At 44.1% G+C, this 72,089-nt stretch overlaps 1 protein-coding gene across 1 annotated transcript; it reads left to right on the forward strand.

The window, feature by feature from the left end:
* The first annotated feature begins 3,784 nt into the window (after positions 1–3,784).
* On the forward strand, positions 3,785–56,188 carry PAPSS1 (3'-phosphoadenosine 5'-phosphosulfate synthase 1). Its single transcript, XM_081208123.1, has 12 exons — positions 3,785–4,204; positions 13,484–13,598; positions 16,070–16,305; positions 18,599–18,737; positions 19,594–19,712; positions 33,027–33,140; positions 33,798–33,909; positions 36,859–37,064; positions 38,941–39,076; positions 41,849–42,117; positions 47,822–48,051; positions 55,467–56,188. Exons 1-12 carry the CDS (start codon positions 4,145–4,147, stop codon positions 55,603–55,605), a joined length of 1,875 nt encoding a protein of 624 aa, XP_081064249.1. The 5' UTR covers positions 3,785–4,144; the 3' UTR covers positions 55,606–56,188.
* The last annotated feature ends 15,901 nt before the right edge of the window (positions 56,189–72,089 follow it).

Here is a 72,089-nt window from a genome sequence, read left to right on the forward strand (position 1 = left end):
TACTCAGACTAGACCCACTAAAATTAATGTACATAATTCACCTAAACTTAACTGTTAATTTTGAGGGACGCGGGTGGTGCTGTGGGTTAAACCACAGAGCCTAGGACTTGCCGATCAGAAGGACAGCGGTTCGAATCTCTGCAACGGGGTAAGCTCCCGGTGTTTGGTCCCTGTTCCTGCCAACCTAGCAGTTTGAAAGCACGTCAAAGTGCAAGTAGATAAATAGGTACCGCTCCAGCAGGAAGGTAAACAGTGTTTCCGTGTGCTGCTCTGGTTCGCCAGAAGCAGCTTAGTCATGCTGGCCACATGACCCGGAAGCTGTACGCCGGCTCCCTCGGCCAATAAAGCGAAATGAGCACCACAACACCAGAGTCGGCCACGACTGGACCTAATGGTCAGGGGTCCCTTTACCTTTAACTGTTAATTTTAGAGGATCTATTCTGAGTACAAATTAGTTGAATACCACCCTGGTTTAGCAGGTCAGTGTGTGAAGAATTCTGACTGTAAGCAAACCACAAATGTCAAATCTTATTTAATTTAGATTAATTACATGTAATTATTTAATCATATTGAATTTAGATTAATGCCCTTTAATACATTTTAATTACACTTCTCACAATCGGCATGGTAAAAGGGCAAAGAATGAGCGAAGTTTATCTAGCGTAAGCAATATGTGTGTTGAAAGGATTCTCAAATAATCAGTAATTTTTGAAAGCTTGTTTTCCACTGCTACTGAGCTATTTAATGACTGCTGCAAGGGGTGAAAACTTCAGGAAAGCAGGCTTAGGTGTTAAGAAAGAACTTCCTGTTAAAAAGGAAGTGGAAGCCAATGGAAGTGGTTGTGCAGTTAAATATTGATAGCTTTTCTTTGTGGAGACTTTGAGCAAGGCGGTAGATCAGCCTACACTGGTTCAGAAGCAAATTTTCCTTTAAAATTCTGCCGTGCTTGCAAGAGGCTGGTGAACCCCTGAAAAATCTTCCCATTCTTCATTTGCAGGGGGTTGGACTAGCTGACACCTGGGATCCTTTCCAAATCTACAATTATATGATTCTATGGAAACAGGCAAATCTTTCCGATTTCCCTGGAACAAGTACATATCTCTGAAACTGCTTTAACAATGGGACGTGCTGATGCATTTGCACCACACCATGCTCATCCCACTCAACCTCCCCGGGAGCAGCTGTGGTACAACTGACCAGAGATGCGGGGAGTGGTGTGCAGGGCCGGATTTAGGTTTGATGAGGCCCTAAGCTACTGAAGATAATGGGGCCCTTTATATGTCCAGCTGTCCTTTGTCAACAACGAATTGTCACTGTTTTTTGTGTTGAATAATAATAATAATAATAATTTATTATTTATACCCCGCCCATCTGGCTGGGCCTCCCCAGCCACTCTGGGCGGCTTCCATAAAAACCTAAAATACAGTAAAATATCACATGTTAAAAACTTCCCTGAACAGGGCTGCCTTCAGATGTCTTCTGAATGTCAGGTAGTTGTTTATCGCTTTGACATCTGCTGGAAGGGCGTTCCACAGGGCGGGCGCCACTACCGAGAAGGCCCTCTGCCTGGTTCCCTGTAGCTTTGCTTCTCGCAATGAGGGAACCGCCAGAAGGCCCTCGGCGCTGGACCTCAGCGTCCGGGCAGAACGATGGGGGTGGAGACGCTCCTTCAGGTATACTGGACCGAGGCCGTTTAGGGCTTTAAAGGTCAGCACCAACACTTTGAATTGTGCTCGGAAACGTACTGGGAGCCAATGTAGGTCTTTCAAGACCGGTGTTATATGGTCTCGGCGGCCGCCCCCAGTCACCAGTCTAGCTGCCGCATTCTGGATTAGTTGTAGTTTCCGAGTCACCTTCAAAGGTAGCCCCACGTAGAGTGCATTGCAGTAGTCCAACACTATATGGTAATTTATGGACCTAATAGGTATCTAAAGCCATTTGTCACTGTTACTATTTTATTGTTTTTTATCTTGTATTTTGGAAATGTACATCGTTTTGTTTTTAAATTTTTTGGGGCCTCCAAGAGAGTGGGGCCCTAAGCCATAGCTTGTTTAGTTTATACTCCTCAGAGTACTGTAAAAGAATGATGTCAATCAACGTTTGATGATCTCCTTCTACCGGTCCACAATAGAAAGTGTCCTTTCATACTGCATCATGGTGTGGTACGCTAGTTTGACATCAACTGATAGGAAGTGCCTACAGAGGGTGGTGAATACAGCACAATATATTATGGGCTGCCCCGTGAATCCGCTGGATGACATCGCAGAAGAACGTTGCCTCAGGAGAGTGAGGAAAATTCTCAGGGATGATTCACACCCTGGCCGGCACTTTCTTGATCTCCTGCCCTCGGGCAGAAGATATAGAAGCATGATTAGTCGCACCAACAGGGTAAAGAACAGCTTCTATCCGTGGGCTGTTAGGCTGTTGAATGAAAAGATAACAACAGGGCAACTTTCGGGTTTGGTGGGTGTGCGTCAGAAAATGAGGGGAATTAAGACTAAGAAAGCTGGGGGGGGGCGGTGCTCGTGTAATCTCACTGTATACAAGTTGTACAAGTGACAATAAAGTATTTCAGTAAATCCGGCACTGCGTGAGCCCGCTCAACCTCCCAGGGAGCAGCTGTGCTCCAACCGACCCCAACTCCCTGCATTGCATGGTCCGCTACTGTCTAGCGGTGTGTGGGGCGTGGGTGTGTGTGGGGCAATGCAAATTATATTTTGAAGGCTATTAAGAACTGTTGTCTTTGTCCATGGAGTTTTCTTGGCAGGGATACTGGAGTGGCTTGCCGGTTCCTGCTCCAGGTAAATCACGTTTGGTCAAAACTCTCCACTATGACCTGCACGGCATAGCTCATAGCTTCTCTGAAGCAATGACAAACCTAGACAGCATCTTAAAAAGCAGAGACATCACCTTGCCAACAAGGTCCGTATAGTTAAAGCCATGGTTTTCCCAGTAGTGATGTATGGAAGTGAGAGCTGGACCATCAAGAAGGCTGATCACCGAAGAATTGATGCTTTTGAATTATGGTGCTGGAGGAGACTCTTGAGAGTCCCATGGACTGCAAGAAGATCAAACGTATCCATTCTTAAGGAAATTAGCCCTGAGTGCTCACTGAAAGGACAGATCCTGAAGCTGAGGCTCCAATACTTTGGCCACCTCATGAGAAGAGAAGACTCCCTGGAAAAGACCCTGATGTTGGGAAAGATGGAGGGCACAAGGAGAAGGGGACGACAGAGGACGAGATGGTGGGACAGTGTTCTCGAAGCTACCAGCATGAGTTTGACCAAACTGCGGGAGGCAGTGAAGACAGGAGTGCCTGGCGTGCTCTGGTCCAAGGGGTCACGAAGAGTCGGACACGACTAAACAACAACAAATTAAGAACTGTAAGGGTGGAATTTGGCACTCCTGTCTTCCACTGCCTTCCGCAGTTTGGTGGGATATATAAATGCAACCGAGGATGCTCAGCTGCCTTCCTCCCACCTCCGCCTCTCCTTCCTCCTCCACCACCAACAGCAGCAGGCAAGAGAGAGCAGCGCCGGCCAGGCTAGAGGGGCAAACCCGGAAGCACTGGGCCCCATCCGCTGCTCCGCCTCCTCCTTCCCTTTCATAGGCCGGAGCCGTCGTAGACGCCGCCCTCCCTCGCCTCGCGCATTTCCCGCCCCCGTCTGGCAAGGCGCGCGCGCGCGGAGAGGCAAGCGCTGTGCGGCGGGGCAGTCAAGAGTTGCGCGCCCGTCCTGGAAGGAAACCGTGAGCGCGCCGCCGTGCGCGTGGCCACAGCTCTCTCTCTCACTCCGCCCGGCCGCCTGATTCTCGCTCCTCCCCTTTCGGTCCCTTCTCCTCTTTGGCTCGCGTCCCACCTACTCCACCCGTCTCCGTTTCACTAGGCAGGCGCAGGCGCGCGCGCAAGAGCCTCCCAGCGCCAAGCCGGCATCTCCGAGCAAGCAGCAGCAGCAGCATCCTCCCCTCCCCTCACGCCTCGCCTCCTCTCTCGCTCCCTCTCCTGCCCCCTCGCCTTCAGGCCCCGCGCCGAATCCTAGCTCTCAGCGCGCGCGCCTTGCCTCTTGCGCTCGCCCTTCCTTTTTCTGTCCCCGCATCTCCTCCTCCTCTTCTGCCAACATCCCCGGCGTCCTGGGCTCTCTTGCAAATGGATTTGCCCGCGAGCCACTGCAAAAAAGTCAAGCTGAGCAACAAAGTGCAGAGTTGGGTAAGTCTGGTTTTTTTCTTTTCTTTTTGAAGCTAGCTGCAGTTTGGCAAAATAGCACACCTGGTGAGAGGAAGGTGGCCCCTTCCCAAGGAAGAAAACAGTCCAAAGAGAAAAGAGGAAGGGGGGAGAGGGATGCCTCCCTGCCGGGATGCGGCTTTGCTTGAGCAACCTTTTGGCGTGTGGTTTTTGCTGCTGGCTGCCGGAGGCTCGAGTGAAGCGAGCGCAGCGGCTTGCAGCGCCTCTCTCTTTGCGTTTGCACAAGATGGGGCAGGCTTGGGAAGTGGGTGGAGGGAATAACGCAGGCTGCTTGGGATACGAAGCCTTCCTCGCTCGGCGGGAGGATCGCATTTCAATAGATTCCACTGACGTGTCTGCATTTTTTTTTTTTTTTTGCTTTGAGGGAGGGAAAAAGAGAGGAAGGCAATTCATCTCTTTGCTCTCCTTGCTGCAAATGTCTCTGGTATAGCCTGTCTTTATGAATGAAGTTAAATATGCCAGTTCTCTGTTGCTAAGAGTGGCCTTATAGTGCCGTGTTTGCTTTAAAAGTTGTGGGTGGCAAGCATAACTGTGATGCAGAGGAGCATGTAACCTCATTCAGCATCACCCCCCCCCCTTTTCCTCCTTTTTCCTTCATGTCTATTGGAGGAGGAAAGGAGTGGGATCTCAAGAGTACAATGTGAGCATTCATAAATCTTGGGCAGCCCCAACACTGAAGTTCTTTGTGGGTTGCCTGTTGAATGAGAGCACTGTGGAAGGAGGCATGAGCAAACTTGGGTTTTAATTGCAAAGGTGCCAACAGGTCAATTTACAGTGCTGGCCAAAGGCTAGGAAAATACTGGGGGCAGTGGTGGAAAGAGGCCTTTGCTAGAAAAGAGGTGGTGGGTTTTGATGGCATAATTAATAGCTGTAATTATTGGGGGGGAGAGCTATGTTGCTTTCTTAATGCATGATTCTAAAAGCTTTATCATGATACTTTTCAAATGGAAGAAGAAATTTAAAAGGCGTCCTTTACCTACTTCATCTCAAAGATTATGCTTTAGAAAAAAGACTAGTCTTGTGATGTGTGATGAACATTCATTGTGAGACCCAGAATCTGGCCATGTGAACATAGGAACTGCCCGATACCACCAAGCCAGTGGTCCATCTGCCTCAGTATTGTCTACACTGACTGGGAACAACTCTCCAGGGTTTCAGATGGGGAAGTTTTCCCCATCCCTTTCTGGAGATGCTGAGGATTGAACCTGCGACCTCCTTCTTGCAAAATAGATGCTCTTCTACTCTGCTATATCCCTTTCTAAAGGGCTATCAAGGAAGGTGGGGTTGGGCAGTTAAGGTGATACAGAGAGCATGTTATTGGTGGTTAGAATTCCTTGATGGTCTGCCTTCAGTTGGTTAGAGTGTGGCGCTGGTAAGGCCAAGTTTGCAGGTTCCATCCCTGTTTGGGACATCTGCATATTCCTGCATTCCAACTCTGATTCCAAGGCCAGAAAGAAGTCTGAAATGAGCGTTGAATCACACTAACCTCAGATCCCCGCTTGAGTTCCATAGCTTCTTCTGGTATGCCTCCTGTAGTGGCACTTTAGCTAAAAGGAAAAGTGTTCCTGATGAAAATGTGTAGCCCAGAAGAACAGCTGGAGTGCTCTTAGTTTACATAACCCTTAGCCAAATCATGGCTTAGCACAGGGGTTGCCAACCTTTTCAGGCCTGTGTGCTGCCAGTGCCACTGGCAGAGGAAGAGGAGTGCGGGGGGAGTGCACTGCCCCTGGCAGGGTGCCATCGCGGCTGCCCCTCACCCCAGGACACGTGCCAGCCCTGCCCCCTTCTCCCCCCCCCCGGTGTCAAAGCATGAAGCTCCGCCACTGGTCAGTTCCACTCCTTCTGGTCACTTTTCTCCCCATCCCCTGACCAGATCAGTTTCCATCCCTCCAAAAGGCAGAAACAGAGACTGTGCATGTGCTTCACTTTTTCAAGGAATCTGGGTAAAACGCGAACCCAGCGGAATTGACCTGAGCCTTGAAAAGCCCAAAATAATTCACAGAGGAAGTGGGAAAGAATGCCACTCTTGCAACTTTCCCTTCAGCTCCATGTACTTTTTGAGGGAGAAAATGTTAACTACTTCCATCGCCTCATGACCAAGGGGGCATTTGGACGGAGGCTTTGTGGGGGCTAGGAAGAGACTCTAAGGGTGCTGTGTTGGGGAACGGACTTAGTATAAGCATGTGGGTTCCTAGAGAGAAGTTCATGACCACTTCTTGCCTCCCCTGGTCCTGCTACTGTCTTGCAATCTGTGGCAGAGACATGGTTTGACTTACCGTACCTTTGAAACCAGACTCGTCATTTGTCTCCTACAGACAAACCATGAGCTCTAAATGAAGATCAAGCCACAGTTACATCTCATAGTTTGTCATGTGACAAACCATGAAATCAGAGGCTCTACGCTCAGGGTGGGGTGCCAGATCTTTATTTCACCCCCCGCCATGCCAACGTTGACCAGAGGGCAGCAGCACCCTTAGTTGACATCAGGAGACTGATAGTTGGGTAGCTCTGCCCACCTATCAAAGTGGACCCATGGGGGAGGGTTCTACTTCATCTGCAGGAAGCATGTTGGCAGAACAGCAACCAGCTAATGAGCGGAGGGTTTGGTCTTGCTTTCTGCAGGGGTCTGCTTCACCCTTCAGTTCCCCACCCCTACTCTAAGTCACATCTTGGTTCTGCCCCTGTGCCTGTAATTTTTTTAAAAAAGTAAATTTTCTTAGCTCAAGTGAAACAAATTATTCCACTCAGCGTTCAAAACTCACCCGGCACCAGTCGCATTGCACGACAGGCAACTGGCCTTTTGCAAGCAAGGGGAGAGATGTCTGCTTCCAGATTTGGTGGCTAACATTTCCATCTGGCTGTCTGGTGATGCTGCACTAGTTAGCTGGTTAGTGGTGCACCAAAAGACATGTCTCTTTTGATGCTGCCCTGCCCTGTGAATCAGCTGATCTTTGGGGCAGTGCAGCACCAGAAGATGCACCAACAGGAGGCTGGACCTTTGATCTGATCCAAGAGGACTGGTTTTATGTTTTTATGGTAATGGATTGCCCTTTATTCAAAGTTTCAGATAATCAAAGTGTGGCTATCATAACAGCTTGTTATGATTTCTCATCCTTCTTGTAAAGTAATAATTCCACCTCTCAATGTCTTTCTGCACTAGGGGTGTATGCATACATGTGTGAGTTCATAAGCTTATTTATTTACTTTGACCACTTCATGTACCTGGTAATATGGCTTCCTTGAGCCAGAGGCCACAATAAATTTGTTAGTCTTCAAGGTTGCATAAGTCTCTTTTTTAAATGTTACTTATGGAAGACACCTGACCCAACACTCTTCTCTGGCTGTGCCCTGTAGGACCAGATCAGTAATAGAAGCCATACTCTTATTGACAGTCTCACTGCTACTTAACAATGTTGTCACTGAGGACTCCCTGGTAAGCTTTGAAAATGAAATTAGCAGGGTTCCTAGGAACACGGTTGGTTGTGCACACTTTTGTGTAACTTTATCATGCTACTCAGTAACTTTGTAGAACATCAATATAAATAGCACCGCTCCTTTTTAGTAATGCATGGCTGCTATAGGTAAGACCTATAGATAATTAGCTGCCAAGCACTCTGGTACTCAGTGGTAGAGCACCCTGTTGCTGAGTAAACCCAGCACAATCATGGACAGCAGATAAGTTACCTTGAGAAAAGCCAACAAAGCTGGATTTCAGCCCAGAAACCTAGTAAGTCAGCATTCTATCCCTTCAGACATCGGACATCGTGAAAGTTCAGGGTGCTAATTCTGAAAAGGACGTTACTGACATTCCGAGGCACAACTTTCAAAGCAGCTCAGTAAAAATTTGCATAAATGCTTCCTAAATCAGGACATGATTATTCTTCCCTCTCTTAAAATTTTTTTTTTTTAGTTTGGATTAATTTCTTTTTTGGTATTTATAGGGCTGGGAGGTGGGGATATTCCAACTGTTTCCCTTCTGTTTTCTAAGACGCAGAACTACCTGTTAAAGGCAGATGCATATACCCAGCCTTAAAGGCTGCTGTATGTAGGGATTCCTCTCAAAAATTTTAAGTGTGGGACAGTTTGCAGCAGAGAAGCCATTTCCCTCTCTTCCCCCAGCATAGGATTGCAGGCATGTGTTTTTTGGGTAAAAGTGGAGTTTTGCATATTTCTTCATTACACACAACCTTGCCTAACCTTGTATCATGCTTCTCTTGATAAATGTGTGGTTCTGGTTTGTTTAAATGCTCTGAACCTGGGCAGGTGACCTTAGCGGGGATAATTTCTGTTCAGTTTAGCTTCAGTAAAACAAGGAAGGGGGTGTTTAATTGGCCTTGACGTTGGATTGGTACAAAAGCTGCCAGTAGCAAGGTTCCAAATAGAACATAACAATTGCTTAGAGATTTTTATATCTTCTGCAAGTATCTGCATTGCCTGTTCCAAATTTTTACTGGAGTTCTGTCCAGATTACAGCGAATAGATTAGGTGGGTGGTGTTGCAGAGGTGGATTTTTTCCCCAGCCTTCCTCACCCACTTCTCTCAAAATGTTAGTGTCATACTTTCACGTCTGGTCTGTGGTATACTAACAAAATATGAACCCTATTAGGGAAGAACTGTAGCTCAGTAACAGAACATCTGACTCTCATGCAGAGGGTTCCTGGTATCTCCTGGGAATAGCAGTTGCCTGAAACCCTGGAAAGCTTCAGCCAATCAGCATAGACAACACTGAGCTAAATGGGCCAATAGTCTGACTGGATATAACAGTGCATAAACAATAATAGAACCTAAAATATGCAAACATACTATATTGTTCTCAAATAATATATATGCAATCGATATAGCAGAAGACTAATTTCAAGTCCTTTTTGACTAATTAGATTTTTTCAGTCATGACCAAATTTCTTCAAATACATACATCACTGAGAGAAGATCATTTCTTGTTCTCCACAAGGATGCAAATAGGATATTTCACTCAAATTACATTCTCCGGTTCTTCCCAGGACCAAAACACAAGGCTTTCCAATGTGGAAAATCTACCTCTCCTTGTGGTATTGGAATTTCTTGCCCTTTCTGGGAAGCTTATGACCATTTCTCGGTGTGTTTCAATATGGACTGTTTCTGTCAATTCTTACCAAACTTGAAAAACCTCCAAAACAAAGCTGAGCAAGAAGGGGCTTTTTTTAAAAAAAAAAGAGAGAAAAGCAATGGGTATTTATGACCAGAGAACTGTTTTTTCTTGCTGCTTGGCAAGCCAGGTAAGTATTCTCTGAAGTTGGCAAGCAGGCGTAGCCGACTGAGTTTCTGGACCTTCTCCAGTTTTTGTTTAAGCAAACTATTATATCCCCTGTATTTTAACACTTCAGTTTGCTATCATGATGGTTCCTATGTCCAGGAAAGCAAAACTTGAAGATTATCTGCTTGCTTTTCTTGTTGCTGTGGAGATAATCTCATACTTTTGCTTCTCAAAGGAAGTTCCTATATCAGCAGTTAGTGCAAGATTTTAGTTAAATGTTTTTGACCACAATGCCTAATTTGTTAAACTGTTGTTGCTGTTTGGAGGTAAGATTACCTTTGTAGGTTCACAGTGCCTGTATGTTAAGAAGTCAGCAGCCAGCAGGAAACTTAGAAATTGTAGGCCTATTGTATATTTGGTACGTGTTGTATATGTGACAGTTATTTCCCCACTTTTTAGGGCAGTGTCAGCAGAGTTTCTTGTGTCATGATTGTCAACTGTTCTTTGTTGATTCAGGTGCCATGGAAAGTTGGGATGCTTAGGGTTAAGTTATTTTAAAAATGCCTAAAATGTTTTAGGGTTGACCTTTTGTTACAGCCCAAGGCCCAAGTATTATTTCCTCTTCCTTGAATGGGCAATCCAGGTTGACCTTTGCTTCTCTGCTGCCACCATCCTGATGCAGTTCAGGCTACTTGTGTCAATTTCACAGGCAAGATCTAGAAATGCTTAGCTAAGTTCTGTGCTAGTGGACTTCAGCTGGAGTTAGCTGGTGATGAGGCCCCATGAAGTCTACATTGTTTATCTGCCAGGAGAATAGAGAGAGAGACTTCTGGTTCCAGGCTCAGCTGTTGCTGCAGCAGATAATCGAATCGTAGAATTGGAAGGGATCATGAGGGTCATCTAGTCCAACCCCCTTTTTGCCCCACATGGGTCTTGAACCCGCAACCCTAAGTCGTGCTTACCGACTGAGCTAAGCTGATAGTTCAGAAGTTAGAAGAAGCTTTAATTCTATCTTTATCATGCTCTGTATATTCTGCTTGGTTATAGTGCAACTGGTATAGTTTGATCCAAGGGGATTCTGAATTCACATTCTTATCTCCAGCCTTTTAGCCAGGCTACCGTAGAGTCATATTTCTCTGTATTCCGAACTAGCAGCCTCATATCCAGTGTTGCGCAGGAGTTTTAAGAAACAAAAGGAAAAAAGTGCAGTTATTTGAAGTCAGTTGCTAAAATCAGTGCAATTTTGAAAGGTTCATTCTGCCATCTTGAGTTAAAATGGCATCCATTTTTGTATTCAAAAATAGACATAAATATATAGCAAATATGGTGGGAGCTAACAGCTGTTCTACTAATGGTTATACTTAGATGCCCAAGTGTAGTGGTTGGGAGTTACTCGTGCGTAATCCTGCCCCGTTTGAGCATTGGATTGCCTGGTTAAACCCTCCGGACTGCACAGCCCATCTCAGCGTGGCTGCCCTTAGTCACTCGTAGAATCTGTCTGTGAGTGTTTCTTAAAGCGCTGCCAACATAAGAGCTGTTTGACGCCCAATCGTCTCCGCCTCTCACTGCGCGGGAGTCTCCTGCGCAGGGTGGGCGTGGGCAGCAGGGTGCTTGGGCTCAACTCACTAACTTCCAATGAAGAGTCCTGGAACCCCAGCACCTCCCTGTCCCGTTGCTCTCCTGGATCCCTGGTGTTACACTCATTCTCTTCCCCTTCTTCCCAGCTGAGTCTCCCCCTAGCGCTGGGACCTTCTCCTGCAGAATCAGAGACCCTCTCCTTCTCCCGTGCCTCTGATGTCAGTTCCCTGACACCAAGTAAGGTGGTATTCTTTGTGACCCCCTGGGGATGCCAGGGTGCAGAGAAGGGAAATAACTATTTTAAGGACCTCACTCTAAGTTACAGCAGGCTAAACCCGAGTAGCCAATTTGGTGCATTCCAGATGTGAACTGCAGCCCACATGATTCCTGAGTTATTGCCATTCTGGCTAGGGTTGATGGGAGTTGGGAGTCCAAGCCATCTGGAAAATACCATGTTGGCTATCCATGGAAACTTGTTTAGATAACGCATTTTTGTCCTGTGAAACAGCTTTCAAATCTTGCTCCGTTGAAAACAGGCAGGGCTTTACAAGCCATCTTTATCGGTCATTGTTTTTGTAGTGATTCAGCCTCCAAGTAACGGCTGGAGAGATTCAGCTAAGAATCTGTTGGGTGACTGGACCGCTGCTACCTCTTAGCATAGCCTACCTTGCAGGGTGCTTGCAAAGATAAAATTGGCCTCCTAAGCGGATTTAGCTTGGAAGTGGAGGTGGTGTAATAACTTACATAACACATTGTTAGTCAATGAAGGTCTAGGACATGGCTGGTGTAGAGGAGGGAAAAACCGTTGCGGCTGTGTAAATGGATGTGCACAATGGTAAGTAGTGGAACTGTGTTAGGTAATAACGTATTTAATTGTGATGACCTCCAGATCCTTCTGCTTTTTCTAGTTAGGCATAGACTAGAGGAGAAATGTCATTTAAGTAACTTGAGGTTTGTATATGTATCTTTTGAAAGACTAGTATAATTCCATTGTCAGAAGAATCCCAAGTGGGGTAAAGTAGATCGTAGGCAAATTAAATGTAGTAGAGACCAGAGTGGCTTTAAAAAGAAACTAAATTTTTGCCTGTAGCTTCTTATTTTTGTCTTGTGGTTAGTGCATAAGGCTGCACTCTATTTTTGAGAAGTTAAATTGTTTAAATGCTGGCATTGCAAAATCATGAGATTCAGAGCTGCCCGATCCAAGTGCACATAATTTTAATTTGGGAGTTAACGTATGGATTTTTGACTGCAGCACGGGGCAATACCCCCAAGACAAATATTGCAGAAGCCATGGGGAGCCCAAGAAGGAAGTTGGTGTGTGTAGTGGGGAACAACTATGAATCAGGAGTTCCCCAGTTTAAATCTAATCTCTGCCATGCTTTTGCTAGGTAATCTTTGTAGCTTGCCTATCTCTAACCTCAGCCCTATGTCTGCTATATGGAAATAACACTTACCTACTATACCAGGTTGCTGGCAAGAATTATAGTGAGATAATACATATGAATCTCTTTGACCTAGGGCTATACAGACACTGTTTAGATGCTGGATAGTTAATTTTGCCAACTAAAGGGGGTCATGGTAGTATCTTCGTAGCCAGAAGAGTTGAAGTGTGTCATCCTTGGACCAGTAGCTACCAGATTCTTGAGTGATGTGAGAGCATCCTGCTGAATTTTGAACTGCCTGCTTACTCCTCTCCTTTCTTAGAACACTTATCAGCAGGAAGTTGTGCAATTTAGGTCTCGCCCAGTCCTGGGATGCTACGAAACAGGTGTGCTTTTCAATACCCTGTCTTATGAGGAAGGCAGAACTGCCTGTGTCCCCTTCTTAGTCTTAACCAGCCTTCGCCAGGTGGATGCCCACCAGATGTTTTGGACTACAACTCCCATCAGGCCCTGCCAGCTGCAGTCCCAACAACATCAAGTGGCAAACACTAGTCTTAACAAATTTTGCTACAAGGAGCTGTGGAAGGCAGCCACCCCAACATGGCTACACGGTTAGTTGTCCCTTCCTTGCATCGAAATGGATCTTGTGCCTTTTTAGTGGCCCTGTTAGAAATCATGAAGAAGCTTTCAAATCTCTGTGCAATTTATGCCTGTTCAATTGAGCCTAGAGTTCAGTGTCGGCGGTTCTAAAATGTGATGGTGAAGTGCCCTGAAACGATGGACAATATCAACAAGTGTATGGATAATAGCATAAAAGCATTTTGAAACTCCAGTAGCCCAAAGAGGATTATCTTCTAGTTTTGACATACTGCTGCATTATTTTACATCCTTGAGGAAAATGTCACAGAACTCCACATTTATTTATTTTTTGATCTCACGGCATTCTGTTAATAGTTCTCGTTTGTGCCAGTTCGCTTTAATATGTTACCTGGATTGTCGAAAATTGATTATTTAAGGAACTGAAGAACTTTACCTGTTTATTTCTTTCAGGGAATGCAGAGAGCTACCAATGTCACCTACCAAGCCCACCATGTCAGCCGCAATAAGAGGGGTCAGGTAGTAGGGACCAGAAGTGGCTTTCGGGGCTGCACAGTCTGGCTAACAGGTACAGTATTGCTGCCCATATGTTTGCTCTGTTTTAGTGTGTTGTTTGCTCTCTTGCCATTATAAAGTGATGGCAGCGGCAGGAGGTACCAGCTAAATATTTTCGCAGTAGCTCTTGCAGGAGCCAGAATTGCAAATTGACTACACTGGTACCTTGGGTTGCAAACACTTCGGGTTACAGACTCCGCTAACCCAGAAATAGTACCTCGGGTTAAGAACTTTACCTCAGGATGAGAACAGAAATTGCGCAGCGGGAGGCCCCATTAGCTAAAGTGGTACCTCAGGTTAAGAACAGTTTCAGGTTAAGAACGGACCTCCGGAATGAATTAAGTTCTAAACCCGAGGTACCACTGTACCTTTACACAGATTCCCTTTCACTGTCTTCATTGAACATTTGTTTGTATGATCCCAACGTATCTTCACAGAAGGCTGGGGTTAGTGTTGGCTCCCTCATTTTTTAGGGAAGCAATATGACCTATATATATGCTTGGGAACATTTTAAACATTACAGATTGGATTGAAGATTCATTCACTTGGAGAGGCAGAAATTCCACCATCTTCCCCCTCCACCTGTAGCCCTTGCACCATATCCAGTCCGGAAGAGCCAGTGTGGCGTAGTGGTTCTAGTCCCCACTCAGCCATGAAGCTCACTCAGTGATCTTGGGCCAGTCACTTGTCTCTCAGCCTAATCTATCTCACAGGGTGGTTGTGAGGATAAAATGAGGAGGAGGAGAACCATTAACACCCCCTTGAGCCTCATGGAGGAAAGGTTGTTAGCAATTTCACTCCTCCGATGCTGCAGATGGGATTGTTGTAAATTACATGCCTATCTGGGACGACTCTGGGAAAGGAAGACAGTCTTATCTCTTCCGCTGCTAGTACTATTACACTGTACTTTTCCTTTTATTTCTTTCAGTTTGTTCTCTCGGAGCTGGAGAGAACGGACACCATTATGCTTTTGTCTGTACATAGTGTGTAAATAAATACAGTGGTGCCTCGCAAGACGAAAAGAATCCGTTCTGTGATTCTCTTCGTCTAGCGGTTTTTTCGTCTTGCGAAGCAAGCCCATTGAAGGATTAGCGGATTAGCGCTATTAGCGGCTTTTAGTGGCTTATCTGCTGATCGGATCAGCTGATAAGCGGCTTAGCGGCTTAGAAAAAGGGGGGGGGGGAGGAAAAAAACCCAGCAGGAACTCGCAAGACATTGTCGTCTTGCGAAGCAAGCCCATAGGAAATTCGTTTTGCGAAGCACCTCCAAAACGGAAAACTCTTTCGTCTAGCAAGTTTTCCGTCTTGCGAGGCATTCGTCTTGCGGGGCACCACTGTAGTAGATTAGCTCTACGGTGTCTCACTCTTCTTGCTGTGTTATGCCAGAAGATTAGTGTGCATTTATCATTATGATGTATGTCGTTAGAAGCGCACTGGAAGAGAAGGGAGATGCCTTTTCCAGAGCTGCGCGTACCGGAGGACGCTCAGAGTTTCGGGGGCTTGCAGGGCACCCCAGGGTGTTTCCCAACAAATAAAATAAAAAAAGAAATCCCCAAGGGAGGTGGGCTCCCTCTCAAACCATAGCAACAGATTCTAGAGTTGGGGAACACAGAGAAGACTTACTGTACTTTTCTGTGTATAAAACACCCCCATGTATAAGATGCCTCCTATTTTGGGGGACTCCAGATTAAGAAAACACCCCTCAGCGTTACCCGTGTATAAGACAAGCCCCAATTTTAAACCTAATTTTTTGATAAAAAACACCCCTAGTCTTATACATGGAAAAATACGGTAATTACATTAAGAGAATGAAAAGTTAGAAAGAAGATTATGAATTTCCCATGTGGCCAACCGTTTGACACAGGGAAAAATGAAATTAGCACATAGGCATGCATTTTTTGCAGTTTTGCTCACTGGCATACTGGCACGTGCCTATGCAGTGAAATGGATGCAAGTACTTCTGCCATGTGGTGATACATGCAGTTTGTTCACATTTTCCTGCACAGCGTGCTTTTTTCCTGTGTAGGAGATACGCAGCTTTTCAAGGCAGCTGATTTCTTGATGTTATCTTAAAGAGCGAACATTTTGCTGATGAACTCTGAAAAAGCAGGGAGTGTCAAGATGAGTACCCATTTGTCTAGATGGAAAGAGGGAGGGTAAAATTTTAGGGGGACTTGTGCGACATTTTAAGAATGTTATGTGAATGTTAAGCATTCACATAACACAGTCCCCCCCCCCCCAATTTCAGGCATATACTTAAAAGCTGCAGGAGTTGTGTGGCCATAGGCGGAGTCCTAAGCATGCTAAACTTGGAAGTGTATCCCATTCATGTAGTTTATTTTGGAGTGAACATGATTAATATTGCATTTCCACTCTCCTAAATATGATGAGCCAGGCATGATTTTTAAATGTCAGTCATCTATTGACTTTTATTGACCGGATCCTGTGTTTTTTTGGGTTATTTTTTTCTTTAAAACTAATGTAGGTTTGTCTGGAGCTGGGAAGACCACAGTTAGCATGGCACTGGAAGAATATCTAGTGTGCCATGGCATTCCATGCTATACCCTGGATGGTGACAACATCAGACAAGGCCTTAATAAGAATCTAGGATTCTCACCAGAAGACAGGGAAGAAAATGTCCGCCGGATTGCTGAGGTTGCCAAGTTGTTTGCAGATGCTGGCTTGGTGTGCATCACTAGTTTTATTTCTCCTTATGCCCAGGTGAGCACCCCATGTCCTCATTTTACACCAAAATTGCACTGCGGTGTTAACTATTTCAAGAATATGGTAAAATAATCCTTCCTTTGTTGAATGTGTTAAATTTTGGCTGAGATTTAGGAGCCCCTTACACACATCAGAAATTGTGTCTTTTCAGTGGGCGTTATATGCTCATCTGAAGGGGTTTATGAAATTCCCTCTGAGGGGTGTTTGAGAGGCCACGGTGAGGACAAGCTTGGTGTACAGCCCTTTGTTTCCTGTCCAGTAGATTCAGGTTACTATAAATTAAAAACAACTGAAATTAGACTCAGTGGCGCTGTGGTCTAAACCACTGAGCCTAGGGCTTGCCGAATGAAAGGTCGGCGTTTCGAATCCTCGCAGCGGGGTGAGCTCCCGTTGTTTGGTCCCTGCTCCTGCCAACCTAGCAGTTCGAAAGCACGTCAAAGTGCAAGTAGATAAATAGGTACCACTCCGGCAGGAAGATAAACGGTGTTTCTGTGCACTGCTCTGGTTCGCCAGAAGCGGCTTAGTCATGCTTGCCATATGACCCAGAAGCTGTCTGTAGACAAACGCCGGCTCCCTCAACCTGTAGAGCGAGATAAGCGCGCAACACCAGAGTCGTCTGCAACTGGACTTAATGGTCAGGGGTCCCTTTACTTTTTTAATGCTATAGAACACAATAAACTAAGCACTGCAGACTCCCTGTTTTTGAAAAGCCAAGCCATGAACCCCCTACTTTTGAAAATTTTAATATCTCTATGGTCGTTTTATTGGTGTAAATGGCATCATGGGTGGGTTACGCAGACCCCCCCGGGACCCACAGATCACCAGCTGGGAACTGCTGCTATGGAAAGGAAGACCTGTGGTGCAATTTATTTGCAGATGTGTCAGTTGAGCTAACCAGAGGGTGTAGCTAGAAGCACTCAGGGTACTAGGTTCATAGCCTCCTAAGTGAGAACAGCAAAATTGGCAACTCCTTTCCACTTTGCTTAACGCTCCCTCTCTCACTCCAGGCAAAACTGGCTCACACCTTAGTAGGTACTGCCAGGATTAAGGGGTTAGCTTCCCCTTAAGTCACATTTTTTAATTTTTGTAAACTACTTGTTTATTTAGAAGGCTTGGGGCAGGTGGACCTGCAAATGGTTAGGCAGGTAGTTAAACACAAAGGTAATACTGTGGAAGGGAAGCTGGCAATGCCTTGCATAGGCTTGGAAATGGTTCAAGAGAAATCTGAAGCAAGTTTTCATTGTATTTCAAAACATAGCCTTAGACTTAGTAAGGCAGAATTTTTAAAACATAATTAGCAAGGAGAAAATTGGCTTTTTAGAAAGAACATACCATATATTCAGTAACAAAACAAGCCTGTGTTACTTTCTAAACAAGTCATTTTCAAACCATGAGTTACAAAGCAGGCTTTTTAACCTTTTTATTTTTGAAAAACTTTTTTAAAATACCAGTTTTCCTGTTTCACACTTAACATTAAGCTGAGATCCTTTGAAAATAAACTCAGAAGATTTCCAACCCCGACCCACATGTGAACTGGGTGCTTTTTTCTGGCTCTCTGAGGCTCATTCACATAGTGCTAAATCTTGGTCTAACATTATGTGCAAACCAGTGCTTGGAAAACGTCAGAAGTACAATTCAACCTCTTCTGATCCTCAGTGTCTCTCTATCTCTCATCTCTCTCCCATCCCAGCTTCATGTTTAGGAGTAGGCTGGGACTCATCACATCCACCCCAAAGGGGTGGGATGCTCACCATGGCAAGTGTGGCAAACATATGTTTATGCTGGGCATATAAAAATGTTACCTACTGTGCAAGTCTAAATCAATTACTCGTTTGGTGTGCTCTGGAGACCAGCAGTCATTCAAGCAGATACAACATTTGATAACGTTTTCAGTTAGCTTGATACGTAAGCAGCCACTGTGTCTAATCACGAGACTTTGCAATGCCTTAGCGTGTTTCATTCCTGCCCCCCTTCCGACATAATACCCTCATGTAGACATAGCACTGGTTCCCTGAAAATTGTGGTTTTGTAAATTGGGAGTCAGATTCACCACCTTCCATGTGCATCAGCACAAACTAGGTTTTCTCTTAAACATGGTTTGAAAGCCCACTTCAAACTGATACTACACTCTACAGTGAAGATTTGTATTTGTTATTGATACTGAGAACCAAGGTTACAAGGAAGCCTTTTTGTGTTAACCGTGACTTGCATTTCACTGGGTCGTTGTTTAGCGTGTGACGTGGTGGAAAGTTTTATTTCTGCCATTGCTTTTCTATTTGTTACTTCTCAGGACCGTAACAATGCAAGGCAAATTCATGAAGTGGCAAGCCTGCCTTTCTTTGAAGTATTTGTGGATGCTCCATTGTACGTTTGTGAGCAGAGAGATGTGAAAGGCCTCTACAAAAAAGCTCGTGCTGGAGAAATTAAAGGTGAGCTTCATGCCAAAGTTCTTTTATGGTGTCCCAACTGGGGCTGTTGGGCTATTGCCTACTGTACGAATGAGCTAATGACAAATAAAATATAATGCAAGCCATCTGCTCTCTGTAATACTAGGGTACAGAAGAGCACCCATTTAATTATTTTCTTACTTTGATATCTTGCCTTTTCTTAAAAACCTGGCGCCCAAAGTGGCATAAATGTAGTTCCCAAGTGGTCACCTACCCAGGTGCTGACCAGACACAGACCTGCTTAGCATCAGAAAAGTGGTGGTTTCATATGCTATGTCTAAGCATATATATGTGATAGAGACACAACCCAGTAACACTGCAAAGAATCCAAATGGAACCAATGAGTCGTAACTGTTACTCATTCTCCCTGAGAGCAAAATTATTGATTACTCTGGATATTGTTTACTCTGGATACAAAGCTGCTTTTTAAAATCCAGTACCTTCTCTCAAACTGCTCATGCCCAACAAGATATGCTGTCTAAGCATATATATAAGCAATATATATATATATATGCACACAAACATTGCCCAGAAGAGAAATAAAATTTGAAATTACTGATGTATCAGTCTCCACAAGCTTTACTTGTAACTCATATTCCCTGTTCAAAAATGTGCTTATGACATTGTCTTTGTCCACAAGAAGATTTACAGTGAGACAGAAGGACCCTTTTAGTTACAGTTCAGTAATTATTTTGGGATGGACCAGAAAAGACCAGGAATGTTAGATGCAAGCAAGCTTTTCAGATAAGTAGCTGGAATAACATATTACAGCAGGAGAGTAGAAGACCCATCTGAAAAGCAGCCTTGTCCTATGTTCTGTTTTTCTCCCTCTACTCAGGTTTTACTGGTATTGACTCAGAGTATGAGAAACCTGAAGCCCCTGAGCTGGTACTCAAAACGGATTCCTGTGATGTCAATGACTGCATTCAGCAAGTTGTGGAACTTCTGCAAGAGAGGGTATGGAGTCTTGTAGTGTTGACTTGTAAACATCTTGTGAAGTTGCCAGCTTAATATTCGCTGCACATGTAAACGGGCTTATTGAAAAGTGGTGGGTGCAACATTTGGTCCCTTACTTGGTTAGATTCTTTGATTTAAAAACTTCCAATGGAATGGCAATTCCTGTGTATTTTCCAAGAACAGGTAAAATGTGTCCCTCTCTTCAGAAGTGTGGTTTTGTTAATATACAGGCTTCTGCAGATCTGCTCAATGCAAACTTGCACCATTAATCAAGTTAAGTTTTGTTGCTTGCTGATATCCCTGTTTGAGGGTGGAATTCATAATAGTGCTAAGAATATTGTCAAGCAAACATTTCTACTTGCCCAGTGGAGTGATCCCCACTTTCCTCCCTCATGTGCTTTGCTGGGGGGGGGGGGGGGTTCTTCCCAGTCTCCAAAAAGGGTTGGGGAAGCCCTGATGTGGTAGTGGAGGTCCTTGCACTGACTTCTGCTAGTGGAATGGGGTAGTCGAATCTGGTGAAATGCAACATTAGTCGCACTTGAGTGTAAAACCCCTAAAACCAATGCAGCGGGTCTAATTCTATTGGGTGAGACCCAACAATCTATATCTTGCATCGGTGAGCAAACAGTACTTCACCCGCCTGACTTTAAATATTTCAGTCTTTGCAATGTGACAGGAAAAAGGGCAGCAAAAGATAAAACCGAGAGCTGCTTTCGCATTTAGTGCTTGAGCAAAGCTATTGTTGGACTGCCATGGTAAGAAGTGATGATCTTACACATTCGGCTTATGAAGGGATAACTGCAGTTACTTCATGAATAAATGGTATTATACGCAAACTGCAGTTTTTTTGGTTTTATTGTTACAGGGCTGACTTGCCCCTTTTGTAATTGGATCATTTGAGGGTGGAGGAGGAGTGCCTGTATTAAAGTGTCTGTAATAAACGAACAGCCAAGAGCTTTGCGAGAGGAAAAGTTGTTCCGTTCTGAAATGGTAATTCCCAAAAGGCAGGTTGTAGCTGCTACCGTGGGCTTCCAGCTGTGAGTGGTGCAGAGATCATAGTGGAATTGCTTGAATGAAGAAAAGTGGGGAATGAATACGCTGAGCATCAATAAAGAGACTTTATGGCAGCGCTCTTATTTTTTGGGAACTCCCTTGCCCCCCTGGAAATGGAAATGAACTACCTGTTTTTTGTTCTTGTTTTGTAGCACTGTGAATGAAAAAAGAAAAGAAAGGCATGTTGCTGTCCTTTTTTTGTATGTTTCTGCTACATTAATGCACATTAGCAGAATCACTTTTTTGCTTTGTAAGTCGCGGAGCTATGTGAGATCCTTATCACGGAAAGGAGAAAGCAATTTGGGCTTGTATATGGCTGCTAAAACATAGTTTAAGTGTGTTTGGCTGATCCATGTGGAGGCTCCCATTGGGTACCCAATGGGGATCCAACAGTAAACAGTGATTACTTTTCAACCTTTTGCAGTTTATGTATAAGCTGCCTTGAGTCCCAGTCTGGTAAATAACCACCACCTAGATAACTTATTCAATAAGAAAGGGCAACCCCCCTGGCATGTTACTACTGTGAAAGCTATCTTACCTCCACTGTTGGAAGTGGTATGCTTCTGAATATCAGTTACTGGAAAACTCAGGAGGTGAGAGTGTGGCTGCGCATGGTCGCTAGTTGTGGACTTCCTATGGGCATCCTAAACAGGGTGTTGGACTAGATGGGCAACTTGCAGGTTATGTTCTTAAAACTTACAGAAGAATTTCAAAGGCATTTAAGAATTAACCCCCCCCCCAAGTCAGTGAATTCACCTAAACTCTCAAACTGCTGGTATTCCTTGTACCACAGAGCCTAGGACTTGCCCATCAGAAGGTCGGCGGTTTAAATCCCTGCGACGGGGTGAGCTCCAGTTGCTCGGTCCCTGCTCCTGCCAACCTAGCAGTTCAAAAGCACGTCAAAGTGCAAGTAGATAAATAGGTACCGCTCTGGTGGGAAGGTAAACAGCATTTCCGTGCGCTGCTCTGGTTTGCCAGAAGCGGCTTAGTCATGCTGGCCACATGACCCGGAAGCTGTACGCCGGCTCCCTCGGCCAATAAAGCGAGATGAGCGCCGCAACCCCAGAGTCGGTCACGACTGGACCTAATGGTCAGGGGTCCCTTTACCTTTATACATGCATTAGCACTTCCATTTGATGCTGCTGAGTCAGGTTTCTGCTGATGCCACAGTTGTTTTTTATTGAAATAAGTTTCATTTTGCACCATTTCAGCTCGAGAGTCAATGTGCCAGTATGAAAGACTCCCTGTTTTTTCCTTTGTGCTTCTTAAAATGGGTTTTGACCTGTGCGGCCATGATAGTTCTGCTTAGAGACTGCACATGTTCCATTTTGTTCCTCTTATTGCAATGGGAAGAAGATGACATGTTTTAAACTCCCCAGCAAGTATTGCAATTCGGACCCAAAGGAGAGAAAGCAGTCAGTTTTGAAAGTATGCTCCAGCAAATGTTCTCAGCTGAGTTATAAACGTGCTTTTCCTTTGTTTTGTCACTCAAAATAAATGGTTAGGTAAAGTGTCTCATAATATTTTTCATTGCTGTTATGTCAGACTTGGGTGAAATATGGTCTCTCTGTTATTGATATACCTCCTAGGATGTAGCATCCTGGAACTCGCCGTTTTTCAAATGAGCATTGTTCACCTGGCTCCATCCACATAGAGCTCCAGCAGATTCCTGACCCAGCCAGCTGTCCAAAACTGCTTGTGCTGAGCTGTGTGCATTCAAGTGAAATAGTTGGAAACTACTTTCCTTGGAGCCTTTTCAAAACCCTCCATAAACAGGTTGTCATTCAAATGGTAAATAAAAGAATTCAAAGCCTTGCATTACCAGAGATGAAAATAAGCAAATATTATGGGTGCTATTGGCCATGCTTGCTGGGAATTCAGGTTCAGCAACACCTGCCACTAAATGGTACATCAGGACACCAGAATGCAGAAAATGGGAAACTTTCAGATGCTGCCTCCCTGTTTATAGGAACATGGGACATTCCCAGTACTTTCTGAGGATGCTAGGAATTGAGTTTGGGACGTTCAACATGCTAAGTAGATGCTTTATCCCTGAGCTATAGCCTTAAAGTAAGAAACCATGGCTCACAAAGAGCAGTCAAACCAGAAAAGTTTTCTGCATTTCAACAGAAGTTTAAATCTTTATGCCCCGAGACACAAAATGTTTTTTTTTTTTTTAAATGCATGATTTTTATTGGTTTACAAAAGTCAAAGTACATAACAAACTTTATCAAAACTCATATCTGTTCACTTAAGGAAAAGAAATTGACTTCCTTCAGTCGTTCCACGAATCGTCCAAAATAACATTAAAACAATAAATCCGCATTTCCATGTTTGTAAAGCCATTAGTCATTCTCATCCATCCATTTTCTTTTAGCCTTACCCTTTACCTCTTACGGAGCTCCTTGGAAACCTACTAGTGTTATCTGTTCATCGATTAAGCTTTCCAGATATTTCGTTAGACTTTCCCAATTTTCAACAAACCTCTGATCTTTTGTGTATCTAATTTTACATGTCATCCTGTCCATCTCCACATATTCTAACAATTTACTTCTCCATTCCTCCGTTGTTGGAATACTCTCCTGCTTCCAATTTTTTGCTATTAGGACCCTTGCTGCCGTTGTTGCGTATTGGAACAATTTATAGTCTTTCTTCTTAATTTCCTTTCCTACCAAACCTAGCAAGAACGCCTCTGGTCTTTTATTAAAAGTATATCTTAACATTTTTTTCATTTCGTCATATATACTCTCCCAGAACCCTGTAACCTTTGGGCATTCCCACCACATGTGGTAGAAGGTACCTTCCCTTACCTTACATTTCCAGCATTTATTGCAGGAACCATACATTTTGGCTAACTTGACCGGGGTCAGGTACCAGCGATAGAACATTTTCATTAGGTTCTCCTTAAGTGACACACAGGCCGTGAATTTTAGGTGTTGTTTCCAGAGTTTTTCCCACTCTTCATAATAGATATTGCGGCCAAGATCTCTGGCCCAGTGAGTCATTACCGCCTTAACCTCTTCGTCAGCTAAGTTCCAGTCCAGTAAGTACTTGTACATTTTAGATAATATTTTTATGTTACTCCCCAGGATCTCGGTTTGGAATCTAGAGTTTTTGTCGGCGTAGCCTTTATCTTTTACATCTTTCCTAAACATATCATTTATTTGGTGGTAGTGTAGCCAATCGTATACTTGAAATTTAACCTGATCGTATGGCCTCATTTTCCATTTTCCTTCCTCCTTCATGAGCAGTTGTTCGTAAGTTGCCCAGTTGGCTCCCATATTAATCTTTTTAATGGCCATTACCTCTAATGGAGATAACCATTGGGGTGTTCTGGGTTCTAACATCTCCTTATATCTTTCCCAAACCTCCAACAGGGGGCCCCTGAATATATGATTCCCAAATCCTTTGTGGCCCTTCTTCCGCCCATGCCACAGGTAGGCGTGCCACCCATATCGGTTGTCGTGACCCTCTAAGTCTAGCACTACCCCGTCTTCTAATTTTATCCATGTCTTTATCCAGCATAGACAAGATGCCTCGTAGTATATCTTCAGAGACACAAAATGTTTTACTCATGTGACCAACAGAGTCAGATCATTCTGGCTGTAATCCAACACAGACTGATACTAGTGGTTTTAAGCATTTCTGTATTGTGGCCTTTGACTTCTTTTGGACACAGTTTGCAGTGTGAAATGTACATGGCTGTTAAGGGGCAGGCAACATCCTTGCTGTGGAACAAATCCTTTGCAATTATTTATTTCAATTTGTATCCTCCTTCCTTTCAAAGGAGCCCAAAGGAGATTGATTTAACTAAATCTAGGGCTTAGTTCATGCAATGTTGTGCACGTCACCTGGTGTATATATAGTACAGCTAAGTTCATTTTTCTAGTTACCTTAATAACAGCCACTCTGTAATATGCATTCTGTAATCTTCCTGTGGATATGCACTTGATTCAGGCAGTGTTAGAATTTTGTTATGTTCTGGATAGCTGTTAAAAAGAAGTTACCTCATGTTGCTGCATTCAGTTTTAGTGGGTGCAATAAACATCTTTTGGTTCCTAGTCCTCAATAATGAATCAATTAATATTGACTTAACAGCTCATTAAAATGAATAATAATAATTTTATTACAGCGGTACCTCAGGTTACATACGCTTCAGGTTACAGACTCCGCTAATCCAGAAATAGCACCTCAGGTTAAGAACTTTGCTTCAGGATGAGAACAGAAATCGTGCTCTGGCGGCGCAGCAGCAGCAGGAGGCCCCATTAGCTAAAGTGGTGCTTCAGGTTAAGAACAGTTTCAAGTTAAGAACGGACCTCTGGAACGAATTAAGTACTTAACCTGAGGTACCACTAGCTTTATACCCCACCCATCTGGCTGGATTTCCCCAGCCACTCTGGGTGGCTTCCAACAAAGAATAAAAATACAATAAAATAACATTACACATAGCATTGCAGCTATGTAGATAATAGAACACTATCTTTTTATGATGGGGTGGTTTTGCATTTTCTGACTAGTGATAAATGCATTGGTATGTCCAACAATTGCAGTGAAATGTGGAACAATGACTATGTTAAGATACACTTTAAAAGAAACTTGGAAACACATACACTAAGTAGAAAAATAGAAGCATTGCCACCCCACCGTATGTACGATCCCCACCCTCCAACTCTTCCCCCCTTTTTTCTTCCCAACCTTATACTGCATGCAACACTAACGCCTCACAACAAATGAAACTGAGCTGTAGAAAACAAAACTTGAAAAAAGAGACAATGCACGTAATTCTTTTTGTAAACGAAGACATCTTTAATAGAAGTTATTATTTTAAAAACACTTCGAAAAAAAGCACAGGCTTCACCACTAGAGGGCTTCCAAACACCACATTTTTCCCTGAGCTGTATGTGACTCCGAAGAGATGAGGTTCCTGCCTCTGTTTTTAATCTAAAGCGATGTTTTAAAAGTTGCATCTGTATGTACCAGGAGCATTAGATTTACTAATGCTATAAATTACTTGAATGTTTAGCCTTTTCATGTAGTCACGGTTTAATGTTCTGAAATGTATTTTGTGCCCGGGCACAAGTCAAGCTTCTCAGCTCAAGTAGCGTTGAGATGCTGCTGGTGTTTGCATCTTCGGCTAAGGGTGAAATGAAAGTATGTACGGTGATTGTGCCTTGTGTGTGTCATATTTATGGCAGTCAAGATAGTAGACTCTGCAGTAGTCACACAGCATGACTTGATTCCCACGTTTGGAACAACTTCATAAAGTGTAAAAGAAAAATGCTTTAATAATTTGCTAAAATGCTTCCTAAATGCTTCTTTTACTTTCAAAGCAGACGACAATGAAGGAGCTTTTAATATCATGTGGCTTTTAACAGAATGCAGTTTGATTGGAAACACTCTTTAACTAAAACTATATTTTTTGTTTTAAAACAAGGCACACCACATATTTAGATGCAGTCTCTTATATCTGTCTTGCCCACAGGCTTTCTGGCTATATACTTTAAAATATAAACATTTAAAAATAGACTTGTAGTGTTCACAAATAAAACATATGCTCCATGTGAAAAACGACTGTGCAAATGAAGTCCTTTTATTACGTTAAAAAACAAACACAACTTCGTTAAAATGCTTTGTTTCTAAAACGTTTGCCCATGACTACGTATTTCTGCAAAATAGCAGACAGTATCTTTAAGGCCGCTTACTAATAGACTTTGGCCACTAGGCGTTATGAAGTAAAGAAAGTAGTATTAATTTCAAAATAGACATAGAGTCTTGCAATAAAATGATCCGACTTCGTTGTTAACTAAATGGGTTCCTTCTCTGTAAAGCCTGGGGGATATTTGTTCTCTGCAGCTCACTGACATCTTTTGTAGACACACTAAAAGCAAGAGATACTTGCATCTCTGCAAGCACTGAAGGGTAAATGTGTAAATGGCTAATGCATGAATCTCAGCTGTGCTTGGATCTGCTTGCTCCAAAGTTCTTTTAATGACACCTATAAGGCTGTGACTGGGACTTTTGTTAACTGTGATTCATATCCATCTTGTTTTTGCAGTTACAATGGGGGTTCAGAACCAGTTTTAAGTGTCCAATCTGATCCTCATGATTATAGCTTATCCTAGCACTTCCCCCCCCAAAGACTGCCCCTAAATAGCCCCTGCTTCCATAATTCTTTGGGGCAGGATACAACATCTGATTTGCATGCAGAAGGTCTAAGGTTCAAGATCCGTCATCTCATTTCATTCATCTTTTAATATGTAATCCACCTTTCTATATTACTATAGACAAGGCATTTTACAAGCCGAAGAAACAGTGAAGATCGCACAACTTACAACAATCTGATCTGATACAGAAATGTCATAATGAAAACATAACTTTAAAATGAACAACGTATATAAAATACAGTGGTACCTTGGGTTACATACACTTCAGGTTACATACGCTTCAGGTTACAGATTCAGCTAACCCAGAAATAGTACCTCGGGTTAAGAACTTTGCTTCAGGATGAGAACAGAAATCGTGCTCCGGTGGTGCGGCAGCAGCAGCGGGAGGCCCCATTAAGTAAAGTGGTGCTTCAGGTTAAGAACAGTTTCAGATTAAGAACGGACCTCCAGAACGAATTAAGTTCTTAACCTGAGGTACCACTGTAAAGTAATATTCAATAATCCATTGGAATATAATAGTACACAATAAAAATAAATATCAGCAAATAAACAAAAATTCACTCTTAATTGCAATAAATATTTTCTAAACTATAATAAATAAAAATAACAAGTTACAGTGCATAAAATAACACAGTACAACTTGAGAAGCAAAGACACACTATCTATCTCTCTATCTATCTATCTAATATCTCCCTGAACTCAAGGTTGGGCTGAGAGAGAATCCTATCTGAAATGCTGGAGCAATGCAACCAACCTGTCGTTGTAGTAGACAATTCTGAGCTTGGTTGAATGGTCTGACTCAGTGTGAGGCATGACCCTGCATTTCTGTGGATGCAAACCTTTACACACTTAACCCGAGAGCAAGCCCCATAAACCTCCACTGTTGGCCTGTAGGTTCATATTTTTTCTTCAGTATTTTGGTGCAGATCCTTAGGACGCCATCCTATGGTGTTAGTTACAGAGATCTAGATTGTGGTGGTGGTGGTGTCAACAGCCCAGCCAAAAACAGTATGTGCTTCATCTGAGCCATCTACCTCCTGGACCTTCCTGTTGGAAAGGCGGACGGTTTGCCACTTTTGGACAGAGTTGTGTAGGGTCCCTCTGCCAAACAGTAGCCAAGGAAGACCCCTGCTCGCTTCTTCTGTGGGAAAGGATAGGGCAAGGAGAAGCTTGCCAGCTTGGCTCCTCTGAAGTGAGGCATGCTAGACATCCTAGGTCAGGGATTGCTATGCAGCTGATTGGAGCAATCCATGCTTACATCCTGCAGGAAGGCTTGTTACTTACCAAAGGGCTACACCACAGTCACCAGGGTCACTGAAAAAAATATTAAAACATGGGTTCTTTGGAGTAAGGGCCCATGAAATAAGCATTTGTCCCCCCAAATGGACAACACGCCATTTTAAAGCCCTTTAGAGATATTGATACTGGCCCTGGTCACTGCTTTCTTACTCAATCTTTTGCAGCCATTATTCTTAACAGTTATTTATAAAATAAAAACTAGTGGAACATACCACTACCATTGTAAAGTTAGCAACACTGCTTACCTTTGGGTCTGACAGTAGATTCCTTTCTGTGCAGTATTATGTATGTGTACAGAACAAGTTAAAGCTGCCCAGATGCTATGAACTGAAATCTGAGTGGCAGGGTGTTTGCTTTCATTTTGTTAGTTTCTAAAATATTTTGGTAGATGCTTTTTGGATAATCAGTCAGTGTCTATATACAGCCCATCATCTTCCTTCTACAGCAATTGCTGTTTCCTTCGGGAAGGAATTAACATACAAATTTCTGAATGAGGTTCTCATCGAGCTGTTTTCTCAAACTATGCTAATTAGGTTTGGATAGAAGAATCCCCTGTGCATCTAGTTACTGAACCTTTTGACAGATTCCAAGCATATTGGTGTAGATGTTCCAGCCTTGTGAGGAATGGAAGAATTTAGGAGCAGACTTTGGTTTGTGTTAAGTCTTTTGAATGGCTGCCTTATTTTAAGACACCCTGCAGTATATTTTTCCAGATTCAGAATCGAAGCATGATAGACTTTTTTTTTTTTTAAGCGCACAGAACTTTTGGGTAGGGGGAGGGTGGGACAAAGAGGTTGCTCAAGCACCAATCTTTTAACATGTTTTAAGTTACTTATAGCATTTGAACACGTCATTGGCGAGAAATTTAACTTTGTGGTGACTCCGTCACGTTCTCTTCCCACTCGAATGTTGTTCTGGTTGTCTGTGTCCTCCTCTGTGCTGTCTGGCAAATGCTGAACTGCACTGTTTTTGGTTTTTTAATTCAAAATATTCCAAAAACCAGGCACCACATTTGTATTGTCTTATGCCATGCTTTTAAGTCTTAGCTGTGATGGGTTTGGGCCATCACACAGTAAGAAAGGGGAGGACAAATTTATCACTGTATAAGGTTTAGATTAGAAAGTGGAGGGAGGACAAATAATTCTTAGTTCCTTTGTTGCTGCTTTGTTGTCTCTCATGAAGTTGGAGGAGGAGGTACAAAGGGGAAGATGTATAGATGTATGGGTCTGTCCATCAGTTAGGAGAACGAATGTCTCCCTGTGCAGAGTAAGCAGCAACAAAGGAAGTAAGGTAAAGGGACCCCTGACCACTAGGTCCAGTCACAAACGACTCTGGGGTTGCAGCACTCATCTCCCTTTATTGTCTGAAGGAGCTGGCGTACAGCTTCCGGGCCATGTGGCCAGCATGACTACCGTATTTTTCGCCCCATAAGACGCACCGGCCCATAAGACGCACCTAGATTTTAGGGGGGGAAATGAAGGAAAAAATTTTTATTTCCCCCCCAGGTGCGCTGCGCTACACCAGGAGCTTGGGGCGTGCGGAGCTCAGCGCGCCCCAAGCTTCTGCGTGCCGGCAAGGTCTCCGCTAGCGTGGGAGAGCCGGCGCCTCTCCCAGGGCTAGCGGACCCCTGCGCTAATCCAGAAGCTTGGGGCGTGCTGAGGTCAGCGCACCCCAAGCTTCTGCATGCCGGCAAGCAGTCCGCTGCCGCCCCAAGCCTTGCGCACCCGGCGGGACCTCCTGCCGGGTGCGGGAGGCTTGGGGCGGCAGCGGACTGCTTGCCGGCATGCAGAAGCTTGGGGCGCGCTGACCTCAGCACGCCCCAAGCTTCTAGGTGCGCGCAAGCAGTCCGCTGCCGCCCCAAGCCTCCCACACCCGGCGGGACCTCCTGCCGGGTGCGGGAGGCTTGGGGCGGCAGCGGACTGCTTGCCGGCATGCAGAAGCTTGGGGCGCGCTGACCTCAGCACGCCCCAAGCTTCTAGGTGCGCGCAAGCAGTCCGCTGCCGCCCCAAGCCTTGCGCACCCGGCGGGACCTCCTGCCGGGTGCGGGAGGCTTGGGGCGGCAGCGGACTGCTTGCCGGCATGCAGAAGCTTGGGGCGCGCTGACCTCAGCGCGCCCCAAGCTTCTAGGTGCGCGCAAGCAGTCCGCTGCCGCCCCAAGCCTTGCGCACCCTGCCTTCAGGGCGCCCGACGCTCCGAGAAGCAGGCTGCTATCCGCAGCCTAGACATCCCTGCGGGTCCTCCCACAGGGCTGCCTGGGCGGCGGAATTGTTCCCGAAGCGTCGGGCACTCTGCCTTCAGGGCGCCCGACGCTCCGAGAAGCAGGCTGCTATCCGCAGCCTAGGCAACCCTGCGGGACCTCCCACAGGGCTGCCTGGGCTGCGGAATGGTTCCCGAAGCGTCGGGCGCTCTGCCTTCAGGGCGCCCGACGCTGCGAGAAGCAGGCTGCTATCCGCAGCCTAGGCAGCCCTGTGGGACCTCCCACAGGGCTGCCTGGGCTGCGGAATGGTTCCCGAAGCGTCGGGCGCTCTGCCTTCAGGGCGCTCGACGCTGCGAGAAGCAGGCTGCTATCCGCAGCCTAGGCAGCCCTGTGGGACCTCCCACAGGGCTGCCTGGGCGGCGGAATGGTTCCCGAAGCGTCGGGCGCTCTGCCTTCAGGGCGCTCGACGCTGCGAGAAGCAGGCTGCTATCCGCAGCCTAGGCAGCCCTGTGGGACCTCCCACAGGGCTGCCTGGGCGGCGGAATGGTTCCCGAAGCGTCGGGCGCTCTGCCTTCAGGGCGCTCGACGCTGCGAGAAGCAGGCTGCTATCCGCAGCCTAGGCAGCCCTGTGGGACCTCCCACAGGGCTGCCTGGGCTGCGGAATGGTTCCCGAAGCGTCGGGCGCTCTGCCTTCAGGGCGCTCGACGCTGCGAGAAGCAGGCTGCTATCCGCAGCCTAGGCAGCCCTGTGGGACCTCCCACAGGGCTGCCTGGGCTGCGGAATGGTTCCCGAAGCGTCGGGCGCTCTGCCTTCAGGGCGCTCGACGCTGCGAGAAGCAGGCTGCTATCCGCAGCCTAGGCAGCCCTGTGGGACCTCCCACAGGGCTGCCTGGGCGGCGGAATGGTTCCCGAAGCGTCGGGCGCTCTGCCTTCAGGGCGCTCGACGCTGCGAGAAGCAGGCTGCTATCCGCAGCCTAGGCAACCCTGCGGGACCTCCCACAGGGCTGCCTGGGCGGCGGAATTGTTCCCGAAGCGTCGGGCGCTCTGCCTTCAGGGCGCCCGACGCTCCGAGAAGCAGGCTGCTATCCGCAGCCTAGGCAACCCTGTGGGACCTCCCACAGGGCTGCCTGGGCGGCGGATATCTTCCTGAAGCCTGGAGAGCGAGAGGGGTCGGTGCGCACCGACCCCTCTCGCTCTTCAAGCTTCAGCGAAAGCCTGCATTCGCCCCATAAGACGCACCCAGATTTTCCCTTCATTTTTGGAGGGGAAAAAGTGCGTCTTATGGGGCGAAAAATACGGTAAGCCGCTTCTGGCGAACCAGAACAGCACACGGAAATGCTGTTTACCTTCCTGCCGGAGTGGTACCTATTTATCAACTTGCACTTTGACATGCTTTCGAACTGCTAGGTTGGCAGGAGCAGGGACCCAACAACGGGGGCTCACCCCGTCGAGGGGATTCAAACCGCCGACCTTCTGATGGGCAAGCCCTAGGCTCTGTGGTTTAACCCACAGCGCCACGCGCGTCCCTAACAAAGGACGTATGAGTCACCTATTATTTTTTTCTATCCTAGTGTACATTGTTCCATCAGTTTTGTCAGTGGGGTTGCTAGTGCAGGTTGATAATGCTGGGGGAGCAGATATAACTGGACAGCTGCTTCTTTTTCTACCATTCATTCAAGGTAGGGTGCGCCTAGTTCTCCCCCTCTTCATTTTATACTCCCAACAGTCCTTTGAGGTAAGTTATGATGAGAGACTGTGATTGGCCCAGAGTCACTCCATGAGCTTCGTGGCCAAATGAGAAGGGCTCCCCCCACCCCCGCTGGAACTCACCAGAACTCAGTTCTGGCACCACTCAGGTGGGCGCCATTGCCATTGTAAGAGAACAAGGGAGGTGCCCATGGTGAGTTCCAGAACCTCTTTTTCTAGAAAAAAGCACTGCACGTGAACATTTGGACACCAGTCTCCCAGGTCTTAATCTCAACACTCTTAATCACCACCCTGGGGCTTGGATTAAGCATTAATAGGTCTGGTTGAATGGCCACTTTCATTGTAGGGATGGGCAACTGGTTTCCTACCTGGGCTCCCAATTCTAAGACATCTTCTTTTTTGTCTGTATATAACTTGTTTCCATTTAACTAGGCCTCCCACTTCTTTTTTCATCAGATTATTTACATTATTGTGCGAAAGTAGGGTCAAGTCTTTCTTTGGTTGAGAGGTCAGTTCAGCCTTTTTTGGCTATAAGGGAAGACAATGAGACCTCTGGGTATAAGGCGGTATATAAATTCAATAAATAATAATAAAATGACAATGCAATCTAAACCAAATCTACTCAGAAGTAAGTCTTGCTGAATTCAAAGGGACTTAACTCTCAGTTAACACCAGAATGTTTTAGAGCCACTGCTGGATTTTTCAGCGATGTGAGATTTAAGAAGATAAAAATGTTTCTGCAGATAACTTGAATGGCAAAAGCACTGGCATAAATACAGGTTACAGCTAGTTTTAAAAGGCAGCAGGCTGCTGACCTGCAGCAGCACCATTTGATGTATGTAGCATATAAAATAATAATACGAAATTTTTAACAACTTTTGCCTTTTTCTTTCAGGACATTGTACCAGTGGATGCCTCTTACGAGGTTAAGGAGCTGTATGTGCCTGAAAACAAACTTAAATTGGCCAAAACAGATGCAGAGTCTTTACCTGCCCTGGAAATAAATAAGGTAATACAGGTTTGCAAAGGCCACAAAAGTATTTTTACTTGTCCAGATAGAACCTGTGTTATTTGTGGCATATTGATCTCCCAGTCTGCTAAAACTGTTTTGCCTTGGAGTCTTCACTTGCTCACCCCTTGTGATCGGCTGAGTAGCGATTTGCAAGCTTGAGATAGCAGGAATTGGTTTCTGTTTCCATGATTCAATTTCAAACTACAATTCTGATTGTTCTGCCTTTCAGCCATAAGTCTCCCCCCCCCCCAATGTGTCAGTGCTTTGGGACAACTTGCCTTACTTTAGGAAGTATCTTGTTGATATCATTGAACTGACCTATTTTCCCTTTCTAACTAGTGTGCCACTGTCTCCAGTAATTTTTTTTCTACAGCATCTGTATTGCATCTGAGTAGCTGGTAGTTTAATATAATCACGTTTCTGAAGTCTTCAGTATGCTATGCATTTCCCCTTTTCCACTTCAGTTTACAGATTTATGCCTCTGTTTTAATTGGTTAACTTCTCTTTCTGCAGTCCCGAATTTGACTGTTGACCCCTGTGGCATTCATGCAACTTCATTGATCCCTTGTTTGTTAATGGCTACGTGTCTCTGTTTATCACTCTGAGCAGTGATGGGGGATCTTTGGTCTAATACTATCAACTTTCCTGTTTTAGCTGGATATGCAGTGGGTACAAGTCCTGGCGGAGGGCTGGGCAACACCGCTGAATGGCTTTATGAGAGAGAGAGAATACCTGCAGTGCCTTCATTTTGACTGCCTGCTTGATGGTAAGACACCTTGAAATTTACATACAGTAGCATCAGTTTATGTTGGTCATGTGGGCGGGCTTTGGATAATCATCTCATTTAGTCTTTTTAAAACATAGCTTGTCATAGGTCCAGTAAAAAATTCAAAGTCAGCTTCATAAGCCACTTCAAACCATGAGTCATGAAGCTAGCCTATTAAAACTCCATTGTTTGTTTTTAAACTAGAATCATTGGTTTGAATGTGATGCTAAGCTGAGATTCTTCGAAAGACTCTCGGCTGAGTATGAGGAAAAGGGGAAAGTTTTGCCCAGGCTCCTTGAGGCAAAAGCCAATATTTTTGCAAATGTGGCTACTGGTAAAAAACCAAAACCCTCCTCTCCAGGGTTTTCCCCAAGCAATTGGAGACTGCGCCTGCACTCGACTGATCTTTCCCCTGCCCTTTTCATTTCTCTCTGTGTTATGGGGCACCAGGGAGCAGGGCAGCTGGTTGCAACAGGAGGGAGAGACTCCCTGGATTCTTAAGCAGCCTGTCTCATCTGTTTCCTGGTTCCCCTCCTCTCCTGCCTCTGAGTCTGGTCTGCCTTCTGCCGCAGTCTCTTCCTGCTCACTAAATGCTGTTGTCCCTTCAGCTTCCAACATCTCCTCCCCGCCAGTTTGCTCCCTCTTCTTTCTCTGACCTTACATCATTGTCCCACCCCCAATCCCCTGGTTCTGAGCCTTGTTCCCCTAGGGGGTTCCCTTGGAGTTTCCCCAGCTGGTGCCTCCTACCTCTCCTCTGCATCCAGCCAGACCGTGACATCACGTATGGTTGAAACCACATACATGAAATTCATGTAAGATGCGTGTGCACACACACACTCAACACACACAGCTCCCTGTCACATATAATATATATGCACATGCTTAAATATATTTATGCACACAAACATATTTATTGATTTATCTTGTGGACTAGTAGGGACCCAAAAAAATGATCTAGATATCATTGCTGAAAAAAAGAAGGAACCTGCCAGGAGTCCAGGGGTCATAGTGAGTTTCATAAAGGAGTGAGAAACATGTAAGAGAAGAGCTAATATGTCAAATGCATGGATAGCCATCTGCAAAACATTTACTCTACAAATATTATAACCTTGTATACTAAAATTTGTTTCTTTATTGGAAACAAATGTAGTTCTACGAATTCCAGGTAATAGCTTCCCGCAAGCATAAAATCAACTGGCAATCGTTGAAGCTTGAAGTGATAAATGCAGAACGTTTCTTTGTAAGGAAATGGATATTTAAAACAAACCATGTATTGTTGTAGGATCGCCATGCATTGCAGCAGGCCACTGAGTGTCAAATTTGCAAGTCATAGACAAAAATGCCATGTTCCAGATTAATTTTTCAGGAACTCCCTATTAATATGTGCATAAGCTTTTTCAGCTTGAGCATGTTTTGTCAGTGTTACAGTAGGCTCATATTTTGGAGTGCTGTTCTTGTTATTAACATTGATTTATTAATTGCCTTCTAAGTCAGTGTTTCCCAAACTTGGGTCTCCAGCTGTTTTTGGACTACAACTCCCATAATCCCCATCTAGCAAGACCAGTGGTCAGGGATGATGGGAACTGTAGTCCAAAAACAGCTGGAGACCCGAACTTGGGAAACACTGTTCTAAGTGAAGAAGCCTGCCTGATGCCGGAAGGCAGTGTTTTCCAAAGTGTAGGAACTACTACAAAGAAAGATTGATTTATTACGACTCCAGAACAGATGCTACGTGGCCATGCCAGTTCTGTGGATCGAAGTGGTTGAATGGGTATATATGTACTTTACCATAGTACTTTTGACGTTTGAGAGATTATTGTATTATTCCTACTCATTTTTATGTGCGTCGGTGAGCTCCCATTGCTCGGTCCCTGCTCCTGCTGACCTAGCAGTTCGAAAGCACGTCAAAGTGCAAGTAGATAAATAGGTACCGCTCCAGCGGGAAGGTAAACGGTGTTTCTGTGTGCTGCTTTGGTTCACCAGAAGCGGCTTAGTCATGCTGGCCACATGACCCGGAAGCTGTACGCCGGCTCCCTCAGCCAATAAAGTGAGATGAGCGCCGCAACTCCAGAGTTGGCCACAACTGGACCTAATGGTCAGGGGTCCCTTTACCTTTACCTTAACCACCTTAGTAGAAGTAATACTGGAGAATGGATTGCATAAGTAAAGTAAGTGTGTCTGTGTTTATATCTACCCCTGCCAAAATGTGAACTTCCTTTTATTTTCTCAAAATGCTTCAGTGGGTGCTTCCAACTTTTCTGCAGCAGTTGGGTATCTCTTAGCTTCCAATCTTGTGGATCACCAGAAGGAAAGATGTGTCTCTTTGCCCCAGGCATTAGTTATTTGCTTCAACTGCATGACAACAAGGCAATTTCAAGCCAATATGGCAGGGACAGTATTGGGGAACAGTCGTGTGTGCCCTACTCAATTATGGAAGAGCTGGGACTTCGCTAAGTTTTTACTGTTGAGTTGGCGGGTTTTTCCACAAGGCACGTTTCCTGGGTGTATCTGTGAAATGATGGCATTGCAACTCTTCCAGAGAACCAGGAACCATTGCAATAGCAGCCCGAATGCTGCATATGTTTGGAGAGTGCAATTGCTATTTGCTTTGCAGTGAGAATGAATATTAGAATGAGAGAGTCTTATGCAACTTGATTCCATCTTCCAGCTCGGGGCAAGGGATCTCCCACTTGCACCCACAATAGACCTTTTCCTTGGTGCCTTTACCTAGATACCAGTATGGAGAAGTAAAAAAATTCTGCAAAGGATTCCTGAGCCAGGCCTATACCTCAAGTGAACCCAAGGCTAGGTAGCCCTGCTATGCATTAGGAAAGGGCAGGCTCTCAGAACAGTAGGCTTTTAAGTACGTTTTTCGCCAGGACACCTGGATGACTTTTGCGTTTAGATGACAACAACCATTGCGTTGCTTCTTCTTTTTTCACCCTACAGGGGGAATCATTAACCTGTCAGTGCCTATAGTGTTGACAGCCACAACGGAAGACAAGGAGAGACTAGATGGCTGCACAGCTTTTGCTCTGCTGTATGATGGTCGCCGTGTGGCTATTCTCCGCAACCCAGAGTTCTTCGAGCACCGGAAAGAGGAACGCTGTGCCCGGCAATGGGGGACAACGTGCAAGGACCACCCTTACATCAAGGTAGCCTTTTGCAAGGCTTGCTAACCTGAAGCTCTTAATGAAGTTCCATACAGAAGTGCGAGGAATAATCTATATGCAAACCACAGCCCAGATTCCAATCTTCCCTAGCAAATTCTCTCTCCCGTTTTATACAGCTGACTGCTTGTGGACACATTCTGTGGCCATTCAGAGCGTGGAAGCCAGTCTCGGATGATTGTGTGTGCATATATAGATAGATATGTGACAGAAACAGATTTAGGATGAGCCCCATAGTCTGCCAGGGAAGATCAGAGAGAATTTTGTCCTCTCCTGTGGTTTATAAATGTAGCCTTGTGTGCAAGAGACATAGAGGAAGCACACCAAAATGAATTACTCAGCAGCGATGACAGGAAAACAGCTGGCTGCTTTGCTTCAGGGCTTGGCTCAGCCGGATCAGAATATTTAGAGCCCAGTCTTCAAGTTAATGATTTTATTTTTTTAAATGCTATGTTAATTGTTAAACGGCCCTAATTCAGGTCATAGTTCAAATTCTTAAATGGGGTAGAATGCCAGTTTTGCTGCAGGCGTGCTTGGGCAAAAGTGGATTTTGTGGGGCTGGGTTGGAAAAAACATCACGACGGTTGGGGGGGGAGAGAGAACTGCCTTGCTCCATCTATGGGGCAGGTGGGGAACTGAGTTGTCTCCCTCGTCCCCCACCAACAGAACGAATGCTCTGCCCCAACCATTAGTTGCCCTAGGTCTGGCCTCTGCCATAGGCCAGAGGAGCAATACTGTAGGATGAGTTGCAGAACATGTATTCAAGGAAGGCAGAGAGAGTCTGGCGTAGAGTCTGGCGTAGAGTATCGCACTAGGACCTGGGAGAGCAGGGCTCAAATCCCCAATCCGCCATGAAGCTCACTTGGTGATTTTGGGCCAGTTGCTGCTTCTCATCCTAACCTACCTCACAGGGTTGTTGTGGGGATTAAATGAGGAGGGGGAGAACCATGTACACCACCTTGGGCTCCTTGGAGAAGAAAGTGGGATATAAATGCAGTAAATAAATAAACAAACCACCAACAGTTTGGCCCCAAGTGGACACAAAGGCCCGTTTCCAACTCACCATTTTTGTTACGGCATTGTCAAACTGATCCCCTTCCTCTGCATTTCTCCCACCCCAATTCCCTTGTATATGTTTTCTTTTTAATTTGTGAGCTTTTTAAAAAAAATGTGAGTTATTTTGGGAAAAGTTGGAGGAAAATAAATATGTGAAGTATAGCTTGGTGTGATGGCGCCAGGCGCATATAGCAGCTCTGTTGCGAACTAGGTGAGGGCATCTCGAACACCACCTTCACTAGTCTGAAAGCGTCAACAGTGGCTCCTGATCAGATTCTGGGCCCAATTCAAGGTGCTTGTTTAAATGCCATAGTCCTGTTGGATCAATCAAAGGCATCTTGGTTCTGATAGTGGCCAGCTACTCCTCTTCCCAGCAAGTGGCCTTAAGTGGTATGCTAAGAGCCAGTGTGGTGTAGTGGTTAAGAGTGGTAGACTCATAATCTGGTGAACCAGGTTTGTGTCTCCGCTCCTCCACATGCAGCTGCTGGGTGACCTTGGGCTAGTCACACTTCTCTGAAGTCTCTCAGCCTCACTCACCTCACATAGTGTTTGTTGTGGGAGAGGAAGGGAAAGGAGAATGTTGGCCGCTTTGAGACTCCTTCGGGTAGTGATAAAGCGGGATATCAAATCCAAACTCTTCTTCTTTTTCTCTGATAGCGGAGCAGAATTCAGTTATTGTAACTATTGGCCATTGATAGCAGTGCCCAATCCTCAAATCTGAAATTCAGAATGAAAAACAGCTAAGACAAATTGCAGAAATAGTGTTGCATGCTGTTGAAACAACTCCCTTCCTTAAATTTCCTAGATGGTCATGGAACAAGGGGATTGGCTTGTGGGGGGTGATCTTCAAGTCCTTGATCGCATTTACTGGAATGATGGCCTTGACCAATACCGTCTCACACCTGCTGAACTAAAGCAGAAGTTCAAAGACATGAATGCTGGTAAGTTATTGCATGAAAAGGGGTGGTGTGAAAGAGAGCGAGAGACAGAGAAATTCATTTCCCGCTGCCCAGAAGCTCGCTAGCAATGTCTCTTTCAGCAAAGGGCGGCACAGTACCAGTAGGATTTTACTTTATTTCCCTTTTTTGTTTTGAACAAAACATAATTTCTGTGATTGCAGTCCTAAAAAAGCTGTAGCGAAGGACTGCGGTCAAAGTAGTTCTGAAATGGTTTGCTTGCCTTCCAAAAAGTGATTGGTGGTGGTGACAACTTTTCAAACACCTTTGGTGATGTGTGCCCAAGTTTTGCTGCACCATTTAAAAGACTTGCCAGGTAAACCCCAGTGTGTGGTGAATCCGATGATCTCTCTCAGTACTTCGATTGTTTTGCATTTGTTGAATTGTCCTAGATTTTCTTGTGAAAGCAATAAAAAAAAAGTCCTTGCAAAGGAACAAACCACATGTGTTTCACAGGGGACTCAGAGTGCGATGAAAGGTATTACAGTTTTTCTGAAAAATTAGTTTTGGGAATAGTTTTGCTAGCTTCACAGCCGAGTTGAGAAATCCGCAGCCTGTTAGGTTGTTTGTTTTGTTTTCCATTTTTGTGTTTCGTGTTAGAGAAATAAGGAACAGACCAAGCAGTAATAGTCTGGCAGCTGATTGTTCTGTGCTGTTTTAGCTGGGATAGTGAGAGCAGCCTCCTGTACAACTCTCAAAAGGGTGCTTGGGGGAAGGCGGCTGAAAACAGAGGCAGGGGAAAAATAAAAACCCATGTTCTTCTTTGAAATAACCAAATTATAATAGGTAGGACCCCAAGCTTGAATTAATTTTGGTTTTATATGGGAGAGAGGCGGGTTAAATCTCCATTGGTAAGGTTGATATTTAAGGGTGAACTTTTTTCTTTGAATTTATTTTGGCCCTGAGATATTTCTTTAATAGGGCAAAAGGGCATGGCAGCATATGTGAAGACGTTGTGCTAAAGGGTTGGGTTTTTGGAAGACAGTACTTTTAGAGTTACATAATTATAACTGGTAATTCATTCACCTGAGTTAGCTTTATTAAATATATTTCAGAGTCAGAATGCAGATATCTTATTTAAATCTCTCATTGCTTATCCACTGTTGGCCCGGTTTGGGAAAGACTTGGAAGGGGTGTCCTTATCAAATTGGCTTAAAGGAGCTTGGACTGATGGAGAAATTGAACAAAATATGGTTAGCTCATGAACGAGGCACAAGGACTCATTTACAAGGACTACATGAATATGGAAAAAAAATTCTGATTTTTTTTGAGACATCCAGACTTTTTGTTGTTGTTCTGTGTCTTTAGGCTGCTGATTTTGTATTCTTGTGTTGTATTTTCACAAGAATTTTGTTAAGGATTTTATGTGTTAATTTTCCAAAAAGTCCATAAAGTTAATTTTTTAAAAATAGAAAAAAGTTTTGTGCGTGTGTTTGCAGTGGGAAGGAACTTCTAGTAATGATTAGTAGTTCTAGAAAGCATTACCTAGAATATACTGGACCTAAAGTTTTGCTACTGTACTGTTAGTTTTACTTAAATTGATCAGCTCCTTCAATCAGTTAGAGCTATGAGTAGACAGCCCAGGGCATTCCAGATGTTCTTGGACTACAGTTCCCATGATCCTTCACCACTGGCCATCCTGGCTGGGGTTGATGGGAAGTGGGGTCCCATCTGCATGGAATCTCATTAGCTGCCCACGAGCTAGAAGTTAGGTAATGAAATTTAAAACCTTCCGTTGTCTTAAAAAGAAGCAACTTGACATTTACAGATCTTGAGTAGCTTGTTTGGAGAACCAAACATAACACGAGAAATGAGCTGCTGCACTTTTCTGTAGTAAAAAATGAGCAATGAGTAGAAACAGGACTTGTTATACTTGGGTTAAGAAAACGGAGGCTCTAGTCCAGTGATAGCAAGTCATGTGGAAAGAGATTTCCATGCGTGGCGAAGTTGAAGTGGGAAAACACACACACACACTCCATTATGAAAGGGAGAAGCATCTTTTCTCTCCCCCTGCTTTGCCCCATGTAGTGTCTGATTCTTGCCAGTTTTGATAACTGGCAAGGGGGAACTCGCTGCTCCTGTAGCAATGAGTGTTTAATTTGGGGTTGGTTTTTTGTGGCATGCCTATAATGCATACAAAAATTCCCTTGATTCAAGGGAATATGTTGATCGGCCAAGCCTCTTTTGATTCTTGGTTTCGCTACTCTTTTATTTTCAGCCATTTATCTAATTGAGAGCTATTTAATTATCCCTGTCAGAGCTCTCATCACTCAGTTCGCAGCATTGAGACATTACACGACCAGTGATGAGATGCGGCAGCCCTGTGCTGCTGGGCTGCTGTTTGAAGGATCCTTGGCGCCAAACTCAGGTGACAATAGCGCTGGCGAAATGTCATATGATTGTAGAAAATGCCAGGCAGCCAGCCACTGGCTGAGACTTTAAATATTCCCAATAGAAGCACAGCCCTGTGTAGTAGTGTTCATTGCAGCAACTTTGTTCTTTGATCTCTCAAATGCTTGGCAGAGGCAAGCGGACAGTTGTGTTGACGTATCTCTCTTCAGTCGTCTGGCAGGGTTCCTGTCACCCACCCATTCCTCTCCCAGCTGCATTGGGAGCGAAGCCTTTCTGCAAATGATAGACTGTGCAAGGTCTGAAACCGAGGCCTATAGAACATTGCAGGCTGCTTGTCACTGACGGCTTCTGCCTGAATTAATAACCGTCAAGCATATTGGCATCCCTCTCTCTTTCTCCCCTTAGACGCTGTCTTCGCCTTCCAGTTGCGCAACCCTGTGCACAGCGGACATGCCCTGCTAATGCAAGATACTCATAAGCAGCTTCTGGGTCGAGGTTACAGGCGCCCAGTCCTCCTTTTGCATCCTCTGGGGGGCTGGACAAAGGACGATGACGTTCCTCTGTCGTGGCGAATGAAACAACACGCAGCAGTCCTGGAGGAAGGGATATTGAACCCAGAAACGACTGTGGTGGCCATATTTCCTTCTCCCATGATGTATGCTGGACCAACTGAGGTATAACGAGTTGTGTTTTTGTTCTTAGATCGTCCCGACTGATTTCCCTGATGTTCGTTTGTCAATACGGCCTCCTTTGGAGACAACCACTACACTCCAAAACCCTTGTGTGGTGGTTGCGCTGCGAGGAATTTCCAGAGTTTGGTTTCAAGGCCTTAAATGGGAGGTCCTTCAGATACTTCCTGTTTACACTTCAAGGGGCTTGTTGCGCCATCTCTTCCTCTTCCCTTTCTTTCAGAGGTCATATGAGTGCTCTTTAACAGGTTGAATCGTGGCCAAAGCCGAAAGAGCTGGGTTCTCTTCTTATTCCAATGTTTTTCGTCTGATCTACATGGAGTTGAGGAAAACAACTGAGAAGGGAACATGCTTTTGGCAGGCTCCTTGACTGAGCAAATGGCTTCGAGGCATGACATGCAGTGCTATAAAGATGGCTTTCTTTCAATCTGCGATTTAGAAAGATTTGAGTTGCTTATTGGTGGGGATTAAGCTTTTTTATACCCTATTGCCATTCTGTATTTTGTAAAGCTTTTGAGGTCGTTTCACTTCTGTTCCTTCCTAATTGCTTAAAATCCATTTACTTTTAGGCCGTTTAGCTTGCTTGCTGGGGTGGTGGCGGTGGTGAGTAAAATTCATGCAGAAGACAGAACCACCTTAATCCCAGGATTCAGGTGAAAGATATCCTGCCACTTCTTTTGATGATCTTTCTAATCTGTGTCCTATCTGTATTTTGAAAGAGTCTCTCACTTGATGGACTATTAGGCCTAGGGGAGAAGACTGGACTAAGGTGAGGATAGTAAACTCTACTTGGGACTTCTGTCCAGGGAAATTCTACTAAAATGGTGCTAAACTCATAGCGTCAAAGCTGTGGGGTCTTGCAATGTTAGCTAGCTATCATGCCCTTTGTGTGTGTATATATATGTTTAAAAAAGGTGTTTGCCTCAAATAACTGCAGAGAGAGCTTTGCAAAAACTCAAAACAGAAAACTATAATCTTAACGATTCTGATACTTGGGCAATGCAAGTGTTTTTGTGTGGAGAATTCCATCCTTTGGTTCTCTGGCATCTTCCTTTCAGGCTTTCCTTTTCAAGACTTCCCTTATCTCCATTTTACATTCCTAAAATGCTAGTTTATTCTTGGAAGAGCACTGTCGATGCATATTTTCAATGCTTCGTACTATGGGCTGCAATCTGGAACTGGGGTTGGGTAAATTCTGTTCACTACAGTGGAAACAGATAACATGCCTGATCCCTTCACTACTTGCCATGTTTATTGTGTTTTCCGAAAACTTTGCATGTGAACATGCTTTCCCTTGTGGTTTTGAGATGTGCGTTTGGAGAACATGGAAGCAAGGAGCTGAACAAAACCTGTAAACACTGTTTTCAGTCATGGATGCAAATAAAATAAGAAATGTTCCTTTATTTATGCCACGTTTTTCAATGACCTCAGAAAACCATTTGCCAATAGTGTGTTTTAGACAACTAATAAAATACAACTCTTCCTTTAATCATTTTCTGTAGGTCATTTAGAAGGCATTGGTACCAGATTTGTTTCTGTAGCACAAATGACTTGCAGAACAACAGACAGCTGCTAAGCCAATATGGTTATCAACTGTCTGAACATAGTTTCCCACTCAGTAAAGATTTAATGGACATGTTTTGTTGCTCTCAATCTGATATATATTTTTTTGAAACTCCTTTAAAAACAAGCTTTTTATGGGGTGCTGTCCAATAAGCTAGGAAATTGTGTTTTCAGCCTATAGGTTTATTACCTACATGATAGCAAAGGATATGTTTGAAAAGTACAGATACTTTTGCAGGAGTGGGGTTGGGGGAAATCCTGATTGCTAAAATCATTGGGGAAGATCAGTGCATAGCGGCTTATGTCTAACGCTATCAGTCTTTTGGAAAACAACCTTGCTCATAAACCTTATTAATTTTTACCAGTAGGATGGGAATCTTGCTTTCTTGCTTGATTGGCCTTACAGCAACCTAAAGCAAATAATTTTCCAAATCTGTCCTAAACACCCAGAGCTGGAGTGGCACAGCTGTGCGTCATTGTTTCAATAGGACATACTGGTGTAGAGCAAACTCCTAAAAGTTTGGGATAACAAGGGATGGGGGGGAGGAACACACATGTTTTTGAAACATACCTCCCTCCAGCTGCAGCATAATCTGTAGTGCATGTCCCTCCTTTTTGTGGTCAAGGTGAAAATGTTTACCACTTGTTCACTCTGGCAATTGTTCAGATTAGCTGCTGGCTGTCATACTTGCACTCTGGTGTGCAGAGGGTTTGGGTGGTAAACTTCTTTTGCTAGTACAGTGGTACCTCGGGTTACATACGCTTCAGGTTACAAACGCTTCAGGTTACATATGCTTCAGGTTACAGACTCCGCCAACCCAGAAATAGTGCTTCAGGTTAAGAACTTTGCTTCAGGATGAGAACAGAAATCGTGCTCCGGCGGCGGGGTGGCAGCAGGAGGCCCCATAGGCTAAAGTGGTGCTTCAGGTTAAGAACAGTTTCAGGTTCAGAACGGACCTCCAGAACGAATTAAGTACTTAACCCGAGGTACCACTGTAATCTGTGCATTTTATAATGTTGCATTTTAAAGTGTTTTGAAAAAAGTTGTGAGTGTGATGGTTGCAAGGGTGCCCACACTTTTTTCAAAGAGGGCCGGATTTGATGAAGTGAACACGTGTGAGGGCCGACCAAAGTTGTTGAGCTCTTTGGGGAATCTAACCCCAAAGTTGTTGAGCTTTTTCTACAATTTTACCCCAAAGTTGTTGAGGTTTTTTATAGGATTTTACCCCAGGACATATACTGCCACGGGGGCTGGATTAAATTGACCGGCGGGCCGGATTAGGCCCCCGAAACGGGCCTTGGACATGCCTGGTTTAAAGCTTTCTCTGAAACCTGACATCTGACTTGCAACGTAATGTGCCAGAAAAGAAGAAAGAGCGTGACTGCATCTGTAGTGGCACTGATGTGTTATGTTAATGTTTATTTCTGTGCTGCCTTTCAGCCAAAAAAAAAAAAAAAAAAAAAGCCCCCAAGGAGACTCACAAGAGATAAAATAAATAAATAATGTTAGATACCAGATAAAAATCTTTTGGGCAGTATTCAGCACACCATGGAAAAGCTTAGAGGACACACTAGCCTGGAAGCTGTACAAAAACTTTATTATTTCTCTCCAGGAAGAACAGAACAGCAACAGGAAAACTCCTGAGTCTGCTGCAGTGCCACCTAGTGATTAAACTATATAATGACACAATCCAAGCACATTGCTTACTATGTAAAGTCTTTTTCCGCCCTGAATTTTGTAACTTCGCCTTTTGTGTTTTGTTTGTGTTGTCATTTCTGGGTAGATGAGAAACTCTGCAGTCTTTGACTACTTCAGAGGAGCTTGCAAGCAAGGGTGGGGGAGAGATGATTGAATGCTAAGACGCATAAACCTTTGTCAGCTTGCAGTTCTGGAGCTATTCCTAAGCATCCAGCTTAAAATGAATAATTTTTGTTGCAAACACTTTTTATTAGCAATTTATTTTATTATGTCAAAAGGATGTGAATTGGAAATCTCCTGGCTGGAATAAGCAAAATAGTGTTGTTGTTTTTCTTGAGCAAAGGTTCTGGAAAAAATTAGGAGGATCTCAGCTTACTACTTCTCTTTCCTCTGTGGTTGTGCAAAAGCCTCAGAAACTCACAGATGAATAAAAGATCTCTAACAAACCCACAAAATCCATCTCATGATTAGGGCTGCAAAGTTGGATTGATTAACTGGTTAGATTATTCTTATTTTTTAAAACAAAATCTGTCGCTTGACTACAAAGATGCCCTGGCTAACTTGTTATTTTTGTTTTAAAAAGCATTTTAAAAAAATTAGAAGTACATACTCAGGGTTGCAGGTTCAATCCCCGTATGGGACAGCTGCATATTCCAGCACTGCAGGGGGTTGGACTAGATGATCCTCAGGGTCCCTTCCAACTCTATGATTCTATGACCCATATAAGCCTATATCTTTCCAGGTTTATTCTGGTTTCAAATAAGGGTTAATATTATGGCATATAATGGTAGCATTCAGATTAACTGGTAGCATAGGAAACCCTCCTACAACAGGAAGGGCAACATGGCCACACACCCAGCAATTACCGTAATTTTCCGTGTATAAGACGAGGATTGTTTATTTTAAAATTATGTTACAAATCGGGGGTAGTCTTATACACGGACAGTGCAGTGTGGGAATGGGCACTTGGTTGCTTCCACGAGCATGAGATAGTCACTGGCAATCGGGCGGGTGATTGGTGACTGTGGCAAGGGCTGTTGTAGATTGGCTGTTGCTGCAGCAATTGGGCGGGTGATTGGCAGGTGCTAGTGGTGACCAGGCAGACGATTGGTGGCTTTGTTGAGGTTTTGAGATTCCTTGCATTTGTCTGGTGGGTGAGAGATTATCAGGAATCCTCCCTCCAAAAAACCCAACAAGTCTGGGCAATGTTGTTGCTGTTGTTGTTTAGTCGTTTAGTCGTGTCTGACTCTTCATGACCCTATGGACCACAGCACGCCAGGCACTTCTGTTTTCCACTGCCTCCCGCAGTTTAGTGAAACTCGTGCTGGTAGCTTCGAGAACACTATCCAATCATCTTGTCCTCTGTTGTCCCCTTCTCCTTTTGCCCTCCATCTTTCCCAACATCAGGGACTTTTCCAGGGAGCCTTCTCTTCTCATGAGGTGGCCAAAGTATTGGAGCCTTAGCTTCAGGATCTGTCCTTCCAGTGAGCACTCAGGGCACTTAAGAATGGAGAGGTTTGATCTTCTTGCAGTCCATGGGACTCTCAAGAGTCTCCTCCAGCACCATAATTCAAAAGCATCAATTCTTCGGTGATCAGCCTTCTTTATGGTCCAGCTCTCACTTCCATACATCACTACTGGGAAAACCATGGCTTTAACTATACGGACCTTTATTGGCAAGGTGATGTCTCTGCTTTTTAAGATGGTGTCTGGGCAATACTCCCCCCCAAAAGCTTAACTTTTGGCACTCTCCCCCCATTTTCTTAATTTGGAGTCCCCCAAAACAGGGGGAGTCTTATACACGGGGGCGTCTTATATACAGAAAAATACGTCTTTCTCTGGGCAATGGGTTCACTCATGACCTTGAAACCAGCTCACCAGCTTTTTGCTTTCTTCTTCTACACCCCATCCCACCAACTTGTTGCTCTTTTAAGAATCCAGTTTCCCTCCTTGTCCATTCCCTCCCACTTTAGCTAACCAGAGTTGAATGCATGACTGCGATTGAAAGCTTTCCTTGGCACTAATCTCTGTCTTGTCCAGAGGCATGCCTTTATGGCCACTTGATCAAAGGGGAGCTAATTGACACAAATGGGTAGCCTCCCTTCAAGAGTGCTAGTTTTGACTCCTGGCAGGAAGGTTTCTTTGCCAAGGGGCCGTCTACTGTTTTAGGGAACTGCTGTACAAATTACTTTCAAGTATTGCCTTTCCGAATGGTGTGTGTGTGTGTGTGTGTGTTCACCCATACCTAATAAACAAGTGGGTGACCACAGTAACTCTGCTGCGGGTGAGCACATGACCTGGAGGCTTATTTCGGAGAGCTGGATAATGTTTTTTTGCTTTCTTGTACAGCGAGCGATGGGCTTCTTCTCTGGTTTCCATGGTTCCATCCTCGCTTCTGCTAACTTTGCTTTTCCGATCTCATCCTAGGTTCAGTGGCATTGCAGGTCGAGGATGGTAGCTGGAGCAAACTTCTACATTGTGGGTCGAGATCCTGCCGGCATGTCTCATCCCGAGACTGGAAAAGATCTCTACGATCCAACCCATGGTGCCAAAGTGCTGACTATGGCGCCAGGCCTGATAACGCTGGAAATCGTACCCTTCAGAGTGGCAGCTTATAACAAGAAAAAGAAATGCATGGATTACTATGACTTGGAACAGTAAGTTTTTTCGGTTTTAAGAGCTGATTAATGTCCCACGGTCCCACACAGTACGCTGGATAGGGTGATTTGGAATTTGGCTTGGCACACCATCACGTCTCAGCATATACCTTCCAAGTAAATTCTCATTTCTCGGGGTCCAAGGTCCATTCACTCCTGTCTTCTTTGGAAACCAATGGCCCCCACTGGAAACCATTTAGCGATTTTAAGCTGGTATCTTGTGAACTTTGTATAACTCCCCCCCCCCCCGAAAACCAACTTGAATCTGCGCTGCTCTGAATTTGCTTTGCCAGTCTGGGTGGCCTTGGAATGAAACCAGGCTGTGTTCCCGCATCTATCATACAAAATATTGCTTTGCCATGATAATGTAGGCCATGTTTCAAATTTTTGTTTCAAACTTCTTCTTTTAAGAGTTTAGTTTCAGGTTACACTTGATACTGTTGTTCAGTTTTACAAGTTTCTAGGTTATGTTTCAGTTTTAGTATGTTTATAATTACGGGCAGTTCTTTTGTCTGTGGTACCTGTCTAAAATCCCTCTGTATAAATCTTTAATTTTTTGTTAGCACACTTTATGCAGAATGCTGCGCCGTGTAGGACAGAAATCAGATGCAAGGTAGGCTGTACATTCACGTCACTGACAGATTTAAGGAAGCCTATTTATGCTTCAGATAGAAAAACATCCTCTTATCACAGTAAATAAAGAACGCTAAAAAAGGAGACCTCAACAAAATACAGCGGATCAGTCGGTTTATTTTTATTCATTTATTTAATTTAAATATTTATCAGACACACTTTCATATAAAATATCGTTGGCAAGCAGAGGCGTTATGTTGCAAAGTTGGTGCAAAATCAGGCATGCATAATTTTATAAACTTCTATCACCTCATCTCTTACTCTCCTCCTTCTCTAAGCTAAAAAGACCCAAACATTGCAACCTTTCTCCATAGGGAAGTCTCTCCACCCTTTTGATCTTCTTTTCCAGCTTTACAATATCCTTTTCCGGGTCAGGCGACCCTACACACCGTATTCCAAATGCAGCCCACACCAACAATTTGTGTAATGTTATTAACGTTACTGTTTAAGTTTGATTTTCAAGGTTTTTAATTAAGATATGCTGCATCATGGAGGAGATTAAGGGGGGTGGGGGATGGTAGTTTCCATAACATCACCTCTCGTATGAGAGGCAGAAAGAAATTCTGACACAATTTCATGCATTTTTTAGCATGAGTTGCGCAAGCAGCCCTAGTGACAATCTTGTTCTGGCTCTGTGCACAGTGTCACAAATCCAATATCCTGTCATCTGTTGGGCTGGTTGGTCACACAGGGCTAATCCTCCATTAGAAAGCAGGGCCAGTGAATGTGGTGTTTCTTCTGGAACACACACACACACACACACACACACACACACCAGATTCTGGGAGGGCCCAGTCAGGAAGCACAGCTGGAAGTTAGCATTCTTGTTTTTATGCTCCGTAGCAACGTCACTCTTATTTGTCTCACTGCTTCGTGTGGACAGGCATTGTCTGTCACATGGATTAGCACCTTGGATGTGTCGGCTGGGAATGGTGTCTGTACTCAGGCCTGCACTCGCTCGCAGCCAAGCTCTGCCCCGAATCAAACCCCAGCGAAGTTTCCAGAGCAGCCTGCCTTGTGGCGCAGGTGGCTGTTTGCTGGTTGGTGGCGGCCTGGAAAATTTATACTTCCCCTGCTGTATAAAAAGAGCTCGCTGCGTGCTGTGGCCTTTTCCATCCGCGAGGCACGGCGGTGGTGCGGAAAAAGAAAAAAGCATGCGGCCGGGCAAAAGCTTCCAAGTGGTTCTTAATTAATTAGGCTGTGCCGATGTGTTTACTGTAGCTGGATTGGGAAGAAGATGGCTGGCAAGACGTGAAAGCAGAACTCCCATTTGGAATGGTGTCTGCAGCATGAAGCGCAGATGTAGGGTGAAAGATTCTCAGAAGAAGGTGCCTAGGGAGCGGCGCTTTAAATCCCCCTTCAAAAGGGAAGCATGCCAGCCGACAGAGCTACACACACACACACACACACACACACACACACACACACACACAGAGCTTGGCACTCTGGGGGAATATAAGGCTTTGATTGGCCTCCTTTCCCCTCTTTTAATCAAAAAGTCTGAACAGAACAAACTTGTAGGCTTTTATTATTCCATTTCCTGTGCCAGACAGCAGGTCATGCTCAAATCTTCTACATAAATATGGGTATTGTCACTTGAGGAATTTTTGATTAAACAAAATGCAGCGTTGGAGCAGTTTATTGCCTGAAGAGACAAGCAGCGGCCCTAGAGCGCGATACAGATTGTCTGTTCTTCTCTTCCCCTTCCCCTCACCCAGTGCCATTTGTATTTGAATCTGAAAGACGTTTTTGAAACCTTGGCAGGCACCAGCCATTTATTTTATTTTTTGCAGGCCCAATGCGCAAAGTGGAAAATTGGGAAGGAGTGTGCATAGGGAATGTTTCACAAGGGGGAAATTAAAATGGGTTTAGTCTTCCCAGAGTCCTAGACTCGGTCTCGGACTATCAATAGACAGCATGTTCCTCAATTGTGTAGGTAGCACTTTGTCAAGACTTCTGGACGATCCAGGCAATGACTACAGTAGGAGGGCTTTTGAAGTATTGAAAACATTGATTGTGATGAAAATTTGCCAGTAAACACACACACACACACACACACAGAGAGAGAGAGAGAGAGAGAGAGTTTGGCCAGTTATCAGACTGCATATGATGAAAGAACATCTGGCCTATTTAATTTTTTTTTTTTTAAGAGTACATGTATTTGGCCATGTGAGGATGGGTAACTATTACAAGACAAGACTTGGCAAGTCAACCATATTGTTTTGGTGGTGCACAGATTCATAAGCTTTTATTGGAAGCCTACTGTACAATTTAGCTACAGGGTGCTGCTCAGAACAAGCATTGTTCAGCATGGAAATGTGGCTTGCAAAAAACCCAAGAGAAGTCCCTTTGGAGAACTTAACGGTTCAGTGTCTTTGCAGTATCAGATGTCCCTTTATCCCTTGCAGAGTTTTTGTATACAGTAGCTCTAGGAAGTTTATATCCGCTTCTGGAGCATTTGTTGTTGGTCCAAGAGAATGAGAAGTGGTTGCCACACACACATGCTTCTTGACTGATGGCTACAGTTTAGCAGGAGGGGCCTTTAGCTTGGTTAGAGAAACACGGGCTGTGCATTCAGAATTTGATAGCTCAGCTAGAATGTGTACTGCTGCTTAACAAAGGTATAAGCAAGTCCCAAGAGGATGTCAAGCAGAATTGTGGAAAACTTGCCCAGGTGAGGAAGAAAAAACCCTGGACCAAAAACTCTTGCAAGTACCGTGGGGGGGGGGGGGAGCTTGAGCTTGAGCTTTCACTCTTTCCTGTTTTAATAAACCTCTTATTATCCAGCCAGACTAATTGGATTCAGATCAGAAGAGAGAAAATAGTTCTTCGAATGCAGTACATAATATACAGAGTTCTGTATTCCACAAGACGTCGTGATGGCAACGAAAGCTTAGATGGCTTTAGAAAACGGGGATTAGCCAGATTAGAAATCTCTATCAGTGGCTATTAGCCATGGAAACTTAAGCGGAAACACATTTTGTGGAGGCTGTGTGCCACTGAATGCTACTTGTTGGATGACATTGGATGGGCAAAGCTGTTGCTTATGTGCCCTGCTTGTGGGGCATCTGATTGCCCAATTTGGGAAACAGGACACCAGGCTAGAGGGGCGTCTGGCGCAATCCTGCTGGTGTGCTCTTACGTTACATCCTTATGACTTCTCATATGGCACGTGTTGTTTTGAAGCCAAGAGAAACATAAACGTTGCTCTTTCTGATCCTCCACATTTTAATGATTGACACTATGAGAATTGTTTTTTTTTACCTTTATCTTTTCCATTTATGAATTGCTTCCTGTTACGCATCCCGAAGCAGTTTACAATATAATAACATATGCAAAAGCATTTTTTTAAAAAATAAAAACCCCCAGTTATAAATACAAAACAGTTTAAAACAACAGCATATACATAAAACCCAATTCAAATCCAAGGCAGATACCAACTGGGATAAAGGTCTTAGAAGACTTTAACAGGTGCCAAAAAGACATTAGAAAAGGCATGGGGCTGATATGCAGTGGGAGGGAGTGCCAAAGGTTAGGTGCTGCCTCACTAAAGGCTGGATTCCAACAGACATCATGATCAGATGGCATCTGTAGGACTCCTTCTCCTTCAGAATGCAGTGATTGATTGGGGATGTAGGGGATGAGGCAATCTTTTTGCTGAGGTGGATTTAGGGCAGCGTGACCCATTCCACCACACTGGGCACTGAGGCTAGGGGATGCCGCAGGTCACAGCAACTATGACATAGTGATTTGAGCAGGTGAGAGGTTTGGGGGAGAGGCGGGATTTCGCTTTGTACAGGGCACCGCTGAAATTTGAAAGACCAAAGTCCGACCCTGCTTTTAGGTCTGTTTGTCACAAGCTGTATAGGACTTTGCACACCAATGCCAGCACCTCAAACCTATCCCAGTAGTTAATCGGCAGCCAGTGTTGAAATGTTGTTTAGTCGTTTAGCTGTGTCCGACTCTTCGTGACCCCATGGACCAGAGCACTCCAGGCACTCCTGTCTTCACTGCCTCCCGCAGTTTGGTCAAACTCAATGTTAGTAGCTTCGAGAACACTGTCCAACCACCTCATCCTCTGTCGTCCCCTTCTCCTTGTGCCCTCAATCTTTCCCAACATCAGGGTCTTTTCCAGGGAGTCTTCTCTTCTCATGAGGTGGCCAAACTATTGTAGCCTCAGCTTCACAATCTGTCCTTCCAGTGAGCACTCAGGGCTGATTTCCTGAAGAATGGATAGGTCTGATCTTCTTGCAGTCCATGGGAGTCTCAAGAGTCTCCTCCAGCACCATAATTCTTTGGCGATCAGCCTTCTTTATGGTCCAGCTCTCACTTCCATACATCACTACTGGGAAAACCATAGCTTTAACTATATGGAAATATTAAGTCCTTATAAAAAGCAAAACATCGTACGATATATTTTTTAAAAAATGTCCCTGCCCCAAAGATTGCAATTTAATAAACAGCATAGAAATTTCAAAAAGAGAAATCAGACACTCATCTAGCCAACTTGAGTATAATTGAAGCCTCTATTTGTTAAGGTTCTTAAAGGATGAATGAGTTGAGTGGACCAGATCTCAACAAAAGCAGAGTATTTCAAGCAAAAGAGAGAGAATGACTTGAGTTAGAAATCTGCTGCTTAGATAGAAAAGGGGGGGGGGGAGGACCCAGCTCAAAACAAGTGGCTTGAACAGGACCCAGACATGAATGGGCTTCAAAAAGGCAAAATCTGAATGTACCAACTCAAACCTGCTCACAGTCAAAGTTGATGGACATCATTAAGGATTGCTCTTCATGCACTTCTGCTCGACAGGGGCAATCAAAGAATTGCAACAATCCCACCTTCAATTGCATACAAAATAACTGGATATTGCAACTTCGTATCCAGTGAATCAAATCAAAGATGTATGCCGCTGTTGTGTTACATGCACTGTGAGAAAAACGTAGTCCCTGTTTGCTAAGTGTAGCTTAATATCGCAAACAAAACGATCCCCAGCAAACATTTGGCTTCTATTCTCCCCCTCCCACCACTACCCTAAGCCATATCCAACTGAGGTCAGCGTTTGGCTTATATTTCAAACAAGCTAGCAGCAGATGAGTAAGAAATAGATGCTGCAAACTGAATAAACAGAGTAAGTAAAACCATTGCATTTTATTGTTGGATTAATCGCTGTTGCTCCAGAGGATTTAGAAGTTCCTGTCTCTTTGCATCCTTATTTTTAATTTGTTTTAATAAAATTCAATCTAGGTACTTTACCAAAAAAAATCTTGTGGTGACCTGGATTTTTGGTTTTTGCCCCATGGGTCCTTCTGGCAATTTGATAAATGTTATGTTTCTGACTGAATGAAAATATTTTCCATTCTAGGAAAATGGCTTCACTCTTTTATTTAAGGTCAATAATTGCCATTCTGGGTTGCATAATACTGTCTCCCATAGCAGTCAGCTGGGTATTCAGGCATTGATGCCCACCTGTTTTATTTTTCAGTCTCAACACTGGTAAAAAGGTCAAGGGACCCCTGACCATTAGGTCCAGTCGTGGCCGACTCTGGCGTTGCGGCGCTCATCTCGCTTTATTGGCCGAGGGAGCCGGCGTACAGCTTCCGGGTCATGTGGCCAGCATGACTAAGCTGCTTCTGGCGAACCAGAGTAGCACACGGAAACACTGTTTCCCGCCGGAGCAGTACCTATTTATCTACTTGCACTTTGACGTGCTTTTGAACTGCTAGGTTGGCAGGAGCAGGGACCGAGCCTACCCCATCGCGGGGATTTGAACCGCCGACCTTCCGATCAGCAAGTCCTAGGCTCTGTGGTGCCTGGTATGTGGAGGGATATTGCTTCTAAGAAAAGCAGTCCCTTTTTCAGTTATCAGTCACTGTGATAAATATATAAACTCTCTCTATATTTTTCTAATCCTTCTAAGAAGCCAGTAGTTTAGATTTCTTACATCACATTCTGTAGCGATGAATTTCATAAGGTGAACAAATGGTTCATCTTGGCCTTTTCTCTCTCTGTGTGTACACGCATATGTGGACACAAACACATACATTTGCAGCAGAACTATTATTTAAGTGTGGATACTTATGCCATTAAAACAGCACCAGCCACACCCAAGAGGAAGACACCAGCTCGCTCAAGGGTACCCGGAGAGTTACAGAAGTACCAAAAAAGGGGTGGGACAATCCCTCTAAATGGCCCAATGAGAACTGAGAGTGCTTGGTGGCCATGGAATGCCAGCTGACTGTTGGCGGGGGAAGAGAAAGGGAGAATGGAATGGGCTATACGGTGAAGGGCATGGCTGGCTGGACCTCTGAACAGGAACATTCCAAAGACCAACATTTTATTGCAGGTCCAGCTTGTGTATATGGTTCTTCCTATTTGTTCTATTTATTACTGCATATAGAGACGCCGTAGAGCAGCAATTCCTGCACCTCATGCCTCCAGATCAGGCTTCCTCAAACTTGGCCCTCCACATGTTTTGGCCTACAACTCCTATGATCCCTAGCTGGCAGGACCAGTGGTCAGGGATGATGGGAATTGTAGTCTCAAAACATCTGGAGGGCTGAGTTTGAGGAAGCCTGCTCCAGATGTTGGACTAAAACTCACATCATCCCTGACGGTTGGCCCTGCTGATGGGATCTGTAGTCTGATAACATATGGAATGCCCTTAGGGTCTAGACTGCTCAGCAGTGGGCACTTGCAGATCACAGTTGTATATATAAAATATAAAGTTTAGTCAAAACTGTTGATTCACCTTCCTTTCTTGTGCTTTTGCTTTTTGTTTCAGCCACGAAGACTTTGAATTCATTTCAGGAACTCGCATGCGCAAAATGGCTCAGGAAGGACAAAATCCTCCTGAAGGCTTCATGGCTCCCAAAGCATGGACTGTGCTGAAAGAGTATTACAAATCCTTGGAAAAGGCTTAGGCTACTTATTTGTTGCAGATCAGCCTTTGACGTTTGATTTATTAGCAAGAAGGAGGACCACACAATCGCCGTTTTGGTGCTGCTTTGTTGTCGTGTCTGTCAGGAAGCATTTCCTCTAAAAAACACCAGGCCCTTTCTCCTTAACTTAGCATCGTTTTCTGCTTCTCTTATGGGTTCCATTACTTATTGGCACCTAACAAACTGCTGGTTCTAATGTCTTCTATTTTTATTACAGTTGATATTCTTGCAGTAAGTTTTCTAAACCTCGTCTTTCTAAAACATTATTATACCTCTGTGCCCTGCGGTTCTCAGTGCTGCTGAAACTCTCCCCCTCCCTCCTTTCACATTATTTAATGTATCTCATGTCTTTTTCTGTGTGGGTATGTTGCTTTTCATATGTTTACGGGCTAAATATGGCAGTTTGATTATACCAGCTAGATATAGGTGCTAAATCGAATCAAAACGAAAAAGATTTTTAAGAAGATACTAACCTTGTACTTTTCAGCCACTGCTCTTTGAACTTCTTGTATGGAATCTCCAGAATAGACTACACTGTATTGCAAATTAAAATTTCTGTACCAAATCTGTGAATTTTGTGGTTGCCAATCCTCAAACATTACTGATTTTTCTCTCTCACATACTTGTGGTAGGTTTAACACAGTTGCCTGCTTTTTTAAAAAAAAGTTTTGCAATTTTCTCTCCAACCTCGCCCCTTGTCTTCTGACATCACATTAATATTTTTTAGTTGTTGAAGATCTGGTTGTCACTTCCATTGGATGACTATCACTTAAGATACACTTTTAGGAAGTAGGAGCAGGGGAGCTACTTCAAAAGTGCTTCCTTGAACCTCACTCGTTTCTCGTTTCAAAACATGATGGTAACATACCCTTTATATGGGAAAGATAGGAAAGTCTATGTTTGCTAGATCCTGTCTCCTCATTACTTAGACACAATGAGTTGTATCTAAAGATGTTCTGCTCCCAGTAGACCCATTGCAATTAAGACTCGCTACCATCAGCGTGGACAGCACTAAGTGAGGTTGACCAATGGTCTTACTCTGTATACATGGCAGCTTCCTATGCTCATCTCAAGTCCTGATCATTCTAATTCCACAGCAAAGTATGTTGCAGTTGTAGGTGCATAAAAAGCTAAACTAATTTGCTCAGTATAAACACCAAGGAAAATGAGAAGAGCCCATAGGGTGCTTTTCCATGCATTTGTTCTTTCAATATTAAGTGAGTAACACAAACAGAGACCCTAAACTGTGGGCAGAAATATGACAATGCAAAGAGAAGATTGAGGAGGAAGAAGGTGGGAGGAATGTAATTCAATTTTTTTATGTATCCTGATGGGTAATGTCAACAGAAAAAAGGCAGAGTTTAAAATGGCTGTGGGAAAAAATGTGGTAGGCTTCCAAGACCAGGCCTTGGAAACCTGTGATCTTCCAGATGTTGTTGGGCTACAACTCCCACCAGCCCCAGCCAGCATAGTCAGAAAGGAGTTAGAAAGACCCTAGGCGGAGATTTCTGAGCGTGACTTCTGCTTGAGACCATGGGATATTACATTAGAAAATGCTGACCTAGGTGTTCCAATTGCTTCACTCTTGAGTAAATGAGCTCCTTCTATTCATATGAACTTTACCTAATGCTCACAAAGGTGATGGTATAGAATGCTAATGCATGACAGTAAAACAGTAAAATTGGGCATTTTATTCCAGCAATTGAGGATTTGCCATTTCCTTAGCTTAGCAGATGCTTGGATGCTACATCTTTGAAAGGGATGAGGAGGAACAAGTCATTTTCTGTTACTGCATTACTTCTGTAACGTCCAAAGAATGTACAGTGGTACCTCAGGCTACATACGCTTCAGGTTGCATACGCTTCAGGTTACAGACTCCGCTAAACCAGAAATAGTGCTTCAGGTTAAGAACTTTGCTTCAGGATGAGAACAGAAATCGTGCTCTGGCGGTGCGGCAGCAGCAGCAGGAGGCCCCATTAGCTAAAGTGGTACCTCAGGTTAAGAACATTTCAGGTTAAGAACGGACCTCCGGAACGAATTAAGTACTTAACCCAAGGTACCACTTTACTTGCATATCTGTCCCATAGGGAGATGTGTGAGTTCTAGATACAGTGGTGCCTCGCAAGACGAAATTAATTCGTTCCGCAAGTTTTTTCTTCTTGCGAGTTTTTCATCTTGCGAAGCACGGTTTCCCATAGGAATGCATTGAAAATCAATTAATGCGTTCCTATGGAAACTGCTTGCCAGGCTGGCGGTGCGGAGAAGGGCTTTTCTCCCCACCGCAAGCCTTCAGGACAGGTACGGGAACAGAGGGGAAGGGGCGCAGCACTTCTCCTCTGTTCCCGGGGCTTGCGGTGGGAGGAGGGTTTTTCCTCCCCACCGCCAACATTCAGAACAGCATTCTGAATGTTGGCGGTGGGAAGGAAAACCCTCCTCCCACCGCAAGTCTTCAGGACAGCCTTCCGAAGGCTGGCGCGGGGAGAAGGTCTTTCCGCCCCACCGCCAGCCTTCGGAGGAGCCTTCCGAAGGCTGGCGGTGGGGCGGAGAGCCCTCCTCCCGCCGCCAGCCTTCGGAGCAGCCTTCCGAAGGCTGGCGTGGGGAGAAGGTCTTTCCGCCCCACCGCCAGCCTTCGGAGCAGCCTTCCGAAGGCTGGCGGTGGGGCGGAGAGCCCTCCTCCCGCCGCCAGCCTTCGGAGCAGCCTTCCGAAGGCTGGCGGTGGGGCGGAGAGCCCTCCTCCCACCGCCAGCCTTCGGAGGAGGTCCGAGGACAGTGGGGAAGACGCGCTGCGCTTCCCCGCTGTCTCGGAGATTTCCCTATGGGCTTTCGTCTTGCGAAGGAAGCCCATAGGGAAATTCGTTTTGCGAAGCGCCTCCAAAACGGAAAACCCTTTCGTCTAGCGGGTTTTCCGTCTTGCGAGGCGTTCGTCTTGCGGGGCACCACTGTATAGTGATAGGGCAAATGAATCCCACCTTCAACTCCAGGCACTGTGGAAGACACTAGAATGGCTTGTTGGCTCCTGTTAACTCCTGCTAGATTTACTGGTCCAAATTGTCTCTTGAAAACCAGTGAAGTTTTCCACCTGGTTTCTCTAAAGCAGACTTCCTTTTGAACCTTTCCCAGTGCTACTCAGTATATGACAATCTATCCAAAGACCCTCTCTTCTTGGATCATGTTGAAAATCTTTTCAAGCAATGTCTTTGGGTCATTAACTTTGAATTTAGATACAAAATTCACGGAAGTGATACTTTTCCTGTCTAGCTATGGTCCTTGCCAGTGTGCTGAAATCTTCCGTTCTTAATCTTACGCAGGAGGACCATATGTTTGTCCTAATCCTGCTGTAACCTTGGAACTTTTATTTGCCCCTATCAGAAATCATCCTGACACATGGAGCATGACTCCCTCAGGGCTGGGCGGGGGGTGGAGAGGGAGAGTAATAAAATAAAACTCTTGATAGTTTTGAAGAACCCTAAAATCAATGAAGCAGGAGAGTGGGGGACACTCTTCTCCTTTCCCCTGAAACTGAAGTTAATGAGGTGGATGGAGTTTGCTAAATCTTGGTGAGGAGTTGAATAAGTGCTATAAAACCATTACAGTTCATCAATGAGATATCTATTCCAGATGATGCTTTCTTCTCTAACCTACTTTAAGTGACGTCAATTATTCCCCTGGGGTCAACAAAAAAGCTAAAGGCTAGGTATATGCCACTTTGCAAGATGGAGGCTCCAAGTTGTTTATTTTTAAAGCTATATAAATTCACGTTCAGAATCTGAGGTCCTGAACTTGGACGGAGAAGTCACTCTCTTAATGAAGATTAAGGGTGCTGGCGTGGATCTGGGATGCTCGGTAAGAGATCTTAAACCCTGGATTGCTCAATAAGTACTACCAGACGTGGGACTGTTGCATAAAGCTATTATTGAAAAACCCTGGAGCCAACCCAAAGGTCTACATTGCAAATAATACCACTAATAAAAATCAGTAAGGAGAAACCACAATGGATGTATTTGTGGGTTTCAGTTTTGTTGGTCTTTGATTGTCTAAGGAGATTTGCAAGTGAAGCACTGAAGTCAGCCCTGTTGACTGATTCTTAAAAGAAATGGGCCACAAAGACCTTGGTAAGCAAATTTTTAAATAGAAGCTTTATTCTAAAAGGAGCATCATGTTTGGCAAAATGGCATCATACCCTTCTGGTGTGATCTTGGAGGACTTACACCTCCAAGGGCCATATGGTGTGAAGTAACCTCTAGAGTCCTCAGTCAAAAGGGCCAAAAAACATTTCCTAGGCTGTTCTAAACATTATTGAATTGCCCATTTATTTTCTCTCCTCATTTATAGAATGATCGTTGACTTAACGCTGCCTAATTTTTGTGTTGCTTGTGTTTCTAGCAGGATAGGTCAGCGGTTAACTTCTGAGAAGTTCCACCATCACTATCCCATTCTTTTTTATTAAGGAAAGAAGGGAAATTATAAAAGTGGAAAAAAATAGAAGATGAAGAGAAAGGGGCAAGACACAGAATTGGAACTGAAGACTGCCCATCTGCATCTTGCCAAATAATTATTGAATTCTTTGCATGGCACCATGGGAGCACACATGAAGGCGGGCTATTAATCCCCTTAGCAATAAATTAAATTATATGGCCGATAGTCCAAGAAAGGCACATTAAAGTTGTATTGAAATGAATGGGATTTAACTAGTCATGTTGATTTTAGTAGGAGTTAAGCATGACCAAAGTCCCCTTCATGTGATGAGCAGGATGCAGGGGCTGTGCTGCAGGCTGTGCCAGCTCCCACCTGCTGATGTTGATGCATTTATTGTGGCTGACCAGCTGCTTATGTGTAAGTGCTCCTCTTCAGCCATCCATGCTCGATGCACAGGCCTTAGGATTTGGGCCACCTGGACCTCCCAATTCACTGTGTTCCCTCCTTGCACACATTATATGCATGAACTTTTTGTGGATTTGGCCACTGATGCTAAAGACCACCTCTTTCCCTACAGACCCCCCTGGGTGTTAAGAACCCACTATGGTACCCTCCCAGTGTTGTTGGACTCCAGCTCTCACAAGCCAGAGCCAACATAGTCATTGTCCAGAGATATTATGGGACTTGTATTTCAGCAAGATATGGAAATGTAATATAATGCTGGCTACTCCCTGCAGTGAGAGGCCTCTTGAGAGTCCCATGGACTGCAAGAAGATCCAACCTATCCATTCTTAAGTGCCCTGAGTGCTCACTGGAAGGACAGATCATGAAGCTGAGACTCCAATACTTTGGCCACCTCATGAGAAGAGAAGGCTCCCTGGAAAAGTCCCTGATGCTGGGAAAGATGGAGGGCACAAGGAGAAGGGGACGACAGAGGACGAGATGGTTGGATAGTGTTCTCGAAGCTACCAGCATGAGTTTGACCAAATTGCGGGAGGCAGTGAAAGACAGGACTGCCTGGTGTGCTCTGGTCCATGGGGTCACGAAGAGTCGGACACGACTAAATGACTAAACAACAACAACACCCTTCAGTGAAGTTCTTTCTCCACTGCTGGATTTCTGTAGCATTCACACATGAAAGTGTGTTCTTGATGCTGCTGTCAGTGCAACCGTGAAAGCAGCCCTGAGACCTATCCCTGAGTGAAGAATCAATGCAGGGCAATGGATAACAGCACAGCTATTCAGAGGCTGCAGTCCTGAGCATGCTTAGAGAGTTATTCCCACTGATCGCATGCTAAACATCCTTACTTTTAAGTATAGCTATTCCCTTAAAAGCCTAAGAGGATCAATATGCATTTGCAAAAGAGTAAACATTAGAACAAGTATTTCTGTACGAGCGTTTATGCACACGTAAAAGGAATTTAGAAAAATGGGAGTTAGGGAGGACATGTCAGAAATGTGTAAGATTATGTACGGTGTTGAGAAAATGGAGAAAGGAAGCTTTGGAAAAAAAATCTCCCTTGAACTTAGGGCTATCCAGTTAAGCTGAATGTTGGAAGTCTTGGAACAAACAAAAGAATGGACTTCTTCACGCAGTGCAAAGTTGGACTAGAATTTGTTCCCAGAAGATGTGAGGACTGGGCTAACTTAAAAAGAAGATTAGACAAATTCATAGAGGATAAAGCTATATTCTACCTCCACTGTTGGAGGTGCTGTTCCTCTGAATACCAGCTGTTGGTGATCGAGTTGTCTTATTTGGGTAGAGACTGGTAAATGAAGGGCAAAATTTGGCTCTTTCATGACATGTTACTGCTTTATTACCAATTTAGAGACAAAAGAGATATATGAAAGAATGATATTGGTGGTAGTAGGCCGCAGGCTTTTCATCTGGGGCTTACGGCCTAACATGTCTATTCCTGGTCCTTTTAAAAGAGACCTTTTGGGAAAACTGGTTGCTGACCAGGAGATTAGAGGCTCCTCCTGAAAGTTCCTACAGCATACCATGCAAAAAAACAAAAAGCTGTTCTTTCCCATCTCCTTTTTGCTACGACAGGGGTGAGGGTGGCTGGTAGGGAAGCCAAGTTCGTTCCTATAATGTCACCATCAATTTTCCTGGAAACTCCATGTTTATACTGCTTGAACTCTTCAAGTGGAAAGAGGAGGATAAGGCTGTTCCCCTGAAAACCATCACCAGGCTTTAAAGCCACATCTGCAACTCCTAAAAGACAAGAAATGGCCCCAAGTATAAATCACTTGAGTTCGCCCGCCCCCATAAAATTCAATGAGGCTTGGATGGAATCAAAGGAACCTGTCTCCAAACTCCTTGTGCACAAGACCATTGTGGCGAACTTAACTATGCAGTATGCTTTACCCTACACACGTAAATAAATCCCAACGGGAGTTAAACAAGTACTTGAGCCGTGCACTGAATCTCTTCATTATGGAGAATTTCACCCTCCATTTTATATAGCCATTAAAGAACAGCTACGTCATTTGTAACCCTACCCTTGTGTTTTTCCATTTTCCCACTGTCTGGTGGACTGAGAATGCTTAGTCTAGAATGGTGTCTTTCCCAGATGGTTAAATGGGCTTTGGTCCTCCCTCCAGTTCCCTTGATTATTGCTGCTGAGGCATAATCAAGAGTAATTGCTGCTTCACATTTAATTTAGATTCATTAGGAAGGATCTGATGTGCTTGTTTGGAGCTAAGGAATCCAGAGGGAGGCTTCCAGGACCTGAGATGCTGAGAGATGCCTTTGGCAATTTAATCAAGGCATCTGTTTGAATGGCTCTCCAGTGAAATATTGATTATCCCAACATCCCACCCTCCTTCAACCCCGAGGTCCTGTGTGGAAGTTACACAAGGGAGAAGTGAAATATATGTGACAAGCAGACAGAACTATAACATTAAAACTACTGTAGCTGTGCTTGTGAGATTGGTCTCCCTCATTTTGAAATCTGATTTTAGAAGTGATTTATAAGAAAACATCACTTTAAGTACAGTGGTACCTTGGGTTAAGTACTTAAATTGTTCTGGAGATCCGTACTTAACCTGAAACTGTTCTTAACCTGAAGAACCACTTTAGCTAATGGGGCCTCCTGCTGCTACCGCGCCGCCAGAGCACGATTTCTGTTCTCATCCTGAAGCAAAGTTCTTAACCTGAAGCACTATTTCTGGGTTAGCGGAGTGTGTAACGTGAAGTGTATGTAACCTGAAGCGTATGTAACCCAAAGTACCACTGTAAACTAGTTATTTTCTTTTGCTAGGATTAGGCTTTGTTATCCTGTTTTTACCTGGGGTTCCATCCTTTTTCTGACCTTACTCCGGCAAATTTCCCAGCCATTAGGAGTGTGTAAGTCTATAATCTCTGCACAGTTTTTTTTTTAATGATGTGGCAAAATCTGTCATAATCAAGTGAAATTATGAAGTTTCCAATGTGTAAGTTACAGAGCTTTGAGGTTGGATGCTCAGGAGGGCTTCATTTGCTGGAGCTAAGTGATGCTGGTACTACCCTCCAGGCTGAGACCTTAATGTGTTGAGTTTCTACATCCAGAAATTCTCTCTCTTTGCTAACATGGTTAGGTCTGCTGGTATCTCTATAACAATTTTTGGTAAATCTGACAGGCTGTTCTCAGAACTTAAATGTCTAGCAACCGGTTGCTCCATTTCCTTGGTCAAAATCACAGATTTTGTAGCTTCTGAAATGCATGTAGTTTTACCTACATACAGTGGTACCTCGGGTTAAGTACTTAATTCGTTCCAGAGCTCCGTTCTTAACCTGAAACTGTTCTTAACCTGAAGCACCACTTTAGCTAATAGGGCCTCCTGCTGCTGCCACACCACCGAAGCACGATTTCTGTTCTCATCCTGAAGCAAAGTTCTTAACCCGAGGTACTATTTCTGGGTTAGCGGAGTCTGTAACCTGAAGCATATGTAACCTGAAGCATATGTAACCCAAGGTACCACTCTACTGGATATGACTTCCCTACTTTTTGCACCAAGTGTTATAGATCCCTGTACAAAATAATCTAGTAAAAATATAACTTCTGTTGGAGAAGGCGATGAGCACAGAATGCCTGATTTAAATCTTCTTTATTTACAAATAAAACATGTAGTGCTTAATATAAAATAAAGTGGTTCACATACATAAAATGCAATTTTAGAGCTACAAATGTGAGAGTGCTAATCTGTTTCTCTAGAAACTGGAATATTGTTTTTATTAATTAAACTATTAATAAAACCTACAATTAATAACAGTATCATAAAAAATTAAGAACAGGGAAAAAATCCACATTTTAAAAACAATAAGCAAAATTGAAATGGTTGAAGCTAACCAGACTGATAGCTGGATCTCATTTCATCATTGGCAATTGGCCTGTACCCTCCTGAGGGTAGCAGTCTTGCTTAGAAGATGCAGAGGAGCTGCATGGCCTCAACCTATCTTTGTCCTCCAACAACTTACCCACTCTCCAGCACCTGTTGTTTGAAGGTACCTCCTCACTCTGCCTAATGCCAGGGCAGACCTTGTTCCAAATCCAGCACAAACTCTTTGGGCCAGATTTAGTAATGCTTTGAGCAGACTCATTGAAATGAACAGACCTGAAGTTAGGTATAACTAACAAGTCCCATTTATTCCAGTGGGTCTACTCAAACTACTCCATGGCCTTCTCCTTCCCTGGCTCTTTCCACTCTCATATCCCAATAGCTGCCTGCTCTATAACCTTTGCTCCTCCAGGCGTACTATTCTCTGCCATATGTGGTACTTGCTCTTTTAAGCAATGCCACCATTTGCCTCTTCAAACCCCACCTCTTCTGTTAACCCTGTTAGTCCTCATCACTTTCTGAAATGAAAGGAAGCTCCATGTAACTAAATGCATATTCTTCTCCCCTCCCCTCCCTTAATTACCTCTCACATGTTGCCTCTCAGGTAGTAAGTTGTCCTGGCTTTATTTTATGTGCCAAGTTCTCCTGACCACATTTAGGGAAGATGCACATGAAAGTGGGGGTGAAATGATCATCCTTCTTGGGGGAACCCAGGAGGTGAATTCCATGCATAGAAGATGCTCATCTTTGCTCCTTGTGGCAGCTGACCACCATTTTGGTTTTCTGACAATGCCTCACAGCATCATGTAGCTGTTAGAGATTTGCACTAGAATTGTGGAGGCCCACAATGTTTCTAAGAAGTTCGCTGGGTGTCTTTGAGCCAGTCACTGTCTCTCAGCCTAAGCTACCTCAAGAGATCTGCCATGAGCATAAAATGGAGGTACATGTACTCCACTTTGAGCTCCTTAGGCAAAATATGGGCTATTAATGTAATACATAATACACAATAGGTATTCCAGGACATCCTGAGTAAACCATTTCCAGCAGGAGCGGGGAGGATTTGGGGTGAGTTACTTATCAACTCGCCTACCTCAAAATTATCTGAAATGGATTCTCCCACCTTTCACAACCTGCAAAGAGGAGGGTGTGGAAATTGGTTTGTTGTGCTATTTCCTTCCAACTCTGATTCTAAGCTCTTTGGTAAAGAGAAACTCACCTCTTTTGTTATCAGTCAATGGCATGACATGCTCATGGGTGCCATGATCAATGGCTCCATAAAGGCTACTCGAAGCAATATTGAGTGAAACTAAATAAATTTGCTGAATGAACAGCGATGGTCTTCAGTGACAGCTTTGCTTGTATTTTGAACCTCTTAGCATGAGGTTCTTTGCTTTTTCCTGCCAGAACTTTGTTTTTCTAAAGCTGCTCAGCTTTGAGTCAAGATTCTCACAGTATCCAGATTTTTTATTGTATATAAAAAAATAACAACTAAAACCTTTCAATCAACATCATTTTTCAATTATGTGAGGAGTGGGGGCTGAGGCAGACAAAGCATGTGAAAGGGGAAAACTGATTTCCTCCTTTTAAAAACGCACAATATAACTTAAAAATAGCAAAACCTCTCTCTCTTTTTTGCACACACAATGCATACACCACCACCCCAGAAAACCCTGCCCTGTACATAAAATAAATGTTTTTGGCAGAGAATTTTAACACCAGTCATTGTTTTGCATTTTGTGAATTTTTTTAACAGGCAAATTCCTGTAATTTTGCAATGAGACATGTTAAAGCAACAATTGGATGGAAAGGAGTGGGAGGTGGAAGTAGCAGATGCTTTCTTGTACCTCAGCTTGTGTGAAGAGAATGAAGGGGCTACTTGAAAATGTTGGTTAAGGGTTTCAAGTTTTTAAATGGACTTGCTTTCACACGTGGATTGAGCGAGAAAGATCCAGACATTGCAGCAAGCTTCCTTGAATGCGTCACTGTCTGAGCTGGGTCTCAAGAACTAAGAAGGATGTGCTGGTTTTTTTGGTTCCCATTAGTAGAGCTATGCAATATAGAACTTTATGCAAGGTTCTCTTGCAGGACTGCAGCCACAGCAAAACTGGTGAGACACCATATAGTCGTTGAAAAGGAGGCAGACAGGATTCAGCTACCCCCTGCTGCTTCTCAGTCTCAGCAGGTGAAAAGGTCACCTTTTTGACTCCTTGCATCAAAGCTGGAAATAGATGCATTTAAGAGAGCAGTGGCCACCAGCAAGAGAAACAGACTTCCTAAATATGAAAATTCCAAGCAAAATTCCTAATATTAAAATCAGCCAAAAGGTAGCTCTATTATTATTATTATTATTATTATTATTATTATTATTATTATTATTTATTATTATTATTATTATTGCAGTGTTACATAGCTGGAAATTAAGGGAATTAATTGTTTATGGTAGCCCCTCATTTATTTCCCCTCTGCCTCTTTGGTGCAGAGCTAAGACATTATTCCAGCAGGCTGTCAAAAACACACACCACACACCAGCAATTCCTGTTTCTCTCACCTCCCTGCACTCTCTCTCTCTCTCTCTCTGTGGCCCAAATGAATAGCTATAACGCACTGCACTGGGACACATAGATGGAACAATTGTACCCAGATTTAAAATACATTGGACGCCACATTTAAGATGGGGAAAAAAGTGACTACAACCCAACAGATGCATTAAAAGGCATACAGTGTCCTACCATTTTCACTCCACATATTAAGGCCAAGCTCCCTGCAATACTAAATGTGATTTTAAAAAATGCAAAACTTGGATATAGTAGGAGCAGTGAGGGGATTTTCCATGATTGGGACAACGATGCTAATCTTTTCCTGCCCTACTGGATGTACCATTTTGTTTCTCTCCATTTCTCACTTTCTCAGTCTTAAGTTTCATTTGCCCCACTGCAAATTCTGTGCAAAAATTACTCTGCATTTTCATGCATATTTCTCCCAAAATCTGCATTATTATTTTTTTACACAAGTTTGTACACAATGTGGTCAAATCCGGCCCATGCATTTGAGGTGGATGACTTCTCCCAAAGATTCCTGGGAACTTTAGTTTACTCCTCACAGATCTATAACCCCAGCATTCTTAAGAAACTACAGTTCCCGGGGTACTTTGGAGGGAACCATGTACTTTAGAAGAAGAAGAGTTTGGATTTGATACCCTGCTTTATCACTACCCGAAGGAGTCTCAAAGCGGCTAACATTCTCCTTCCCCCTCCTCCCCCACAACAAACACTCTGTGAGGTGAGTGAGGCTGAGAGACTTCAAAGAAGTGTGACTGGCCCAAGGTCACCCAGCAGCTGCATGTGGAGGAGCGGAGATGCGAACCTGGTTCACCAGATTACGAGTCTACCGCTCTTAACCACTACGCCACACTGGCTCTGAAATTTGCTTTCAGCGTGGGGTGGATATAAGCAGTGGAACCAGCTTTGTTTTCACCCTTCTTTCCTTCCTTTCTGATTAGGGGACTGGAAGATTGCCCAAATGTCTCAACAAAATATCTGGCGCACTGTGTGTGTGTGTGTGTGTGTGGTGTGGCTTGCCTTTCTTTTTTTCTTTTCTGGTACTGCTTTTGATTTGGTATACTGCATTTCTTGAAGCTATAAAATTCTCAATAAATTATATAACTTGAAGAACTAACAAACCTCCCCCCCCGACTCACCATAAGGGTTTGTGCTGAATGAGCAAGAATCGTAATAGAGTTCCCCCTCCCCATCATCAAACCCCAACCAGACCTGCTGCTCAGATGTGACACACTTCGTTCCCTTCGCTCTGATCTCTTGCCCAAATTGGAAAGTTGGGGGCTGAAGGCAGTTTAATTATATGGCGATTAGAGACTTTATTCTAAGAAGGCAGCTATAGATTGCCATATATATTTCCCGCCCGCCCTTTCTATGCATGAAGCTTGTTTGCTTCATAAAAGGTAATCCAGCTGTGGTTGCCGATTCATTGTGCGGGAACCCAAAGGCATTGGGCAACTGCTAACTATTTCTTATGCACAGGCCCAAAAGACAAATTTGCACCCACTAATTCATGTCATGTTTTATTTCATAAAATTTACACACTGCTTGATTGTGAAAAGACTCCAGGTGGTTTAACAAAATAATAAAACAAAACAATATTATTGGTTAAAAACAACTATTTAAACATTAAAAAATCAGAATAAGCAATGAAATTACTGGTCACAAGATTACACCATTGAATCTAATTACGCCTCTTCATATGTGACGCCCTTCCTATGAGATATTTTTCTCAAGCATGTGTCATAGATCAAAGGTAAAAGAATATTCCAGATGGTGGTTTTGTTTTTTAGCCAGTGTGCTGATTGAGAACCTCATCGCTAAGACATGGGAGCCATTCCTTTTAAGAAGCAGGTTTTAACATATAATTAAATTTTAATTACTTTTAAGTTTTACTTATAATCTATTGTTACCTGCCTGGGGCCTTCTAGATGGGATAGATTAAATCAAAATTAATTAATCATCTATTTCCATATGTTCCTCGTGTCATCTAGTAGCCATATCTCATTGGCTATGTGATGCCATTATGACATCATAAGCATTCCACAATCCTTGATTAGCTGGCGTCATCCACTGAAAAAGCCCTTTAAAATAAATACTTTTTTTATTAAACAAACGAACAAGCAGTATGTATATTGGAGAAACTCTGCCTGGAAACTGGGGTCAGGGGGAGGGGTCAGGGAAGCAGGAGAACAGGAGATTAGAAGGTTAGGGGCCATCACACACATGCCCCATTGATGGCAACTTTCACCATGACCACCATGAAAATTTAGCACAACACTACTATTCAGTTTATGGAAGCTATCTTGCTGAGTTGGGCAGGGCTGGAGTTGACCACTGGCCAGATAGAATTCTGATGTGAGCCAGAATCCTGGCCCATAAACCAGGAGTTCCTAATCGCATCCTGGAGAGTCACTTATAGTCAGAGTAGACCACACAAATCTAAATGGGCAAAGAGTCTGACCAAGTAGAAGGCAGCATTCTCTGCAGGCTCCACATGTGCTTTGAATTATCAATATATAATGGGTGGTAGTGAGGGCACCATTTGCATTTTCCACTTCCAAAAATCTAATAATAATTGATTTATTACGGTATTTATACCCCACCCATCTGGTTGAGTTTCCCCAGCCACTGGGCAGCTCCCAATGGAATGTTAAAAACAATAAAATCTTGGGGCTGCCTCTGTATATGAATATGCAGGAGTGAAGATCCAGAGGTTGTATTATAGGGTGAGGAACATTGCACTCCCTGATGTTGCTGGACTACAACTCCCATCTCCCTTGGCCATTATCCCTGGCTGGTCCACTACAGCAAATACGGCACATATGTTTGCCATCAGTGACTCCCTCCTTACTTATGACCAAACCAGGGGTTGTGCCTGGCTGTTGGCTTTCTCCTCCATAGTCCCACTTTTGCCCTTATAGAACTCAGCAAGGAGGTGATGGGAAACTAGAATGTGTTGGCTCCTCTTGTCATTCACTCTGGTTCCACCTACAGTGAGGCTCCCAGCCTTCCACCTACCAATGGGCTGGGGATGATTGGAGTTGGAGTCAAATGTCTGGAAGACCACAGGTTCCCTCTCCATCTTGCAATACATCTCCTAGGCAGGCTTGTTTCTTCATGCCACAATCAACTGCTTCTACCACATAGAGTGCTGTCAGTGTTGAAATGCAGCTCTTCACCACAGACACGTGAATTAGGTTAAGGAGTGAGTCCTAACAGAAGAGTGAGGCAGATGGTTTGTCGCTAGCTCTTTTCTAAATTCAAAGCACAGCACTGGGCTTAACCAGGAGGCAACATCTACTCATGGGGTCGTTGCCACTCATCTGTTTTCTTTTGTGAGAAACCAAGTGTTTACTTCTGTTGGCATTGTGGATTGATAGAACAGTTAGGGAGCCAGCTGGACTCTATCCCACAGCACCCTTTTGCCAGGGCCAAAGCAAGCATTTTCCAATTGGAAAAATGATGTGGAGATTAAATAGTTCCGTTTCTTAGTAAACGAAGACTGCAAGATGTGTTGTAAAACATTGCCCAATTATTCCGTGCTCGGCAAACAAACACAAACATTGTGAAAAGCCCAGATTGTTAATAATGGCTTGATGGCCATTTCCCAATAACTATTCCAGAGTCCTGCCTCTGTTGGATTAGTAAATAGTATCCCCATTAGGGCTGGCTCATGAGAGCCAGTGTGGTGTTAGTGGTTAGTGTGTCAAACCAGGACTTGGGAGACTAGGGTTCAGATCTCCACTTGGCCATGACTCTCACTGGGTGACGTTGGGTCTGTAACTATTGCAGCCCAACCTACTTCACAGGGTTGATGTGGGGATTAATTGAGGAACAGGAGAACCATGTATGCCACCTCGAGCAGCTTGGAGACATAAACGCAAGGTGGGACATAAACACAACAAATAAAATAAACAATATTTTGCTGTTTGATGCAAAGGACAAAATGATGTACCATGTACAGAAGTTGACTGGATTATCAGGTCAACACAGGTGATGGGATAGCATCCTCCACCATACTTGAAGGCAGCATGATAACCCAGGGAGGTTCAGAGGAGGCCACATGGCATATATTGCGGTGTCTCCTAAACCCCATCATTATTGCTGTGTCTCCTAAATCCCCATCATTCCTCCCCACTTTCCAACATCTAATGCTTCACTCTGTCCTGATTTTTCCCATGTAACATGGATCAGTACACAGCCTAAATATAACACTTGTGAAACACATCTAACTTGTTGTCTGGCTATTTCATCTGCTTAGCTGATGCACAGCTTTCAATACACAAAGGTCACTTTCAATTCAGAACCCAGCAAGAGAAAACAGACCTACAACAGCACTGTGTAGTAATGATTCCTTGGGCAGGATTACGTGAGGTTTATGTAAAGTTGGGGTGAGGAACCTGGGGTCATACAGATATTGTTGGACTCCAACTCCTATCATCCCTGGCAGGCTGGCTTCCAGAAGAAGGTGTCAGGCTTTCCCTCCTCGCCTGGCTTCAGGTGATATCATCCTGAGTAGAGGGAGAACAATAGACCTGTCTTGTCCTTTTGACCTGGGGTTGAGAGTGAGAGAGAGTTGCCTTGCTCTCTGCTGAAACCAAAGCTGTAACCTAACTGGGTAGCAAGATCTGTTAAAGTGTTGATGCTGTGAGTCCTTCCATTTTATGCTCAGCTTGTATAAATATGAAGATGATGATGATGATGATGATGATGATGATGATAATAATAATAATAATAATAATAATAATAATAATAATAATAATAATAATAATAATAATAATAATATTTATACCCCACCCATCTGGCTGGGTTTCCTCAGCCACTCTGGGCAAAATATAAAAAATAATAACATGTCAGACATTAAAAACTTCCTTGAACAGCCTTCAGATGTTTTCTAAAAGTTGTGTAATTCTTTATCTCCCTGACCTCTGATAGAAGGGTGTTCCACAGGGATGCATATGAGATAAAGACACCACAGTCTCCAGTGACCTTCATTCCAAGGTATGTGATGGAATCCTTGAAGTATGTCACTGCTCAGAGATAGAGGTGCACACAACAATATGTTTGCACATTGCCTAAGATCAATAATATGTTAGAGGGTGAACCAAGAAGGCCCCATTGCCTTTCTGAAAGGGAGGTGACTGGCCTTTCACTTAAGGTTAGTAAACC

The sequence above is a fragment of the Podarcis bocagei genome (genome assembly GCF_964188305.1).
Source record: "Podarcis bocagei genome assembly, chromosome: 9".
Classification (NCBI taxonomy): domain Eukaryota; kingdom Metazoa; phylum Chordata; class Lepidosauria; order Squamata; family Lacertidae; genus Podarcis; species Podarcis bocagei.

Excerpts from the sequence above, each read along its gene's own strand:
- PAPSS1 (XM_081208123.1), top strand. The coding sequence starts at position 4,145 with ATGGATTTGCCCGCGAGCCACTGCAAAAAAGTCAAGCTGAGCAACAAA. Across the intron at positions 33,141-33,797 it reads CTGCCCTGGAAATAAATAAG|CTGGATATGCAGTGGGTACA; the intron begins GTAATACAGGTT and ends TTCCTGTTTTAG. Across the intron at positions 48,052-55,466 it reads GATTACTATGACTTGGAACA|CCACGAAGACTTTGAATTCA; the intron begins GTAAGTTTTTTC and ends TTTTTGTTTCAG.